The 71084-nt window shown below is 39.4% G+C and overlaps 5 protein-coding genes across 8 annotated transcripts in view; 3 read left to right on the top strand and 2 right to left on the bottom strand.

Moving 5' to 3' along the window:
• Nucleotides 1-6334, top strand: part of adora2aa (adenosine A2a receptor a) — a 12106-nt gene extending 5772 nt beyond the window's left edge. The window contains 3 exon segments of the mRNA XM_038273639.1: nucleotides 4980-5613; nucleotides 5616-5702; nucleotides 5704-6334. Coding sequence (XP_038129567.1) covers nucleotides 4980-5613; nucleotides 5616-5702; nucleotides 5704-6012 — 1030 coding nt within the window. The 3' untranslated portion in view covers nucleotides 6013-6334.
• Nucleotides 6335-26460: 20126 nt separating this feature from the next.
• Nucleotides 26461-30416, top strand: LOC119775614 (uncharacterized protein C22orf15). Of its 3 annotated transcripts, none has more exons than XM_038273661.1 (5): nucleotides 26461-26544; nucleotides 26617-26703; nucleotides 28794-28916; nucleotides 29532-29606; nucleotides 29689-30416. In XM_038273661.1, the coding sequence occupies exons 1-5, from the start codon at nucleotides 26520-26522 to the stop codon at nucleotides 29799-29801; spliced, it is 423 nt and encodes a 140-aa protein (XP_038129589.1). In that variant the 5' UTR covers nucleotides 26461-26519; the 3' UTR covers nucleotides 29802-30416. The 3 variants fall into 3 exon arrangements, with proteins under 3 accessions (XP_038129589.1, XP_038129588.1, XP_038129590.1); XM_038273662.1 differs by adding an exon at nucleotides 27553-27596 and having other exon boundaries at nucleotides 26507-26544; nucleotides 29532-30416; XM_038273660.1 differs by having other exon boundaries at nucleotides 29532-30416.
• A 5746-nt stretch (nucleotides 30417-36162) lies between these two features.
• Nucleotides 36163-47909, top strand: upb1 (ureidopropionase, beta). Of its 2 annotated transcripts, XM_038273654.1 has the most exons (10): nucleotides 36169-36410; nucleotides 39752-39923; nucleotides 40072-40159; nucleotides 40240-40334; nucleotides 40419-40577; nucleotides 40653-40822; nucleotides 44502-44583; nucleotides 44673-44715; nucleotides 45663-45817; nucleotides 47587-47909. In XM_038273654.1, exons 1-10 carry the CDS (start codon nucleotides 36307-36309, stop codon nucleotides 47668-47670), a joined length of 1152 nt encoding a protein of 383 aa, XP_038129582.1. In that variant the 5' UTR covers nucleotides 36169-36306; the 3' UTR covers nucleotides 47671-47909. The 2 variants fall into 2 exon arrangements, with proteins under 2 accessions (XP_038129583.1, XP_038129582.1); XM_038273655.1 differs by lacking the exon at nucleotides 47587-47909 and having other exon boundaries at nucleotides 36163-36410; nucleotides 44673-44714; nucleotides 45661-45806.
• A 17-nt stretch (nucleotides 47910-47926) lies between these two features.
• gucd1 (guanylyl cyclase domain containing 1) lies at nucleotides 47927-55115 on the bottom strand. The gene is made up of 6 exons (XM_038273656.1): nucleotides 54782-55115; nucleotides 54591-54675; nucleotides 54261-54426; nucleotides 54083-54174; nucleotides 50830-51071; nucleotides 47927-48966 (listed from the first exon to the last, which is right to left on the bottom strand). The coding sequence occupies exons 1-6, from the start codon at nucleotides 54786-54788 to the stop codon at nucleotides 48875-48877; spliced, it is 684 nt and encodes a 227-aa protein (XP_038129584.1). The 5' UTR covers nucleotides 54789-55115; the 3' UTR covers nucleotides 47927-48874.
• A 3637-nt stretch (nucleotides 55116-58752) lies between these two features.
• p2rx4b (purinergic receptor P2X, ligand-gated ion channel, 4b) lies at nucleotides 58753-66816 on the bottom strand. The gene is made up of 12 exons (XM_038273653.1): nucleotides 66662-66816; nucleotides 66425-66572; nucleotides 66269-66340; nucleotides 64059-64131; nucleotides 63889-63985; nucleotides 63724-63804; nucleotides 63485-63626; nucleotides 62201-62337; nucleotides 62033-62126; nucleotides 61882-61947; nucleotides 61700-61804; nucleotides 58753-58891 (listed from the first exon to the last, which is right to left on the bottom strand). The coding sequence occupies exons 1-12, from the start codon at nucleotides 66802-66804 to the stop codon at nucleotides 58859-58861; spliced, it is 1191 nt and encodes a 396-aa protein (XP_038129581.1). The 5' UTR covers nucleotides 66805-66816; the 3' UTR covers nucleotides 58753-58858.
• Between the last annotated feature and the right edge of the window lie 4268 nt (nucleotides 66817-71084).

Genomic DNA, 71084 nt, shown 5'->3' with positions numbered 1-71084 from the left:
GGTGATACTCTACGTGACGGTTCCGCTGTGTTATTTTGTGCATCCCTAACGGGATGGGGGGGCTTGTTTTTGCAGCATTAACCTTTGCACTTTAACATCTCAAGAATGTGATAGAAACAAGCCAAATATCTCAGCTGCTCTCCCACACTGCACAACAGGCAAACTTAAAATAGACTCCTTCCTTTGTTGAATCTTGCAAAAGCGTAGTTTATCTTTATCATTAAATGGGTTCTGGGATGAGAAGTGTTTATACAGATAATGTTTAGACTGTATCCTACATTTTTCAATTTTTCATTTATTCAAACATCAACAATACATCCAGCCAATGTTGATATGATATGACCAATACGACTTATCACCCGGTGTGGTGCCGTTTGCGGCCGGTCTGTAGAAAGGTTAATAGAGGAAACCTTACATGGATCTTAGACTGTGTTTTGACGAATGTCATTGTAGTTTAAATTGTTAAGTTAGGTTTAATATTTTTAGATTAAGGACTAGATGATTTAAAAGACAAAACATTGCAATAAGCATTAGTTTGGCACCAACCTAATGCTTCAAATTCTAACTACAGCATCTTTAGCAACAGCTTGCTAAAAAGAGTTTTTAGCATTATGTCAGGAGTCATTTAATGTGTTGCTAGAAACCTTCATCAGTCAACTCTTTAAAGATTAGGTGGAGATCTGAAATAAGGTTATTTTATTACTACTATTATTGGGCTCACACATGGCAAAATTGAATTTAAGTACTCCCCAAGTCTAAGTGTGTAGAGCGAATGACCCATATATGGAGACCTCATTTCTTGGCACCAGGGTTTAAGTCTTGACCCACAGACCTTTGCGGGATGTCTTTCCACTCTCTCTACCCCATTTCCTGTCAGTCCACTTTCAACAAATAAAGGTCATTGATGCTGGCCATATATATGTATATATATGTGTATATATATATATATATGTGTATATATATATATATATATATATATATATATATATATATATATATATATATATATATATATATATATATATATATATATATATATATATATATATATATATATATATATATATATATATATATATAATTTCAATCAGTAGGCGTACATGGATACCGGACATCGCTATTTCAGTCTACTTTTATGATTAATGGACAATTCAGTGGGTTTTCCCTACCATTCATTTTTTTAAACGGCTATTTACACAATTAGCTTGGAGGAAAAGCTTCAATTTCATCAAAACCAAATAAAAAAAACTTCTGTCTATGCATCTATTTCCATTATCCGCCTGTTTATGTTAGCTACCTGCCACACTTAGCTAACAAATTGTTTCATTGCTAGCCTTTCTTCTGCTACTGTCTCACCATTGTTGCTATTTAACAATCTTTTGAAGAGAATGCCCACTGTTGTCTATAATTTTCCTCACTTTCTAAAGAATTATTCTTTGTAAAATCATCTCCAGAGTCCCTAGAACAGAACAGGCCTTTTATTCGCTTGTTGAGTTTTTAAGTCATTCACTTTGATGCTCTTACCTCAGCAGATTATGGCAAAAGAGATTACACTCTACAAAACAAACTTATAGAAGATACGTTTGATCACTGCTGCACTTTAAGAAATTGAAATGTCATGAAAGCTATACGAAATACTCTAAAATAAAGTTGTCTAAGCCTAAGTCTGCTGCAAACGATGAAGGACTTAAGCTTAATATTCCGAGGAAGTCCAATCTGCTATAACCCTTCTTTTAGACGACTTCACAGTTGTGTCTCCAGTCTAGTTTGTTTTCCAGGTGAACACCAAGGTATTTTTCTTCCATGATCATAATAATAATAATATATTATATAAATATATTATTATATAAATAATAATAATATTGATCATAATAGGAAGCAACTTGTGTTCCTTCCGAAATCTACAAAGATCTCCCTTGTTTTGATGACATTCAGGATCAGATGAAACTTTCCACACCATGTCACAAAGCGGTTCAGTAGTTCCCTGTATTCAGCTTCTTGTCCATCTTTGCACATTTGTATCTTCGCACCCAATAACTGCAAAGTCATCAGAGTATTTCTGCAGATGACAGAAGTTTGTCTTATACTGGGAGTCAAAGTTGTACATAGTAAAAAGAAACTGATGTTTCCATTTCCTGTGGGGCTCCTGTGCTGCTGACAACATGATGAGACAGGTGACCCTTCACTTTCAGTCACAGACAAACTGTGGTCTGTTTATCAGGTTGTCCTTGATCCAGGCATTTATTAATGCCTCCACCTGAGTCTTCTGGAGTTTCCGACAAAATAAGTCTCACTGAATTGTGTTAAATGCACTGGAGAAAACAAAGAACATGATCTTCACAGTGCTATCTGCCTTGTCTAAATGACAGTGGATTTTTATTGCAAGTGTGTAATGGCATCTTTCAGCTTGTTATCTTCTTTCTGCTGAAGCTTGATTTTCAAATTCTTCCTGTATGCATCCGTACTTTTTCTTAATCTAACCTAAGTTTCTTCTGTAAACTCCTCATTAATTCACTGTCTCCCTTCTTAAAGGGTCTTTTTGTTTATCATTTCCTTCATTTCCTTCCTTGATTCATGGTTTATTATTTGGGAAGCATTTCACTGTTCTTCTGTGGATGCTGTTATCTACACAGAAGTTCATTTAGTCAGTCACTCACTCACTCAGTCATTGCATTGCTGTCCTCTCCATGTGGCTGACAAAATGCTTCCTAGTCTGTAGCCTCAAAACAAACTTGCAGGGCTTCTGCACCTTGCTGTCACCATCTTTGTTTAATGCAGATTGCCTCTTATAAAAGTGGCTTATACTTAGAGAAGGGAAAAACAAGATTCTAATCCAATTTCCCAAGAGGAGGTCTTACAACAGAGATGTAGGAGTCCTCAACATCTATATTTAACATGTCGAAAGTTTAGTTTTCTCTGGTACAGCAACTGACAAACTGTTTGAAATTTGGCAGTGCATTAGACATTGAGGCATCATTTAAATAATCAGCTATTGCCACAAAATCATTTGGTACCATGTCTGACTGCCTGTTTGGTCAGAAAATCCTGGCTGAGAGACGCTGGAGTCTAAAATATGATCCTGATGCCATGTTTCAGTAAAACAGGGAATGTAGCATTGCTGATAGTGTTGCTTGGTCTTTCCTTGAGTTCTTTCACGTGTTTCCTAAGGATCTCACATTGCCCATATGGATGAGGTGGCTAAAAATTCTCTCTCCTCTCTCTTCTCCTTGCTCCTGCTCTGCATCCCCAGCACCTAATTTTTGCTTCAGTCGGTATGCAGAAGTAGTTGAACTATTATTTCAGCTTAAGTTTTGTTGATTAACTGTTCCCAGGTTTAAAAATTCAACTTACTATGGTTGCTGTGGCCATACAGCATAACCAGCATCCAAAAAGTAAAAAAAAAAAAAAAATCTGTATAAATCCTTCCATTTTCAGGGCATTCAACATGAAGAATAAAAAGAAGAAGAAAAAGAAGCTGATCCAAAAAGTTCTCTTAAAAAAGAATATCAGAGTCAAGCCAGCAGCACTACTTTAACATGAAGCCACTTTAAGGAACGCAATTCTAGAAAAATTTAACTAAAAATAAAACTTAAAGTTTGGATTGTACTGTGTAGCACTAGTTTGCGATGACACAGATGTGTAAAGTTATGATGAATACTTTTAACCTGCAGATTTTCACCGCAGTCATATTGGATGTTCATCGTGGGACTTCAGATTAACAGTTACAGTTAGGCGCCAATCCTTACTTTAACCACAGAGTCTTAAATTGTGTGCACTTGTATTAACAACTGGGTAATTCTTAAATCAAGTAGATCACACTAGTCTTTCACTTATTTTTAACGTTATTTCAAAAGCATTGTGAACTGTTTTAGTCCTAGTTTGAATCAAACAGGATGTCCATTACCTGCGTAAAAGTCAAAGAGCATAGCCATAAAAGAAAAAGGAAAAAAAAGCTTCAGTTGATTCAGTTGGCTAGTAAGTACCTACTTCATTCTTGTTTCAAAACTTTGTTTTATAACTGCTTGATGCAATACCTGTTTATAATGCATTGCAAAACACTTTAAGGCTTCTGGGGAAGTAGCTCCATGCAGTGTCACTGGCCTCATTAATGGCTTCCGTAGTTTGAAATACTCCCTTGCCATGCATCTTCTCAAACCTTCAGTGAGATTTAGGGACCATGCTTAACCAAGGGACACATTTGTCAAGAAGCAGTTGGTTTTTTCATTGTTGTTGTCCTGGTTAAAAACTCACTGAAAACAACACACAGGACAGCACTCTTTGGAGAACATTTTCTATTGGGATCTTCTTGTTATGCCACTAATGTTGGTAGCTAACAAGACTGTCCAGATTCATGTTCTCTTCGGTGAAGCAAAAAAAAAAAGTCTTCTTATTTTTAACGTCCCATTTTGTGCTCAATTCAAAGTCCAGAGCAGCATAGTTGTTGTGTAGAAGATGCTCCCTTGTTAAATGCTTTTTTGGTTGTTTTTTAAAATTCTTTCTCTCCATATGATACATTTGTGCTTCACTTAAACACTTAAACAAATCACTAACTTGTTTTCAATAATCAGACATTTACTTGCTTTAGAGTCTAAGTAAAGCAAATGTTGGATTTTAAGGTTATGGTTTAAAGCTTTTGAACAGCTTAGGTTTAAATTAGAGAAAGAGTGATAAATGGCAGGCCGATACTTTTGAGTATTAGTATGTTTTTTTTTATTCTATTTTATCAGCTGATACATACATGCACCTGCTGAGTCGTTAGTGTATTTAGCAGCAATACCCTGAGATCACATGAGAGAAAACTAAGAGAAATGCCCTAAAAATCTGTAGGACATATCAGGGATCAGTTAGATTGATGTCAAGATAACAGATTAAAACAAGCAGAAAATTTTAAGAACGGGTTTCACAAAATGCCATGAGATCTAGTTTAACCCAATCTGCTAATTTATGCTTAATCTTTGCATTTCCTTTTCCTTGTCCAGGTACAACAGTTTGGTGACAAGCCAGCGGGCTCAAGGCATCATAGCCATTTGCTGGGCTCTCTCAATCATCATTGGTCTGACCCCAATGATGGGCTGGCATGAAGTGTCCAACAGCACCAAGAGCACTAACAGCAGCTGCCAGCCCGGCCTGATGGAGTGTTTGTTTATGGATGTGGTGACGATGGAGTACATGGTTTACTTCAACTTCTTTGCCTTTGTTCTAATCCCACTCTTGTTGATGCTTGCCATCTACCTGTGCATCTTTATGGCAGCTCGCCACCAACTGAAGTTGATAAAAGTGAAAGCATTTCATGGAGAAAAGTCACGCTCCACACTGCAGAAGGAGGTTCAGGCTGCTAAGTCTTTGGCCATCATTGTTGGGCTGTTTGCAGTCTGCTGGCTACCTCTGCACATCATTAACTGCTTCACCCTGTTCTGCCCTGAGTGCCGCCCTCCTCCTGCTTGGATTATGTACTTTGCCATCATCCTCTCTCATGCCAACTCAGTGATCAACCCCTTCATTTACGCCTACCGTATCCGGGAGTTCAGAAAGACTTTCCGTCGGATTATCTGGCGCCACATCCTGGGCCGACATCAGGTGTTAGAGAGTAGCGGCAGTGATCGAAACTCTACATACACAACACTTACATGGACTCAATCAGACTCAAAGCAAACAAGTTCAAATTTAGCCTCTTCACAGTGCCCATCAGAAGCAGCAGCTGTAAAAAATTCCAGTAAGCATCCTGCTCATATCTCTCCTGTAGGGGGCGGCCTGGTAGCAATCTCTCAACCTCCCCTGTCAGTCGTCATCTCAAATTGTCCTCATGTAGGGACATGTGCACTGAAAGCCCTCAGGCAGACTGAAATCCCACTGGCCCATCGTCTATGTTTTGAAGAACAAGAGCAGGACTGCATAGGAGCAGAAGTCCTGGAGGAAAAAGGAAAACAGAACCTCGTCTCGACCCAGGTCTCACCACTGTTCACTAACCAGAAAAGGAAGAATTGCTTTTGTGAGCAGCAAAGAGTGTCCTGACAAATACAGGAAGGATAGAGAACTAATTCAGGAGCAAAGCGATCAAATATCCTCTGGGGATTGGAGAGGAGATGAGAGCATGGATAACAGATAATAGGCAATAAATGCCACTGAGATAAATTAAATACACAGACTTTTTATGTAAGCCGGAGGGACGATCTATAAAGGACTGCTTGTGGTCTGGATCGCTCAAAGTGCCACTTCCCCTAGAATGAAGAGGACAATGATTTAGATAGATGAAGCAGCTGACTCATCTATTGTTAACCTAAAGGTCCTTTGTTTGTCACAAACTGTTTATTTTAGCTGACCAGACCACCAAAAACCAAAACCAAATACTTTTGTTCATGTTAACAAATAAATCGTGGTCTTTCAAAATGCACTTTGTATTGTAATTTACTTAAACATGTGCAGGCTGTCAAACATTCAGTCATCTGTGAAAGTATTGCTTTAAAGTTTTCTGAAATAAGAATATATAGGGCTACACATACATTTAACCTGTTCTTTACTTTCCCCTTTATTAAAGTAAGACTTTTGGCACTCAGTCACAAACTTTGGGTTTTATTTTTCATCCCACAGGGTATCCAGCAGTTCAGACCACTATCCTGCATGTGTATTTAAATCTGAGGGTGGAATTGGGATTAATGCAATACTGTTTGCTTTAATGTGTTTTTAATTTTTTTTCAAATGTAAAATAAATAAATTACCAAGAATTGTGAATGGATGTACATTGAATTCAGTACACTCTCAGTCTCTTGCAACAACAATAAACATTTCATGATAAGTTTATTCCAGAAGAAAAAAATACGAGTATGATACAAAGACCTGTCTGTAAATAGATGCTCTAACAAAGTGTAATCTGAATTCTGCAATGGCCCCAATGTGATCCCAAGCATTATTCAACACAGCTCCAGGCTTTCCTGCCTATTAAGTGGGAACATGTTTTGCATCAGATTTGGAAATTAACAAACTGAGTCACAGCTTTCTCTGCTTTCCTATGTTGAGAAATGGTTGTTTAGCCCTCCAACTATCTCTGGACTTCTTTATTTCCCTAGCCCTGATCCTTTCCCCATGTAGGTTCAGGTTCCAGGGCCAACTTCTTTTTGAACGTTTCTGCAGGGAAAGTTTTTTTTTTTTAATTCATTCAGTTCTTTGGGACCTTATGGTCTGATGCTGATCTTCTATATCTCCACCTGACTTCAGAACTCCATACTGTCTCTTGCTTTTCAATATAAATGGTATGTTTCTTTACAATATAGGAACACAAAAGCAACCAGTTGCTGTACCCTTAGATAACTGCTGATAGTCACAGACCTGCTAAGGTCTATATTTTAACCCAGACCTCCAGCCACAGTTATGATAAAAAATAAATCCACTTTGTAGTGGTTTAATGTTCATAGCAAAATGAAAATAATCCAATCTAATTATATCCTAAAGTGTAGATTCAGTCCAAACAGAAAAGCTGTTTTTCAGAAAAAATACATCTGATGTGACCTGCTTGTAGTTTTCTATTCAATGCATCATTGCAAACAATTTTTTTGACTACACTATTCATTCTATTTATATGAATCACATTGATAGGGTTAATAATCATAACCACTTATTGTCCTAGAAATAAAAACCAAACAGAGCAAGTATTCGTTTCTTTTCTGCAGAAAAGTGAGAGAGACGACAGACCAAGGGTGAGACCCCTTGACAATTCTGTACTCAACTCTGTCCAAACCTCTCTTTTCTGCTGCTTTTATTATTGGACTTCAAAGGAAGTGGTCAAACGCTACCAGGGGGGGTATGATGTTATCAGTTACCTACGGCTACATAGCTGAATAATACCAGGCCCTGAGAGAACTATTTGCTCTCCTCATTTAGAGCAACACTTAACATTCCTGGAGCAGATACCTGTAACTTGAAATAAAATGATAACATATACAATTTTCTAACAAACATAAATGTGTTGTTTCACACAAAGTGGTATATTTAAAAGATTAGATTGTATCTATATTAATATCTAAAAGTTGCAGTTTGTTTTTTTTTTAGACAAAAATAGTCTTAAAAGTATTTTTGAAACTATCTCTCTCTCTCTCTCTCTCTCTCTCTCTCTCTCTCTCTCTCTCTCGCAATTCAAGATCAGCTTTGGTGCAGGGATCATTTGGGAAGAGATGTTCAGTTGCGATGAGTAGCAGATGGTTTAAGAGAGTTATTTTTCCATAAAGGTATGTGTCGAAAGGTCAGCAAGGGGATGATGACAATCAGGATTCAGGAATTTGGTTTCACCTATATTTTCAAAACAGCTTTGGGAAATCTGCCAGAAGGAGATTGTAGGTCTGAAATATGAACCTGAGAACAGACAGAGGCTGTTCTTGTCATGATTTAAACGTGCTCTGTGGGAGATGGATAGGTCTCCATCCAGGAGCGATGAGGTCCAAAACTTCTGCCAGAGTTTGAAACCAGTAAATAATCTTGATACTTGAATGTTGATGCATGTTTCAAAGGTTTGAACAGCAGGCATGGCAGAATCTTGGCAAAACCTATGGCATTTAAGGGCTGACAGCAGGCTTATGAACACAGCTACTGGATGAGGTTGATAGGATACAACTGTGACAATCAGCCATGTGCTCATCGAGGTCTCCTGGTGGAGAATGAGAATATGCATAGAAAATAGCTTACAGTCTCCTAGAACCTGAGAAAAAGTAATAGCTGAAAATTCTGGCTTTTCCCAATAATAAAGAGCTCACAAAGCAAGATTTAAACTAGGGATAAATTGGAGCGCTGCCACACCCAGACTTACCCAGGACGTGGACACAGCTGTGGAATTCCTTGTGTAAACCCCTTCTCAACAAGAGACGCAATTAGAAGTGTCCTGCCTGGACTGCAGAAACAAAAGACCCAACTTTACCTCAGTGTTTTCAGTGTGTTCCTGTTTTCAAATAAATCCTTCATGAAGAAAATTTTTATATCAAGGTCCCAGAACTTTGACGAAGAATGGTGCTTTTTCTCTGCTGACAAGTTTTACGGAGATGTTGATTTCATTTTTCTAAATAGGACTTGGAACCGGCCTGCTCGGTCAGAAGCACCTGACTATCATGACTAAGATTTCCTTTCCTTTAATTCAGAATCAGAATCAGAATCGGGTTTATTGCCATTGTTAGTGAAGAGGTTCACAACTAGGAAATTTCTGTGGTACAGTCGTGCAACATGAAACATATATGAAATAGTAAATAAAATTATAAAAATCTCTAAAAACACTAGGGTATAAGGCATGCAAAAAATATACTAATATTTACACTTAAGATAAAAATATGGATAAATATAAAAAGTAAAATGTACAAGATAGTGCAAATAGAGCAGTGTGCAATACAGCAGTGTGAATGGCATGGGCAGGTTATGGAGTCTGACATATAGTGTTCATGAGTCTTATGGCAGAGGGGAAGAAGCTGTTTTTATGGCGGGAGGTTCTGGTCCGTATGGACCGTAGCCTCCTCCCTGAGGGGAGAGGTTCAAACAGTCTGTGTCCAGGGTGAGAAGGGTCGGCTGTGATGCGACCTGCACGTCTCCTGGTCCTGGAGACATACAGGTCCTGGAGTGATGGCAGCTTACAGCCGATCACCTTCTCAGCGGAGCGCACAATGCGCTGCAGTTGGTATCTGTCCCTGGCGGTGGCGCCAGTGTACCACACGGTGATGGAGGATGTGAGGATGGACTCAATGATGGAGGTGTAAAACTGCACCAACATCCGGGTTGGCAGCTTAAGTTTCCTCAGCTGCCGCAGAAAGAACATCCTCTGCTGGGCCTTCTTGACGAGGGAGCTGATGGTCGGCTCCCACTTGAGGTCCTGGGTGATGGTGGTGCCCAGGAAGCGGAAGGACTCCACGTTGGAGATGGGGGTGGGGCTGTCTGTGAGGGCAAGGGGGGACGGTGGGGCTGTGACCTTTCTAAAGTCCACAATCATCTCCACTGTCTTTTGGGTGTTCAGATCCAGGTTGTTGCTGCTGCACCAGGACACCAGCCGGTCCACCTCCCTCCTGTAGGCAGACTCATCACCGTCGGAGATGAGCCCGATGAGGGTGGTGTCGTCCGCAAACTTGATCAGTTTCACGGACTGATGGCTAGAGGTGCAGCAGTTGGTGTACAGGGAGAAAAGCCAGGGGGAAAGGACACAGCCCTGGGGGGATCCGATGTTGATGGTCCGTGTGTCAGAGACAGTTGTTCCCAGCCTCACGTGCTGTCTCCGGTCCGTCAGGAAGTCAGTAATCCACCTGCAGAGGGAGCTGGGCACGTTGAGCTGGTACAGCTTGTCCTGGAGCAGACCCGGGAGGATGGAGTTGAAGGCAGAGCTGAAGTCCACGAACAGGATCCTGGCGTAGGTTCCTGGGGAGTCCAGATGCTGCAGGATGAAGTGGAGGGCCAGGTTGACTGCGTCGTCTACGGACCTGTTGGCTCTGTAGGCGAACTGCAGCGGGTCCAGGAGGGGGGCGGTGATGGATTTTAGGTGTTGCAGAACCAATCGCTCAAAGGACTTCATGACCACAGACGTCAGCGCCACCGGCCTGTAGTCATTTAGTCCTGTGATCCTTGGTTTCTTCGGGACAGGAACAATGGTGGAGGATTTGAAGCAGCCCGGCACATGGCATGACTCCAAGGAGATGTTAAAAATGTCCGTGAAGACAGGAGACAGTTCGCTGGCACAGTGTTTCAGGGTGGAGGGAGAAACGCCGTCAGGGCCAGCAGCTTTACGGGTGTTCAGCTTCAGAAACTGTCTGTGCACGTCCTGCTCCAGGATGCAGAGGGCAGGGGGGGACAAGGGGTGGATTGAGGGGGCCTTTGATGGAGTGGCCTCAGTTGTGTTGGGGGAGGAGGGGGTGGCTGGAGAGACCAGAGAGGTGCTAACGGCTCTGGGACAGTCGAAACGGCAGTAGTGTGTATTCAGTCTTTCACACAGTGCCCGGTCATTCAGAGCTCGGGGGGCTTTGGGCTTGTAGTTGGTAATAGCCCTGAGGCCCCTCCACACTGTGGCAGAGTCGTTGGCAGAGAACTGCTGCTGGAGGCGATTTGCATACACAGATTTAGCCTTCCTCATCTCCCTGCTAAACCTGTATTTCACCTCTTTGTAGCTGTCTCTGTCCCCGCTCTTGCGTGCTGCCTCCTTCTCTCGTCGAATCTGGCCGAGCTTAGGTGTGAACCAGGGCTTGTCGTTTGCATAACGCACCCTGGTGCGCGTTGGTAGGATGCGCTCCTCATTGTACTGTATGTAAGAGGTCACAATGTCAGTGTACTCGTCCAGATTATCTGTAGCAGCCCTGAACACCTCCCAGTCTGTGGTTTCCAGACACGTGCGGAGCTCCTCCACAGCCTCACTGGTCCAGATCTTAGTTGTGCTAACTACAGGCTTAGCTAGCTTCAGTTTTTGTCTATATGTGGGTATGAGATGGACCATCACGTGATCTGATAGTCCGAGGGCGGCACGGGGGACGGCCACGAACTGGCCACGAACTGGCCTGACCCGAACCCCACTATTAAGTTTTGTTTAAAGAAACATGAGAAACAGCTGAGCAAACAATGCAGATTAGATAAAGGATACAGACTCATTGATTTTACGTCATACTACATTACTGCAGTAATTCATATAAAGGTAGCCCGAATATTAATTCTAAGTTCAACACATACAATTCAGCAGGGCAATCAATAATTATAACATTGTAAACCTTTTTATAGCTCTCATTGTATATGCCAAGATAATTGATCAATCATGTAAAAGTTTTGCTTTTGTTGATTCAATTACTGAAATAAATAAACTTATTGCTTGCATTTTGAATCTTTTAAAATGCATCTAAAGGTAGCAAAACTAATGCCACTTAAATGCTTGCCACAACCCGGAGAAAGTATGTGGTAGTCCATTATAAAATGCAGATGTTACAAAACAGACCTGCTGAAATCTAATAACAATGTGAGAAAATAATTTATATAAAAACAATGTTTGCACAGACTTTGGTTTTAGGTTAAAGAAGTAAAAAATAAAATTTTTCCAAGCATGTGATGCAGCTTCATCTTGATGTTTTCTAGTTTGTTTTTTATCGATATGAATTTAATAATATGAAAGAGTTTTAATCTTATTTATTGAATCTCTAAAGTTTTCTTTACATTATATTTTGAATTGCATCGAAACTTAAAAAATAAAATAACACAACAAAGTGAATCAACAATAGATTCATTCATCAATAGATTTTTTTCATGTAGTTTGTCCAGGAATTTACTCAAAAACTGAGCTCCAAATTGAGTTGTTTTGTACATAAATAAAAAAATAAAAAAATTGAGTAAGGTTAGCTTTGTAGATAAGTAAATTTTTCATAACAAAATATGTGGTTCAGTTAATGCCCTGAAAACTATGAGGATAGTCTGTTAGGTGTTCAGAAACAGAGGAACAAACACTCTCTGTGGCGGCTGGTTTAAAGCCGACCTGAGGCAAAAAATCTAAATGGCGGTGTGTAAAATGCGTCGAGTCAGCAGAGATGTTAGATGTCCGTTCCTCACCTTCGCTCTGCAGAAGTCCAAGAAAAACGGAAGAGCAGGCTTGTTGGTCCTGTCTGTACATATGATTGGAAGATAAATTGAAAGAAGGTAAGAAGATTATTGAGAACTGCAGAGAAGATCATCGGGGCTCCTCTTCCCCAGGGGCGGATTAAGAAATTTTGGCCCCCTGGGCCTGACATGGTCTTGGCCCCTCAACCCCCCGCGCGTGCGGGCGCACACACACGCACCCACTATGCAAGAAATACTGTATACTGTGAACAGACATGCACACTGTCCTGTACAGAAGAGTGCACATACTGCACACTAGGGGTGTAAATCACATCCATCATGGCGATTCGATTCAGTATCGATTTCCTGATCCAACGATTCGATTATTTTCGATACTTAAGAATACACCACGATTCGATTCGATTCGATTCGATTAATCGGTTAATTTTTTTTTTTATTATTATTTATTTTTATTTTTTTTTACACCTTACAGGCTAAACAAAGTTTCAAGTTTGAAATAAATCAATGAAAGCTGTAATATCATTATGCATTTTCTTTAGAAACAACAGCAAATAACAGAAGTAGAAAAGTTGCATCAAAAAATACTGCAAAAATACTGCACAATATCAGTGTAATGAGTTCAATGCAATACCTCGGCTCCAGAGAAACTGTCCAACATATTTTTTTAGAATGTAATAAATATATTCAGGAAAGAGAGATGTTGTGTAGAGAGTTAGACAGGAATAAAAATAAACTACATATAAGGGAATTGTTTCAAAGGTCATCTGGGGATGTAGTTTTTGGGGGTATTTTTAATTTTCTAAGAAGAACGGGTATTTTAGGGAGAATATAATAGTTTGTCTGGTCCATACTCCATTCTGGAAGGTGGCGGTAATGCAGCTATAAGTTGTTTGCCAACCGCCATTAAAAAAAAGAAGAAGAAGAAGGCTCCAGAGTGTTGACGTCACCGCCCCTTGAGAGACGCTCCGCTGCACCTCTCCCAGATTGTAGCTGACCGCAAACAGTGCACCAGACAGGAGGCCGGCTAGTTTTGTTTTTATGACCGAAATTGCGGAAAACAACTCGTGAAGTTTGACCCGCTAGAAGAGCGAGGTGCGCGAGAACGCTGGGAGCCTTTTTCCAGCTGAATCTCCGCTCTTTTTGCCCCATTGTCCCTCCGTCGTCGGACTAAACTCGCCCCCACTTCCTCATCGCCTCGGCCGTATCTAGACCCACAGCGTGTAGCCCAGACCACGCTTCAATACTGAGCATAATTTAAAAATGTCTGTGTGAAGCTTGCTGCAACAAACTGCTGTAAGAGTATAACCAGGAAGCGCGGTAGGAGGGGAAAATAGGTTTAGCGCCACCGCAGCACGGGGGGAAGAATTACGCCCAGGAGCAAATGGATAAAAATAGACCGGAGGGAAAAAAAAAAACATTAATCGATTATCTTGCGGACGTGTCGATGCATCGGATCGTCGGCTTTTGGATCGATGCATCGATACAAAACGATTATTATTTACACCCCTACTGCACACACACTATTAGGTATACCACACAGACACTGACAAGCACAGGTTTCACACAGACACAGGGGGAGGGGATAAATGGCCTAAAAATAAACATTTTGGAAAATGATTATGCCCACTTCAGTGATGGTGCATTGGGTCATTTGAGAGATATTATGTATTGGAAGTTGGTAGCTATCGTGAAATAAACCCCCCACCCAAAAAACTAAATCGGACATGATTTTTGCCCCCTTTTCCTCCCTTCTATCATTAAAAATAAAATAATATCTTAGGAAAACACTTTGGCATAACGGCAGCTGTGCAGCAAATTGAGGCTCAAAGTCTGTATCTATTTGTGGTTAAGCTTGAGGAGAAGGAGAAAGGTAAAATGATAACATGCATCGGAGAGCACCACAAAGAAAGGTGTAGGCCAGTTCATGGTACAAGGGCTGCATGCAGGTCAAGATAGCCCATTTCCAAGAATGCTATAGTGGCTGGACAGGCACTGGACATGTCCTGAACTCAGTGTCAGACGTGGCTGCCGAATACTTGGATGAAGTGAAGCAGCTGACAGATCTCATGCTGCCCCATCTGAAGACTGTCCTGGCCAGGCAGAGGATGGATGAGGAGACCTTCCCAATGGACCCTGTCAGTGAACAGGCTAGTAACATTGATGGCACCCCTGTGCACAACATTGGGATGGAGAGACAATGTGGCAAGGTGGACTACAAACTGAAGAAGTTGGGCACACTGAACGCAGTCAATAGGTCAATAATTTTACAGAAGTGCCAGGAGCTTCAGAGGTTTCAAGGCAGCAGCACAAGCAAAAAGGGAGGTTGAACTCAACTGGAGTAAATTCATGAAGGCAAAATTTGAGAGTAGGGCAGATGAGAAACAAGAGATGGCTCAAAGAAAGGAGAGTAAGAGACTAGACATGCTGGACACACTGAAATCTTTTGATGGCCCCTTCACGATAGTGGGGAAGTTGAAAAGTTCCTTGTGGATGAAAGTCTGCACAAGAATGCAAAGCTGCAGAGAATGAAGCTTGAGGTTCAGTTTGCCAGAGAAAGCACCAAGCTTCTGCCTAAAGTCAATCCTATCTTCACAATCCAGGTGACACTTCCCAGAAATGGCGAAAGTGCAATTCTCCAAGTCATAATGGATACTTAGAATTTTATGGTGGTGGTAAGTATTCATGAAAACAGGTAGCCTAACATTAGTGAATGGGTGAATTCTGGAAATAACCTAAAAATCTTACACAGTGCACCTTTAAGCAAGGGGTTTCTTTCGTGCTTTCAATTTTGCAAAATCATCCACCACATCATTGAAGTCCAACTCTCTTGTCAGCTCACTCTCAATTGCCATTAGAGATAACGCATTTAATCTTTTCTGAGTCATTCTTGTGCGCAGCTCATTTTTTACTCTTGACAAAAGAGAGAATGAGCGTTCTCCCTCACAGTTACTGACCGGTAGAGTGAGAAAAATCTGTAGCGCAATGTATGTATTAGGAAACGTAGGCTGTAGTCCAAAATGTATTATTGTTTTGAGCAGTCCTGAAGGGGTCCTCTCCTCATCAGTGTTGTTGAGCTGTATAAAAGATTTGAACTGTATAAGCTCCTGTCCAAGACTTTCATTGAGGTCAGATGGGTATGATTCAGTGAGAATCTTGGCCTTGTGAAGGACTGAAGCATTGGACTCTGTATCCAAAGAGAAAAGGACACTGAACAAATTGTTCAGATGTTTGTAGGCCTCCAGACGGTGATTAAGGCTTGAACTCAGTTGATCAATAGAGGCAATAAATGTCTCTATTTGAAACAGTTGCCTTCCCTCAAGCACAACATCTGGGGATGCTGATTCATCAGCAAACTTTTTACGTTTCCTCGTCCGTTCAGCCCTGTAAGATGGGGTGCCACCCAACATGTTTAAGGCTTTCTGCTAAAAATGATCAAATAGATCTCTTTGGGAGAGAACAAAGGTGCGCAGAGATTCCAGCAATCTAACTGCTGTACCAAGGTCCATGTCTGCTTTTTGAAGTTGCAGACTTGTGGCCTGAAATCTGGACAGAACAGTGTACCAAAAGCCTGCCATGAAGGCCATCTCAAGTGAATCCAGCTTCCGCACTAGACTGTCAGCTTCAGTTCGTGTGTCTCGTTTCTCTGTGTCATCAGTGGAAATAACCTGTAGTGCTGCTTTTATTTTACTGTAGTTCTGCCACAGTGCTTTGGTAGATTCTGCACGGCAACTCCAACGCGTGTTGGATAAAGCTTTAAGTGTGAGATCTATGTTGGAATTGCCAAATACCCTGTCCCATCGGTGTGTGGATGCAGTTGTGAAGTTGTAAATAGACTGAATCAAGTCAAAATACTTAGAGACTTCATTTCCACATCTGTCAATGCTGTTGACTCCCACCAAATTCAAAGAGTGAGCTGCACATGGAATATAGTGTATTAATGGGTTGCTTTTCTTTAAGTGAGCCTGCAACCCTTTATACCTCCCTGACATGTTGCTGGCATTATCATAAGCCTGCCCCCTGCAATTTGACAGCTCTAACCCTAGATTTTCCAACACAGACATGACACAGTTAGCCAAACTTTCACCTGTATGGCTAGTAATGGGCTCAAAACCCACAAAGCGTTCAACAACACTGCCCTCTTTGCTAACAAAACGGAATATTAATGTCAATTAGTCCACATGAGATAAATCTGGGGTTGAATCCACAATGATAGAGTAGTATTTGCTTGCTTGCAGTTCCTCTTCTATAGCCTGTTTGGTTTTTGCACCCATCAATTCAATGAATTCCTCACAAATGGTGGAGGACATATATGAGGTATTACCTCGACCCATCTGCCCAAACTTTCTGATGTGATCCTTTAGAAAGGGATCAAATTCAGCCAGGACCTCCAGAATACCAAGGTAGTTCCCATTGAGAGGAGACCCTAACGATTCATTTTTACCCCTAAATGCAAGGCCCCTTTCTGCAAGGAATTTAATGACTGCAACAACTCTTTGTAACACCTGCCTCCAATAGCTGCTCTCTGCCTGAAACTGTTTGAACAGGTCTGCATCAACTGTGGCACCTTTGGCGCGGTTCAAGACTGCTTGCATGCAGGTTATGTGCTCAGCACTTCGCTCATGTTCACCAAATCTTTCTGAGTGTTTCCAATCACAATAGCCTGTCACAAAAGAATGCGTTTTTGGGGAAAACAGTTTGCATGCAAAGCAGTAAACATTACCAGTAGAGGGAGAGTACATCAGCCACTCTCTTTGTACTCGTTGTCCATTGGGCAAGTGTGAAGTAAAATGTTCATTGTTTAGGCATCGGGTTTTGCCTCCTAGCCCACTGTTCCTCACAGAAGCTGGATAATGGCTGTGACGGTTGTGAAATGATTTTGCACCTCTTTGAATAAGAACTTCCTTCATTGACTCAGTGAGGGTCTCAGCCCATTTAGCGGGATCACTAGGTAGAGTTGTCACTGTAGATGGTGTTGAAGAAAGATTCAGCTCATTTTCTATGCTGTCCAGAGGTGCAGTGACCTCACATTCATCCGAGCAACTGGCTACTGCTGAATTGGTTGAATCATAAGCATCAGAAGCATTTGGTTCAGTGTCTACACTTGTAGTGGTCTCAGGATCTTGGGAGCTACATGCTAGCTCAGGTGCATTGCTAACCTTAGCTGAATTTGCAGTAGCATTTATAGAATTGCCTCAGCAGATGTCTTTGTACTGAAGAAGCTGGAGATATTTGGAACACTCTCAAGTAAAACTGATTCCTTTTTTTTCTTTTCTTGCTGAATTTTTTTTCTAGCTCCTCCACTTAAACGTTTATGATCCATATTTCCCTTCTTTCTTTGCACATTGGCTCTTTGCCTATCACAACAGATAAACCAACTATGTGTGTGTGTGTGTGTGTGTGTGTGAGTTTGTTTGTGTGTTTATGATCGGTGCTGCTTCCTTCAAGTGTGTGAGGTGATTTAGAAAACTAGCAACCCAGCATCAACACTCCAAAGCAGAGAATAACAGCTTACTAGCATAGACAATTGAGAGCAGAGAATCAACTGATTCGTCTGATAGACAGCAGGAGAGCAGAGTGGTCGGTGATGATCGAATCAAGAAAATGTCTAAATGGCAAGGGAACAGACTGATTTGTACTGAGGAGAAAGAGAGAGAGAGCCAATTACAGTGAAATATATTCCAAAAGAGCCAAGTGACTTGCTGAAGGCAGGGACAAATGCCTTGGAGTGAACAACAAGAGTGCAAAGTACCAAATGGCAAAATGTGGGAAGACCAACAGGCAGATCTGCTTTTACCACTTATCTTCACAACCAAAAAGTCGCTAAATGATGTTTTTAGTCGCTAGCCAGGTATGGCCAAAAAACACGAAATCTAGCGGCAAACTCGGTCAATCACACTGACAGTGAAACAAATATTTTGAAAAGATAATAATTGTACAACTTTGTGCACTTTTGTCTTCTATCTAAATATTTTCACAAAGGACACCAAAATGTTGCTATCTGCAGGCAGCTTGCTAGCTATGATGGCAGCAACGATGTCTGCCAGACAGGAGAGAGTGGTCAGTGACGATCGAATCGAGAAAATGACAAAATGGGTCAAAGACCAAAAAGTTATTAACTGACAGCAGTGACAAATGTCAGACTGTAAACTTTTTCGAAAGAAAAGGACAAAATGGGAAGATGCTGATAGTAACAGCAAAATGGAAAATATAAGAATTTCCAAGTAATGCTCAACTCAAGTGTGTGTGTGTGTGTGCGCGCGTTAAACTTCTTGTTGAATGATTTCAAATTATCTCTGAGTCTGAACTGAGGGAAAGGAAACCAAATTTTGAGCAGTCTCTCACGAGTTCAAAATACCAAATGAGGAGATTCTAAAAGAACAGACCGGTTTATGAAAGACTCGATGGGGGAGGGGCACAGCTAAGAATACTTGAGTGAGATTCTTTGATCCAAATTCGAGATAGAGCTTTTTGATAATGATAATTTGTCAGAGTAAGGTTGTGTAATCAAAATTTGAGAATGAGCTTTGTCAATCAATCAAGAATATTTGCATTATGTTCTGTGATCAAAATTCAGAAACAACCTTAAATAATTGATAAAGAATATGTGAGTGAGGTTGTGTGATCCATCCAATTTGAGAATTAGCTTTGATAATAATGATTGAGAGCCTCTGGCCCTCTGTGGATCATGGCCGCGGGGCCAATTTTGCCTGGCCCCTTGGGGCCTCTGTGGGTCGTGGCCGCGGGGCCAAGTTGGCCTGGCCCCTTGGGGCCTCTGACCCTCTATGGATCGGGGCCAAGTTGGCCTGACCCCTCGGGGCCTCTGGCCCTCTATGGATCATGGCCGCGGGGCCAAGTTGGCCTGACCCCTTAGGACCTCAGGCCCTCTGTGGGTCACGGCCGCGGGGCCAAGTTGACCTTGCCCCTTGGGGCCTCTGACCGTCTGTGGCTTGCGGCCGTGGGGCCAAGTTGGCCTGGCCCTTTGGGGCCTCTGGCCTTCTGTGGGTCGCGGCCGTGGGGCCAAGTTGACCTGGCCCCCTGGGGCCTCTGACACTCTATGGATCATGGCCGCGGGGCCAAGTTGGCCTGGCACCTTGGGGCCTCTGACCGTCTATGGATCGTGGCCGCGGGGCCAAGTTGGCCTGGCCCCTTGGGGCCTCTGACCGTCTATGGATCATGGCCGCGGGGCCATGTTGGCCTGACCCCTTGGGGCCTCTTACCCTCTATGGATCATGGCCGCGGGGCCAAGTTGGCCTGACCCCTTAGGATCTCAGGCCCTCTGTGGGTCGTGGCCGCGGGGCCAAGTTGACCTGGCCCCTTGGGGCCTCTGGCCTTCTGTGGGTTGTGGCCGCGGGGCCAAGTTGGCCTGGCCCCTTGGGGCCTCTGACCGTCTATGGATCGTGGCCGCGGGGCCAAGTTAACCTGGCCCCCTGGGGCCTCTGACCCTCTATGGATCGTGGCCGCGGGGCCAAGTTGGCCTTGCCCCTTGGGGCCTCTGACCGTCTATGGATCGTGGCCGCGGGGCCAAGTTGGCCTGGCCCCTTGGGGCCTCTGACCGTCTATGGATCATGGCCGCGGGGCCATGTTGGCCTGACCCCTTGGGCCCTCTTACCCTCTATGGATCATGGCCGCGGAGCCAAGTTGACCTGGCCCCTTGGGGCCTCTTACCCTCTATGGATCATGGCCCCTTGGGGCCTCTTACCCTCTATGGATCGTGGCCGCGGGGCCAAGTTGGCCTGGCCCCTTGGGGCCTAAGATTATTATTTTTGCAAAAGTAGTTTTGCTTGGGTCGCGGCCGCGGGGCCAAGTTGGCCTGGCCCCTTGGGGCCTCTGGTCCCCTGGGCCTGGGCCCAGTAGGCCCGGTCATTAATCCACCTATGCTCTTCCCTCTATAAAAGACATTTCATCCCAGCGCTGCGTGTCCCGAAACCTTAACATTATCAATGACCCCTCACACCCCTACCATAGACTGTTCTCCCTGCTGCCCTCTAGGAAGAGGCTTCACAGCATTCGATGCAGGGCAGCAGATTAAGAAACAGCTTGTTCCTCACTGCCATCAGACAGCAAAATGTTGAAAAAAACTCAAAATCATGTCACAGACACTGCATCAAACTAATCACATCAAGGCGTTTTTTTTTTTGTTTTTTTTTTGCACCATGTTTTTTTTCTCCCACAGTGTTTACATCTGATCACTTTAAGAAATGGAAATGTCATGATAGCTGTACAAAACAAAATTTTGCTTTGTATACACTCCGTGTATAAAAAAATGACAATAAATGTGTAAGTGATTGCTTATTTCAATTTGCATCTGTCCTCTTTTGTGGATTAAACCACACAGGGAGTGATGTGCACAAAACAGACTGAATACTAGCAGTTAAGAAAATAAACAGCACCTCTGGAAGTTTGTACTTCTTGAGTATCTGCGGGAAATGCAGTCCCTGCCTTAGCTTCTGTCAGACAGACCTCTGTTTAAAGTCTGAGGACAGTCTGAGATTCGAAGAAAGTCTAGTTCCGTGAAACTGAATGTTAACCAAAGTTCAAACGGTTATGTTTGAATTAATGAATTAAAAAGAGAGATAATATCTCTCCTATTCTAGCTTCTCTTTATTGGCTTCCTGTTAAATCAAGAACAGAATTTAAAATCCTCCTTCTCTCATATAAAGCCTTAAATGGCAAAGCTCCATCTTATATCAGAGATCTGATTGTTCCTTATGCTCCGAACAGAGCACTTTGCTCTCAATCAGCAGGTTTACTAGTGGTTCCTAGAATTTCTAACAGTAGAATGGGAGGCAGATCTTTTAGTTATCAGGCTCCTCTCCTGTGGAACCAACTACCAGTTTTAGTCCGTGAGGCAGACACCCTGTCTACTTTTAAGGCTAGGCTTAAAACTTTCCTTTTTGATAAAGCTTATAGTTAGAGTGGCTCAGGTCATCCTAAGCTATCTCTATAGTTATGCTGCCTTAGGCTGGGAATTCTAGAGGGCATAGGGACCCCTATTTCATCATTCTGTCTCTATTCTTTCACTCTGCAGAATCTGTTCTGCTCTCTCTGCTTTTTCTCATAGTAGCTTTGCCTCGTCTTTTCCTGTTTGGCTGTGACACCATTCTGGAGAGAAATATCAGCTGTGCTGCTGCCATCAACACCTTTGTTTATAGATGTTGGAGATCGGCCTATTTTTTCAATTCAATTCAATTCAATTCAGTTTATTTATATAGCGCCAAATTCACAACACATGTCATCTCAAGGCACTTTACAGTTCAACCAGATCATACAGTCAAATTGATACAAAGTTTTCTATCTAAGGAAAACCAGTTGATTGCATTGACTCATTGACTCAAATACAACCCCCCACACTAAGCATGCTTGTAGCGACAGTGGAGAGGAAAAACTCCCTTTTAACAGGAAGAAACCTCCAGCAGAACCAGGCTCAGTGTGAGCGGCCATCTGCCGAGGCCGACTGGGTTCAAGGAGACAAAAGCAGAGATACAAAAAGCAGCTGTAAAAGGCGGCCCCGTCCAGGAAACACACAGCCAGGCAGACGAGCTCCAAGGCAGCTCCCATGCCAGAGGACGAAGAGAGCACATCCACTCAGTCACGGTCAGAGAAACAGGACCACACTGGAAAACAGGCCGATCTCCAACATCTATTAACAAGGGTGTTGATAGAAGCAGCACAGCTGATGTTTTTTTCCAGGATGACGTCACAGCCAAACAGGAACAGACGAGGCAAAGCTACTCTGAGGAAAAGCAGAGAGAGCAGAAGGTTAGAGATTGAACTAACAGATTCTGCAGAATAGGAGAACAGAGAGAGAATGAAGCAGAATGATGAAATGGGGGTCCCTATGTCCTCCAAAAGTCTAAGCCTATAGCAGCATAACTATAGAGATAGCTCAGGATAACCTGAGCCACCCTAACTATAAGCTTTATCAAAAATGAAAGTTTTAAGCCTAGCCTTAAAAGTAGACAGGGTGTCTGCCTCACGGACTAAAACTGGTAGTTGGTTCCACAGGAGAGGAGCCTGATAACTAAAAGATCTGCCTCCCATTCTACTTTTAGAAATTCTAGGAACCACTAGTAAACCTGCAGATTGAGAGCGAAGTGCTCTGTTAGGAACATAAGGAACAATCAGATCTCTGATATAAGATGGAGCTTGGCCATTTAAGGCTTTATATGTGAGAAGGAGGATTTTAAATTCTATTCTTGATTTAACAGGAAGCCAATGAAGAGAAGCCAGGATAGGAGAGATATGATCTCTCTTTTTCATTTTCATTAGAACTCTGGCTGCAGCATTTTGGATCAGCTGAAGGCTTTTAACTACAGTTTGTGGACTTCCTGATAGTAAAGAATTACAATAGTCCAGCCTTGAAGTAACAAATGCATGGACTAGTTTCTCAGCATCACCCCTGGACAGGATATTTCTAATTTTTGCAATGTTCCTCAGATGAAAGAAGGAAATTCTAGAAACCTCTTTGATATGGGATTTAAATGACAGGTCCTGATCAAAAATAACACCAAGATTTTTTACTTTATTATCTGAAATCAGTTTAATCCCATCCAAATGAAGTGACTGGCTAATCAGTTTCTTTTTCAGAGACTCTGGTCCAAAGACTATAACTTCTGTTTTGTCTGCATTCAGAAGCAGAAAGTTAAGAGTCATCCAGGTTTTTATGTCTTCAAGACATGCCTGTAATCTATGTAATGGGTTAGCTTCATCTGGATTTATAGACAGATATAGCTGGGTATCATCAGCATAACAGTGGAAATTAATCCCATGCTGTCTAATAATTCTACCAATTGGGAGCATGTATAAAGTAAAGAGAATTGGTCCTAGCACTGATCCCTGTGGTACTCCACAGGTAACCTTTGAGCGTGTTGAAGATCTATCATTAACATGAAAAAACTGAATTCGATCAGATAGATAAGATTTAAACCAGTCTAGTGCTGTTCCTTTAATTCCAACAAAATATTCAAGTCTTTCTAAAAGAATATTATGGTCAACTGTATCAAATGCAGCACTAAGATCCAACAGGACGAGCACAGATACAAGTCCATTATCTGAGGCCATGAGAATATCATTAGTGACTTTCACCAGAGCTGTTTCAGTGCTATGATGAGCTCTAAAGCCAGACTGAAACTCTTCAAAAAGTTCATTATGGTGGAAGTGATCGCAGACTTGTTTGGCAACTACTTTCTCAAGAATTTTGGATAAGAAAGGAAGATTGGATATAGGTCTATAATTGACCAAGTCATCTGGGTCAAGAGACGGTTTCTTAAGCAGAGGTTTAATTACAGCAATCTTAAAAGCTTTAGGTACATATCCCTGTAACAGAGATAGATTAATCACATCTAAAATGGAGGAGGAGATCAAAGGGAATACCTCCTTAAATAACCTGGTTGGAACTGGATCTAACATACAAGTTGAAGGCTTAGATGAAGACAATAATTTTGCTAATTCAGAGAGTTCAACTGGATCAAAGCAGTCTAAACCCGGTTCAGATTCCATGACTACCTCAGGTACAATCGCGGATAGAGGAGTGCTTATGGTCTTATTTTTAATAAGATCAATCTTATTTATAAAGAATCCCATAAAATCATTGCTGCTAAGAGCAGGTGGAATGGACGGTTCAACAGAGCTATGGCTCTGGGTGAGTTTGGCAACTGTATTAAAAAGAAATCTAGGATTATTCTTATTCTCCTCTATTAATGAGGAGAAGTATGCTGCTCTTGCTTTACAAAGGGTCCTCTTATACAGCAGTAAACCATTTTTCCAGACTAGGAAGGACTCTCGCAGGCCTGTGGAGCGATATTTTCTCTCCAGTTTCCTAGCATTTTGCTTCAAAGTACGCAGCTCTGCATTAAACCAAGGAGCAAGCTTTCTATTTTTAACGGTTTTCATTTTCAAAGGAGCTGCGTTGTCTAAGGCAATACGCAGAGAACTAGCAACCCCATCAACAAAATCATCAACCTGTGAAGGGGAATAAGCTAAGCTTTTGCACTCTGCAGCACTGCTCAGTGACACAGAGGAGAGAGAAAGTGAAGCAGATTCTTTAAAATTTATAACTGCACTATCTGATAAAGATCTACTAAAATTGAACCTTCTTTTGGGGGAGGAGAACTCTGTTAAAGTAATCCTGAAGGTTATTAGAAAGTGGTCAGAGAGGACAGGGTTGTGAGGAAATACTGTTATTTCTTCACATTCTATGCCGTATGTCAGCACAAGATCCAAAGTATGAAGATGAGAATGCGTGGGACTATTCACATTTTGAACAAAGCCAATAGTGTCTAAGATAGCATTAAAGGCTGCTCTTAAGCTATCGCCTTCAATGTCAGCATGGATGTTAAAATCTCCCACTATGATGACCCTGTCAGTATTTAATACCAAATCAGAAAGGAACTCTGAAAACTCATCTAAAAATTCAGAGTAAGGACCTGGTGGACGATACAAAGTTACAAAAAGAAGAGGTTTTCTTGCCTTGAAATTTGGATCAGGGAAATTAAGGGTTAAATGTTCAAAAGAGTTGTAGGTATTAATTGTTTTGGGAGTAATCAGTAAGTCAGACTGGAAGATTGTTGCTACTCCTCCTCCTCGCCCAGAACTTCTGGGGATGTGAAAATTTAAATAGCTTGAAGGAGTTGCCTCATTTATGCTCACATAATCCTCTTGCTGCAGCCAGGTTTCTGTAAGGCAAAACAAGTCAATGTGATTATCACAAATCAAGTCATTAACTAGTAGACTTTTAGAGGAAAGCGATCTTATGTTAAACAGACCGCATTTAATTGTTTTAACTTTTTCCCCAATTGGAGTTATTTTGATTTTAATTAGATTATCATGATTTACTCCTTTGGGAATCTTTGCTAATTTATTAGATTTTGGTCGTGGGCAAGACACTGTCTGGATGGAGTAAAGAGTGGGTAACAGTAGAGAAGCTGCAGAGATGTGTGTTAAACTACAACTCTGCTTCCTGGTCTGCACCCTGGGTGGTCAGGGTTTTGGAGGACTAATAAATGTGGCCAGATTCCTAGAAAGAAGAGCTGCACCATCCAAAGTGGGATGGATGCCGTCTCTCCGAATCAGACCAGGCTTTCCCCAAAAGGATTGCCAATTATTAATGTAGCCCACGTTGTTTTCAACGTGTTGTTTTCAGTGTAATCCTGTTTCTCTGACCGTGACTGGCTGGATGTGCTCTCTTCATTCTCTGACATAAGAGCTGGCTCAGAGCTCGTCTGTGTGTTTCCTGGACGGGGCCGCCTTTTACTGCTGCTTTTTGCATATCTGCTTCTGTCTCCTTGAACATCAGTCGGCCTCGGCAGATGGCCGCTCATAGTGATCCTGGTTCTGCTTTTAAGGGAGTTTTTCCTCTCCACTGTCGCTATAAGCATGCTTAGTGTGAGGGATTGCATTCCAGTCAATGAGTTGATGCAATCAACTGGTTTTCCTTAGAAAGAAAACTTTGAATCAATTTGACTGTACGATCTAGTGAACTGTAAAGTGTCTTGAGATGAAGTGTTATGAATTGGCGCTATATAAATAAACTGAATTGAACTGAATTATGTTTAGTACAGTACTAATACAGCAAATCTTCAAATGTGGATTGGATTATTTACCAAGCATTTCTCAGTAGGAGCAGTGAAACTATAAAGCAGTTTTTTTTTTTTTCTGTCAATGTTCTGACATCGCTGTTCATTATAGATCTGTGAGGTGCAGGGAGACTGTGTTTGTAGAGACCCCATGGAAACAAGCATCACCCGGTTCGAGTTGCTCCATTTACAAGACTAGAGCATTGTTAAGGAAAAGAAAAGGTAAATTCAGAGAGGGGGTGTTGTGTGAAGTTATTCAAGCCTGAGTCGTTGGTGTTGGTGAAAAAAATGCACACTACAAAACTTTATGAGCAGGTTCGGTGTCTGGCCAGAAACTTCCTTTATCCACTATTCAGCTCCTGCTTGAGTTTGTTGGAGCATTAACACAGGCAGCATTGAAGGATGTTTGTTACTGTGCTGTTTGGAGGTAAAAATATTTCCTGGATTCATTTAATTAAATTGTTAATTTCTACTCATTTGACAAAGGTTATTTTGGCAGATGACAGGATGGAGATATTAAATCTTAACTGTAAACTGGTCCACTTCATTCATCATCTGAAGGAAAGATGTGGTCTGGATTCAAGCGGTAAGTTAATAAAACACTAAATGTTTGTGCCCAAAATTAAACCACCCATTTCTTTAGAAGTCACATAAACTTTTGCGACCAATTTTAATTTCCATCTTTTTACTGCCTTACAAATATTTTTACCTTTCTTGAACTTTCTTATATATTCTTATATTACAGCCACAAAGGTCAATGTGTTTTATTTGAATATTTTTTCAGGACCAACAAAAGTGCAAAATTTTTAAAATGGAAGAAAAATTATTCACACAGCAAATGTTTACCCCCCTGAGTAAATACCCTGAATAACCTTATTTTTCAGCTTGTAGCTGGAGGTCCTTGAGTTTTGTCTATACATTAATGTTTTATTTTGCCAAAGAGCACAAGCTCAGGAAAGAATCTGAGTACATAAATAGTAAAGTCTTGCAACATGTTTGAAGTGGATTAAGGTCTGGGCTTTACTTGGGCCAGCCAAATACATGCATTTACTTTGAAAACTATTCCAATGAAGAACTGTTCATCTTCTTAGGGTATTCATTGTGCTGCATCCCAGTCACAAGCTCAGCCTGTTCTATTCAATGTTTTTTTATAGCCCATCAACTTTGACCGACATGCTCACAGCATAATGCTGCAACTACAATGTTTTGTGTTTAAGAGGATATCCAGACTTATTTTAACCAAATTTTTTCCACGTGGCCGATTAGTTTTCCTTTCACTCACATCTGCCCAAAGCAGAAAACAATCTTCTGCTTTCCACAAGAGTAGAAATCAAACTGAATTTGTTTGACTCTTTTGGAGTCAGGCCACAGGCGTCTGTTCTCTCCATTATATTAATTCGGCTAGCTAATCTGAATCTTTCAGTTCCATTTCAAGAGCGAGATCATCTGTGGTAGCAGCACTAGACATCTTCCAGGCATGTAAGTAAAACAAGCAGTAGTTCAGCGAACAGGATGAATGAATGGTAGCCGGCACGCGCAGATGACGGGGGAAAAAAAATCAAAGTGGACTGCAATGGTTTTAGAGCAATGCAAATCAGTTTCATGTCAGTGGACCCAATATGTTGTTGGCTTTGATCAGTTGCATCTTTCAGAGCTGTTCTTGAGGAATCCAGGTCCACAGAAACAGAGACTTGGTCACAAGATGGATTTTGGCTTTCTGTGAGCGTTTTTGTAAGCTATCTGAGCTGTGGTCAGTGAATATCTGGTCAGATGAATATCTGGACGTATGATAAGTGTGTTAGTGGCAGAGTTACTCAGCTACAAGTGTCTTATTGTTTTTAAGGCAGGGGGTTTCTTCCAACCAAGGGGTCATCCAACCAAGCTTTAGATTTTAGCAGCTCCTCCAGATTTAGCATTGATGTCTTCCTCCCACAGTCCAAAAACATGACTGTTAGGTTGATTGGCTTCTCTAAATTGTCCTTAGGTGTGAGTGTGTATGAATGGTTGTTTGTCCTGTGTGTCTCTGTGTTGCCCTTCGATGGACTGGTGACCTGTCCAGGGTGTACCCCGCCTCTTGCCCATTTACTGCTGGAGATAGGCACCAGCACCACTCGGGAAAAGTGTGTAAGAAAATGGATGGATGGATGGATGGATGGATGGATGGATGGATGGATGGATGGATGGATGGATGGATGGATGGATGGATGGATGGATGGATGGATGGATGGATGGATGGATGGATGGATGGATGGATGGATGGATGGATGGGTCTTGGTTGCTTTTCTGCTAGAAGTCATTCTTGCCTGGCCTCACAGTTTGCTCTGTGTTGGTATGTTGCAGCTGTTCCAAACTTTTTTCCATTCTACCATGATGTATTGAAGCAAGCTCTGTGAGATTTCCAATGCAACAGATAATTGATAACCTTATCCTGCCCTGTTTCCACAACTTTCGCCCTGACCTGACTGTTATGTTCCTTGTTCCTCATAATGCTGTTTGAGTTTGTGATTTTCCTGTAATAATACCCAAGAGGTCTATAGAAACTTTAACAAAAAAATTATAAAAATGAAGAGAAAAATCAACCTGAACCAGATTGAAATCTGAGCTGTTTTTTTTTTTCTTTTACAAACGAGTAGCTTTTCTTTGTTTCACTACAGTAAAATAAACTTTCTCCTGCAGACTGTGTGGAGCTGATGGACAGCACCGGGAGGGTGATGAACCTGGAACCCATGCAGCACAGCATGGCCCAAGCCAGCAGCGTCCTGGCAGAGAGGCAATGCTACATCCTTCTGCGTGTCTGCCGTGAGTCTGTCTGCTCCATCCATCAGCCTGTCAGGTTGGGTGGAGGTTTTGAGGACCCAAATGCAGAGAGGAGTAGGCGTGGATGAGTCTGGATGGTTTAATGAAAGTCCAAAGAGGCAAAATCCAAAATACGAAAATACTGAAAACCGAATAAAACCAATATATGTCAGGAAAAATACTTGAGGGAAGCAAGAGACTAAAAAAAACCATCTACAACACACAAGAAACCAGCACTGAATGAAGGCTCTGGTGCTCTTTTAATCCCAGCACCATGATTTTAAAGATTACTTTCACCTGTGTAGGCTACACAAGTTCTCCACAAAGATCCTCTATATAGAGATGCACAGCTCGCACACACAGGAACCCTGACACAGCCATTCTGAAAGGAACAAATTAATGCATTCTTAAAGCTAAATCAAGTTAACTATGGCTCGCCAAACAATTAGATTCCATTGGAGGTTCCCTAATGTAAATGAAAACACTAAGAAAATGAGGTTGCTTTTCAGGAATGAAACACTGTGCATGTTGCAGCCCAGATGTATGTCTTTGAACTCAGATGATGCAGAATGACACAGGCTGACGGTAATTGATGTTCTTGATCACATTTTCCCCCAGAAGAGAATGAGGAATCTGGAGGTTGTAAACATGTCTCTCTCCTGAATAACGCCAAGAGTCACCCTGAGTTAACAGGTAATAAAGACTGTCATAAGTGCGAGTGGCTCATTGGCGCCCTTTTCTGGTCAAATCATGGTATGACATTTAATTTTTGCAGGACTGATGAAGAGACTTTCAAATCCAAGCAAGGTGTCAGAAAGAAAGAACAAAAGAGGACGAACACAAAGAAGTAGAAAAACATGTAATACTGACAACAATAAGTATCCTTAAAAGTTTATTTGCTTGATTAGGTTATATGAACCTATTATTCATTAGCTGGAACAGGTGATTTGCTAATCAATGGCTGAACTCCCCCTTATAACCTAAACTAAAATATTATACATAGAGATTTAATAATGAGTAGTTTGTTAGTAATGTAGGATACAATTTTAGGAGGTCATGCCCTCATAAACTAATTAAAACTTAAAACAAAAAACAAACTTACCATCACACAAAGTTTACTGACTCATCTCTATGTTCTCTCCTGACTGTCTTGCTTACTTTTTTCTCTCATTACTGTAAGAGACTTACAGTTATGTAGGTTAATCTAAAGATACATCCTATTGGGTTATGTGACTGATTGACACCAAGTTGTGCAGAACTTTTTGGTGGAAGGAGGATGGCTTAGTCTTGCTTTTTGCAGACAAAAATCTGAAAAGCATGTGGCGTATTTACAAATGAACCAAGACCTTGCATTTCCATCTCTTGTTGCTGTTGTGCCATATGCCATTGGGAACCAGTTTTCATGTTTCATCTCGACATGATGACCCGATAAGAAGCCGCAGCTTTGGTGAATAAACAGCTGTGGAATCTCTGAACCCCCACCCCCAAACCCCACCCCTCCCTTTACAGCCAAAAGCAGTCACAGGACCTTCCACAGAGGGTTGACTTGCCAGCCCCCTCTCTGTGAAGACAATAAACCACAGAACACAACGAATTCTTTCGTCTTTTCCTGCTCTCTTGCACATGAAGCTGGGGTCTGCTTTGGCAGGATCTCTGGCAAGATGTAGATCCAAGGCCTAGGGGGACCCAGCTCTCCAGAATCATTACGGATAGGTCAGAACCTTTCACAACCAAACTGCTGCAAAACAGACCATTTGCAACACATTTCTTTTGAGTTTCAGAACTTATAGAGCCAGACTGGATGAGAAGGCCTGCCTTGATGAGCCACTGAGACAAAGAGGACCCCTGCTGTGAGCCACTGAGACAGAGAGCCTGCCTTGCTTAAAGCCTGCCTGCCAAACTCAGGCTGATTGGAAACTCAACCTTCCAAATTGAAATGGACAAAAAGGTTTGCAGGTCTTGCATAATTAGGGACAGAACAAAAGTATGTCATTTGATGATGTTGATCATGTGTTCACTGATGACAAGCTAACAGGATGGACTTCATGCTCCGCTATGCTATACAGAAACATGTTTTGAGCTGTTGTTAAAGCTTGGACAAGCTTTATTTCACTAAGGGTATAAACACTGATATAACATTAGCGTTCATGTATTCCTTTAATGCTCATTACATTTCAATTAGCAAGTATGACCAAAAGTCATTTAGTGGAATCCTGATGTATATATTCGCTGCTAGCTATTTCAAAGAGGGTAAAGAATCATTTGACTAAAGGTTATTGGTTCTTGATTAAGCAAGTCATTTAATAAAACATTATATGGCCAAATGTTTTATTCACCTCATGGCTTTGGATTGTGAATCGGTCTTAAAACATTCCTTGTTTCTCTAAATTATTGAAAAGCTAACTTGATCATACCCCAAATTCTTCAAGATAAACGTTGTTTTTTAAACCCAAAATCCATTTTAAACTGTAATATTGTTTTCAACCATGTTTTCCCTTTCTCTTTGTACATAGTAATTTAGTTTGGTTGAGGTTCACTAGACTTAGTTAAGAGTTTTAAACAGAAATATGTTCGACTTGTAGCTGAATGATTGTTGTTAATAAACTCTTATATTTTGAACCGAAGTTGTAGTGAATTTATTCCATGTATGTGCGGAATTAACTGTACCATGATTAGTGCTCGAATCACCCTTTCATTTATTGTTCTAACACACAGCTAGTAGGGCATGTGTTCATAAACAATATATAACAGCCAAAATAATATCTGATTAAATAAGATATTTTTCCGGCATCAGAAATATAAATTCCCAGCTGGCTGGGAATTGCATTGAAAATAAAATCACAACATTGCAGTTGGAATACACATTTTAGTATTGTTTCTCATACAGAAAGGTAAAACTGTTGCTCATTATTCTTACACGTTATGCCACAGACACCTGATTGGATTTGATTTAATTCAATTCAGTTTATTTATATAGCACCAATTCATAATACATGTCATCTCAACACACCTTACAGAGACAATTCAATCAAATCATAAAGTCAAATTGGTTCAAAGTTAAAACCAACTACTTGCATCAACTTTACAGCAAACCTTCATGTAGTGACAGTGGAAAGGATAACTACCTTTTAACAGGAAGAAACCTATAGCAGAACTAGAACCAGTATTAGTGGACTTCCTGATAGTAAAGAACTACAATAGTCCAGTTTGAGGTGAAAAATGCATGGACTAGTTTTTCAGCATCACCCCTGAATAGGATCATTCTGGAGATGAAAGAAGGAAATTCTAGAAACCTCTTTGATATGGGACACCAAGATTTTTTACTTTATTATTTGAAATCATCAATTAATCAATTAATTAATTAATCCCATCCAAATGAAGCGACTGACTAATCAGCTTCTTTTTCAAAGACTCCAAAGACTATAACTTCTGTTTTGTCTGTATTCAGGAGCAGAAAGTTAAGAGTCTTCCAGGTATTTACGTATGTCTTGATGAGATGCCTGTAGTCTATGTAATGGATTAGCTTAATCTGGATTTATGACAAATACAGCAGAGTATCATCAGCATAACAGTGTAAATTAATCTCATGCTGTCTAATAATTCCACTGATTGGGACTATATATGCATTGTTAAGAGAATTGGTCCTGGCACTGCCTCCTGTGGTACTACACAGGTAACGTGGACAACCTGAAATCTGTTAAGTAAAATTTAAACTGGCCTGTTCCTGTAGTTCCTACAAATAATTGAAGTCTTTCAAAACTAATATTATGATCAACTGTATCAAATGCAGCACTGAGTACTAACTGGACAACTACAGATACAACTCCACTATCTGAGGCCATGAGAATATCATTAGTGACTTTTACCAGAGCTATTTCAGTGCTATGATGAGCTCTAAAACTAGATTGAAACTCTTAAAAAAAAAAATAAATAAAAAAAATATGTGATCACACACTTGTTTGGCAACTATTTTATTTTATATTCATATAAAATATATTTGAATGGGCATAGCAAAAAACAAATTCTTGCTCTCAAATGTATGTTTTGGGTCTTTTTTCTTGCTTGAAGGTAGCTTTCCCTCCATCTCTTTGCTAAAGAAACACATAATAACATTACACTATTATCCAAACCATATATTAACAAATCTCTTTTTATTTTTAAATGACAATGGAGAACCATGTTTCATATTCCTCTAATTTCACAGTTATACATTATCACAGAAAAGGATGTGTGCAAGAGGTGGAAATGTTTGAGACATTTGAATTTAATTTGTTTTTTTAATTGAGTTTTGAATTAAACAGAACAAGATTGTATATGTAAAAAGGGCCTGAATCTCACTTTGTAAAATTCTCTGCATTAAATAGCATGTTGGAACATGACTGAATTGTTCACAACTCGGTACGAATTTTCCCTACTTTGTCCAATAAAGGGTAGTGTGGGATTTTCATTGTGAGTTGTAATATAAAAGATACAAATATTCACACCATGTTGTTAAATCCAAGATCAATTCTTTACATTCTATATCCTTGGCTATTCATGATAAAGTTCATATATGGAGAGCAGAAGCATAACACTGGTAAATTTATCAAAAGACAGCTGCAACAGAGAGTGGACATTTACAGCCTGAGCATGTAGGTGAAAAGCCTGACAAACCTGTTTGCATAAAGGGCATCAAAAGGGTGTCCGTGTGTGTGTCCGTGTGTGTGTCTGTGTGTGTGTGTGTGTGTGTGTATGCAAAGGTTATCCTAGGCTAGCAATTTTTATGCACTACGGAGGAGGAAAGGGAAGCTTTAATTAGTTACAACTTAGACTTTTAAATATAACTAACATGTATTCTTCTCCTTGCCTTTCTGAATGTCTGCAGCTAACCTGAGGCTCCACTCTTAAATGAAACCAGAATTGAATACTCAAGTTAAAAAAACATGGTTCCTAACAGAGCACTTCGCTCTCAATCTGCAGGTTTACTAGTGGTTCCTAGAATTTCTAAAAGTAGAATGGGAGGCAGATCTTTTAGTTATCAGGCTCCTCTCCTGTGGAACCAACTACCAGTTTTAGTCCGTGAGGCAGACACCCTGTCTACTTTTAAGGCTAGGCTTAAAACTTTCCTTTTTGATAAAGCTTATAGTTAGAGTGGCTCAGGTTATCCTGAGCTATCTCTATAGTTATGCTGCTATAGGCTTAGACTTTTGGAGGACATAGGGACCCCCATTTCATCATTCTGCTTCATTCTCTCTCTGTTCTCCTATTCTGCAGAATCTGTTAGTTCAATCTCTAACCTTCTGCTCTCTCTGCTTTTCCTCAGAGTAGCTTTGCCTCGTCTGTTCCTGTTTGGCTGTGACGTCATCCTGGAAAGAAACATCAGCTGTGCTGCTTCTATCAACACCCTTGTTTATAGATGTTGGAGATCGGCCTGTTTTCCAGTGTGGTCCTGTTTCTCTGACCGTGACTGAGTGGATGTGCTTTCTTCGTCCTCTGGCATGGGAGCTGCCTTGGAGCTCGTCTGCCTGGCTGTGTGTTTCCTGGACGGGGCCGCCTTTTACAGCTGCTTTTTGTATCTCTGCTTCTGTCTCCTTGAACCCCAGTCGGCCTCGGCAGATGGCCGCTCACACTGAGCCTGGTTCTGCTGGAGGTTTCTTCCTGTTAAAAGGGAGTTTTTCCTCTCCACTGTCGCTACAAGCATGCTTAGTGTGGGGGATTGTATTTGAGTCAATGAGTCAATGCAATCAACTGGTTTTCCTTAGATAGAAAACTTTGTATCAATTTGATCTGGTTGAACTGTAAAGTGCCTTGAGATGACATGTGTTGTGAATTTGGCGCTATATAAATAAACTGAATTGAATTGAAATTGAATTGAATGGTCACCCAATCAGTGGCGGCTAGTGGCGTTTTCTCAGGGGAGGACATAAATTCAAAATACTGTACAACAAATACCAAAAACCAATCAAACCTATACTAAGTTATCACAATAGTATATTTATATAAATGCCAACAACAAAAAACACTTAAAGTCTAACACAACTTAAACACTATAAAAAAAAAACATAATTTAATGTACATGTTTACATTTTGTACATAAATCTTGGCCTTCTGAGGCTTTGTGACAAAATATTGTGTCACAAAACAAACAATTTTTTTTTACCAGTTTAATAATGGAGAAGCTATTAGTCAGCTTTATATTTTTTTAATATATAAAAAAACAATTTATTTTCTGAGAATGTGTTTATTTAAGAGCAACAAAGCAAATCAATAAACATCTAGGAAAAGTTCACAATATTATTTCATTTTCCATGTGAATCCCAGATTGTACCCTGCGATGGACTGGCAACCTGTCCAGGGCATACCCTGCCTCTCGCCCGTAGACAGCTGGAGATAGGCACCAGCACCTCTGACGACTCCCTTCGGGATAAAAGCGGGTCAGGAAATGGAGGCAGACAGTCAAGGCAGCAGAATAAAGCGATAGTCTCACTACATGCAGTTAGCCAAGCCTTATAGCTAAACCAGATCTAAAAAAAGATCCTGTCATTTGGACTGCTGATTAATTTTGATGTTCACCTCCAGCTTCTCTTGGTAAGTCTGTTTCGAAGAGACTCTCCAAAAAACATAACCTTCTTTTCGGAGGTAATAAACACATAAAGTTAACTGTAGACAACAGAAGATACCTGTGTATGAAGCCAAGCTACTTTAGTGAACCGTCCCACAGCTTTCTATGTAGTTTCTGCAGGAATGGAGAGGATTCTTGTTCCAGGTGCCAGAAGTTGCTTGCTTTATGTGTAACGTATGGGACGCAGTTCTCATGAATACCCTTTAGTTATTTGATTTGTCATAAAGTCAAATCCTCACATTTTTTATTTTCGTTTATGGAGAAAATGTTTGAGTTAAAGATACAAACATAACAGCATTCCAGATCCACATGCTTTGGAATAGAGAATATAGAATTAATATTTATAAAGATTTTAAAGCTTTATAAAGTTTTAAAGCTTTACTCATAATTTTCCACACACAATTCTACACACTACGCCTAATCGATGCTCCTCTCGCACAATTGATTTTTGTTGATTTTTTTTTTTTTGTAATTGGACCTAGATCTTAAAATAAACTATAGCAGCAAACATAATCTACTGAGAGTTAAATTGAGGTTTTTTATATGTGGCTCCTCAAGATCAAGCTCCTGTAAAACCTTCAGTTCTGTTTGTGAGCAGCGGAGTGTAGCTCTGCTGTAAATTAGTTATTCTCAAGTCAATGACCAGCTGTGGTTACTATCAGCCAGAGGCCCCTGTTTGGAAAGCAAAGAGTTGTTATGCAACGACTGAAACAAGCTCAAACAGAGGCAATAACTGGATGATTTGAAGCTCTGTCGCTGCCGAGGAGGTCTGACAACAAAGAAGCCACAAGAATGTCTGCGTGTGAGTTTGAGTCACTCGAAAAATCTCTGGAGTCCCACCTGCCAGAGGCCGAGCTGGCAGAGGTGAAACGAATCCTGTTTGGGAGAGAAACACTGTAAGTTCTTAATTCAATGCATTTATGTATAAACCTTCTACAAAGCAGAGGAATTCTTTCAGCTTTGCGCAAGTTTTCTTTTCCACTGGTTTCCTGGTAAATTATTATTCTGCAGTTTGGACTTTGGTCGAACCCCAGCCTTCCACAAAAGTTATACTGTTCAAAAATATAAATTCATCGTAGTTAAGGACACTGGCCTACTGATTTAGATTAAATTATTGGCACCGTGGTAAAAATTTGTAAATCAATCTAAACTAACAATCCATGCAGCAGCAGGATTTTACAGTTGGGGTAGATATTTTTTCCTGTGTGGTTGTGCAGTTTTTAAATTTGTTGCCTTAGCGAAAGGGTCAGGGGTATGAATACTGGCCTACAGTAGGCTCTTTCTGCATGGAGTTTACAACCCATGCATGTGTGGGTTATCTCTGCATAGGTTCTCTCTAGTTAAATAAATAAAATATGACAGGTTGATTCGTGTTTCTAAATTTTGCTTAGGTGTGGGTGGGTATAGTGCATGGTTGTGTGTCTCTGCGTGATGCCCTACAATAGACTGGTTACCCATTTATGGTGCACCCTGCCTTTAGGTAAGGAGCATGGGCATAAATTCAGTGAGAATCAGAAAACTATTAAAGAATACCTCTTTAACCTGCTACAGGAGATCCATCTGCCTTCAGTTATTAACATCTACATCTAGTTGTTATAAAGAGCTCCTACAGAGAACATATAAAAGAACAATTAAAAAAGGAAAACAAAAAAATGTTAAGTGTTACTGAATATCTAACTGAAGAAGAGTAATTTTGACTGATTTTAAAAAAACTGACCCGTCAGGGCAAAAGTCAAAATAAAAACACCATAAAAAGAAGTTAAAAACATTAAAAACCTCACAGTTATGACACTTTTTGGTAAATTCTCCTTGGTACATTTAGTTTGTGTAACTCTACTATCACTAACCAGTGATGACACATATAAAGATAAGATAGTTGTATGGATTTTTCTTAGTTATATGTACTTGAATATCTTTTTTATAAAGTACTAATGCTCTGAAATAAAAAGCTGTTTTTAATTTTGAAAAGTTAAATCCAAGAGCATAGTTCTAGGTAAAGTTTCAGTGGAATTTGGCAGTCCATGTTTATATTTATGATGGTAGGGCAGAAAAGGCTTTTTATTGCTATACCTCACTGTTGGGTCTGGCCATGCAGGGAACCATTATAATGAACAACTGATTAGTAAAACCGTTTTGAAACCCTGCCGAGATCGGTCCGAGCACGGTAATGGAGATAACTGTTGAGTGTAAATGGCACGCACAACTGAACTGGACCGTGCCAGACACAACCGAACCATATAAAACTGGTACTAGTTCATCAGATAACAAAGAATGCATGAGCAGACAGTGTCATCTCCTTACAGTCAGCCTTCGTAATCATGAAATTTCAGACAATCATAAAATAACTAGCTTCCCTACCTTACCACATGATTTCCAGTGATAATTCTGCTTAGCAGTATGATAAACCTCAAAATCCGTCATTGTTTCTTGTGTCTGAAAGCCCTGATTGTCATGTCGGGTTTAAGGCGTCTAACCCACATGCAGAAACACTCATGAGACAGGGAAAAAGTTCAAAGGTTAATTTACAAATTTACAATGAGAATTAACTGGTTCTTGGCTCGACAGACAGGTCACAAGGGGAACACCACTGAGGAGGACAGAGGAGTTAGTGTTGATCCAGGTAAACTGCAGGTTTTCAGATGTTGGAGTAAATACCTGCTCAAAGGTGGAGCGAGCTGCAGGGGGGGAACCTTGAGGGTCCAGAGGCTAGTCGGCAGGCAGAGGGCTGAGGGCAGAGGCTTAACTGAGTGCAGGCATGCAGAGGGCAGAGGCAGAGGTTTAACTGAGTGCAGGCATGCAGAGGGCAGAGGCAGAGGTTTAACTGAGTGCAGGCATGCAGAGGGCAGAGGCAGAGGTTTAACTGAGTGCAGGCATGCAGAGGGCAGAGGCAGAGGTTTAACTGAGTGCAGGCAGGCAGATTCCAGACAGAGATAATTCTCCAGGATTCCAGGTCTCCAGACAGGACTTAATCTGTGAGGCAGAGAGAAACAGGGTCAGGCAGGTTCATAAAAAAATCAGAGATTCAGATCTGGTTGTTTGGCTCAGGTCTAGCTCTACCATTACTGGCAAACACTCTGGCAGGGAAGTGTTAGCCTCCTCCTCCTTAAATAGGGCTTCCTGATGAGCAGATGGAAGACAAGTGTTGCAGTCAGCTCATGCCCCCAGGAGATCTCATGCGCCCTCTGGTGGAGAAAGTGGACAAAGCCTCCAGATCCCAACACTGATTAGTTTACCGTTTGTCGTATCCACCCCCCAAAAGCCGTCTCTGTCAAATAAATTCACCAAAGGCTGCCTTTTTCACCTGACTCTCCGCAAACAATGAAATATCACAGTGATAACAAAATATGTTGGTTTGCTGGTTTACCTCTAGAGAGCAGTATTACCGTAGATCGTCCCAAGGAGGACTCGGCACAGTTCGGTTTTCAGAGGGTAGTGTAAATTAGGTATAAGACTCTCTCCAATGGAGGAGCATTACAGCTGGAATCAGTGATGTCGTAAGGAGAGGTAAAAGCATGTGATGTTCTGAGCCTCACTGGCAAACAGAACACTTGGCTTGTTGTGCACAATCCCACAGCCAAACATGTTATGATCAACTGTAACCATCTACTGTAGCTCTCATTATGGGTGAAACTAAGACAAGCAGTCACAACCTTTATTTCAGAGGAAACTCTGAGCCAGACTTTTCCCATCAGCAACGCTGTCTCAACTGAGAAGGGGATTCATCTTCCCTGGATCTATGCCTTAGAAAAGACATAACAGGAACTATAGGCTTCCCTGCAAATGTCTGCAAATCTGCAATTCTGGCAGGAGAGGCTGAGAGTTTAACCATTCAGGCAGGTTATCTCACTGCTCCATCAAATGGTGAAGCATGTTATGGATAATCCTTAGACAATAAGGGAAATCTGGTTAAATCAATTTAAAGATTGCTCATTTTTTTCTATTTTCATGTGTAAACAATATGCCAACTGCTTACAGACTTGGTGGTTAAGCAACTGCACTAAGCAAGTGCTTAATTTTGGGGTTGTGTTTATGTTTATTGAATGAGTTTTTGATCAATAGTTATGGTGTAGTCTTTTACCATAATAGAGGACACCATTATGAATCACGGCTGCATCAGGAAAGGTCTATGAGCAACTCCCAGTGACTTACTGTGGCAATATGGAGAGCAGCTGAAGAGAAACATACATGATGGTTAATGTTTAATTATTGATTTTACTTTATCAAAATCATTTTGAAGGAGGTTGGAGCTTCCAACCTGTGCCATTGAAGCTGCAGCTGAGCGTGAATTTGAGCTAAAAGGATACAAGTTTGACAGCGCACAGGAGCAGCTGAGGCCACCTAGAAGTGTCAGAGTGGGGCTGGTTCAGCACCGCATTGTCCTGCCTACTGATTCCCCAATCTTGGACCAGGTCAGGACTTCCACAGTACATTCACCACCATTTACCAGCAACCCAGATACAGGCTGATGCAGGAATGCAGGAAATCTTCTTTTTCTTCTGAAGGTTTAGGAGTGTACAATATACTAGATTACAAAAAATCTATTTTGTCTGTTTACAGATCAATGCTATGCACAGCCGTGTTGGTGAAATTGTAGAGGTGGCTGCCATGTGTGGTGTTAACATCATTTGCTTTCAGGAAGCCTGGAGTGAGTGTACAAAATGTATACATTTATGACATATGATGGAAAGGTCACATAGAGCAGGCCTGCACACTTTGTGTTTATAGCCATGCCGTTCGCGTTCTGCACCCGGGAAAAAGAGCCTTGGACAGAATTTGCAGAGTCTGCAGAGGAAGGAAACACCACACGGTTCTGCCAAGAGGTAAATTTAACAATCATCTATCTGCTAAATCAATGTATTGGACTGCATTACATAACCCTGACTATTCCGTAATTCTGCCATTAGCTTGCTAAGAAATACAACTTGGTAGTTGTCTCCCCAATTCTTGAACGAGAGGAGCTGCATAGTACTCTGTGGAATACAGCAGTGGTGATCTCCAACTCGGGGAAAGTGCTGGGAAAAAGCCGGAAGAATCATATTCCCAGGGTCGGAGACTTTAATGAGGTTAGCAGGAAAACTATGAGCTTCACTGCAGCTGTGGAGTACAACAGAACACTTTGTCTTGTTCTTTACCCTTAGTCCACATATTATATGGAGGGTGACACGGGCCACACAGTGTTCCAGACGCAGTTTGGAAAGATTGCTGTGAATATCTGCTATGGGCGTCACCATCCCCTCAACTGGTTCATGTACAGCATGAACGGAGCAGAAATAATTTTCAACCCTTCTGCAACAGTTGGTGCTCTCAGGTAGGAAATTGGCCGGAGTCCGGTTCTCTTTAATACGAAAGGGATAAAATATATTTTTCTTTTTCTTTAAAGTGTCAGTTTTAACATTTCATAATTTAACATAAATTGCCCTTAAAAACATGGGTTACAGAATGGTTGATTACCCTGCTGTTAGAATTAAGCCAATCCTACTGTTTTCAGTAAAATGTTTGTTTTTTTAATCATTGGGAGCCGAATAGGCATATTATTATGACCACATGCCTTATACTTAGTAGAGACATGCACTCCTATCTGACCACTGAATTGGCACCAAGGGATAAGCTGCAGATATTTTAAGACTTCTAGGTGGTGAGTTGGGAAATTCATGGATCAGATTTTTTTGTTTCAGAACATCCTACATATTCAGATGCACCTCTGCATCAGTGTTTGACTTCTTAGACAACACTTTCACTATTCCTAAATCCAACATATTTTAGCTAAACGTCAGTATTGAAATATTAACAGCAAGGCTGTCCATAAAAGGACGTGATTAATTAGATCTTCTGCCGTTTTCCCATGGTCCTGTTCTAAAAAGTGTAACTTCAGTAAGCTCATCTTTTGGAATGGAACCACAATGGCCAGCCTGATGCATTCAGATTTCCATCTATTGTTCTGTATTTTGTTAGAGCTGTTAGAGCTTTCTTTTTATCTTTTTTTCTTTTAGAGCTTCTAGATGCTTCCATCTAAAGTAAAAACACCCCATAGGAACTGGAATTCTTTATATGCTTTGACCCAGTTATCTAACCATTACTACTCAAAGACAACTCCTGTTGGCTTCATACAAAAGCAGAAAATGTAAAGTAATTCAGGTCTTTATGTCTTAGAGACATGCCTGTAGTCTAAGTAATGGGTCAGTTTCTGTAGGATTAATGGGGAAATAAAGCTGAGTATCATTAGCATAACAGTGAAAATAATCCGATACTGTCTAATAGGAAGAAATATTATTAATTTTCCGTTTCAGTTTCAATTCAGTTTTTTTTATATAGCGCCAATTCACAACACATGTCATTTCAAGGTTCTTTACAAGTTACCAGATCATACAATCAAATTGATTCAAAGTTTTCTATCTAAGGAAAATCAGTTGATTGCATCGACTCATTGTCTCAGATGCAATCCCTAACACTAAGCATGCTTGTAGCGACAGTGGAGAGGAAAAACTCCCTTTTAACAGGAAGAAACCTCCAGCAGAACCAAGCTCAGTGTGAGCGGCCATCTGCCGAGGCCGACTGGGGTTCAAGGAGACAGAAGCAGAGACACGAAAAGCAGCTGTAAAAGGTGGCGCCATCCAGGAAACACACAGCCAGGCAGACAAGCTCTGAGCAAACTATCATGTCAGAGTATGAAGTGAGCACATCCAGCCAGTCACAGTCATAGAAACAGGACTACACTGGAAAAACAGGCCGATCTCCAACATCTATAAACACAGCACAGCTGATATTTTTCTCCAGGGTTTGACACAGCCAAACAGGAGCATATGAGGCAAAGCTACTATGAGAAAAGGCAGAGAGAGCATAACGTTAGAGATTAAACTAACAGATTCTACAGAGTGGAAGAGTAGAGATAGAATGAAGCAAAATGATGAAATAGGGGCCCCTATGTCCTCCAGAAGTCTAAGCCTATAGCAGCATAACTATAGAGATAGTTCGGGATAACCTGAGCCACTCTAATTATAAGCGTTATCAAAAAGAAAAGTTTTAAGCCTACCTTTAAGAGTAGACAGGGTGTCTGCCTCACGCACTAAAACTGGTAGATCTGGAAGATCTGCCTTCCATTCTACTTTTAGAAATTCCAGGAACCACTAATAAACCTCCAGATTGAGAGTGAAGTGCTCTGTTAGGAACATAAGGAACAATCATATATTTGATATAAGTTGGAGCTAGGCCATTTAAGGCTTTATATGTGAGAAGGAGGATTTTAAATTATTTTCTTGATTTAACAGGAAGCCAATGAAGAGAAGCTAGAATAGGAGAGATATGATCTCTCTTTTTAATTTTAATCAGAACTCTGGCTGCAGCATTTTGGATCAGCTGAAGGCTTTTAACTACAGTTTGTGGACTTCCTGATAGTAAAGAATACAATAGTCCAGCCTTGAAGCAACGAATGCATGGACTAGTTTCTCAGTATCACCCCTGGACAGGATATTTCTCATTTTTGCAATATTTCGCAGATGACAGAAGGAAATTCTAGAAACCTCTTTGATATGGGATTTAAATGACAGGTCCTGATCAAAAATAACACCAAGATTTTTTGCTTTATTATCTGAAATCAGTTTAATCCCATCCAAATAAAGTGACTGACTAATCAGCTTCTTTTTCAAAGACTCTGGTCCAAAGACCATAACTTCTGTTTTGTCTGCATTCAGGGTCAGAAAGTTAAGAGTCATCCAGGCTTTCATGTCTTCAAGACATGCCTGTAATTTATGTAATGGATTAGCTTCATCTGGATTTATAGACAGACATAGCTGAGTATCATCAGCACAACAGTGAAAATTAATCCCATGCTGTCTAATAATTCTACCGATTGGGAGCATAAATAAAGTAAAGAGAATTGGTCCTTGCACTGATCCCTGTGGTACTCCACAGGTAACCTTTGAGCATGAAGAAGATTTGTCATTGATGTGAACAAACTGAAATGGATCAGATTGATAGAATTTAAACCAGTCTAGTGCTGTTCCTTTAATTCCAACAAAATATTCAAGTCTTTCTAAAATAATATTATGGTCAACTGTATCAAATGCAGCACTGAGATCTAACAGGACAAGCAGAGATACAAGTCCATTATCTGAGACCATGAGAATATCCTTAGCAACCTTTACCAGAGCTGTTTCAGTGCTATGATGAGCTCTAAAGCCAGACTGAAACTCTTCAAAAAAGTTCATTATGGTGTAAGTAATCTCAAGAATTTTAGATAAGAAATGAAGATTGGATATAGGTCTATAATTGACCAAGTCATCTGGATCAAGAGACAGTTTCTTAAGCAAAGGTTTTATTACAGCAACCCTAAAAGCCTGAGGTACATATTCCTGTAACAGAGATCTAAAATGGAGGAGGAGATCAAAGGAAATACTTCCTTAAATAACCTGTTTAAAGCTGGATCTAACATACAAGTTGAAGGCTTAGAACAAGACAATAGTTTTGCTAACTCTGAAAGTTCAACTGGATCAAAGCAGTTTAAACCCTGGTCAGATTCTACTTACTACCTCAGATGCTGCCTCACCTTCCAGAGATAAACCAATCGTAGATAGAGTGCTAATGATCTTATTTTTTCTAAGATCAATCTTATTTAAAAGGAATCCCATTAACATGTACAAACTAAAATCTATTGGACAAAAAAATAAAAAGCTTATTGCTTTTCCATTAAAATTGTTTAAGCCTTTCTAAAAGAATATTGTGATCAACTGTATCAGCACTGAGATCTAACAGGACCAGTACAGATAAAAGTCCATTATCTGATGCTGTCTCACTCTCTGGGGAGCACTTAATCATATTTAAAGGGGGGTCCAATTGTCTTATTTTTAATAGAATCTTATTTATGAAGAATACATTTTAGATATATTTGACCTAAAGACGTTAATTTATAATGTTTTGAAGAAAAACACACCTACTCAAATTAGAAAACTGAGGTCATTTCTGAACTTCTCCCTTTGTTTGGTTCTCTACAGTGAGCCTATGTGGCCGATTGAAGCCAGGAACGCAGCTATAGCTAATCACTGTTTTACCTGCCCCATCAACCGTGTTGGAACAGTGAGTTCACCCCATCACACTAGAAAACAGAAGTTATGCTAATTCATCAGAATATATGAAATTATGTAGTGAAATGTTTCTTTCAACAGGAACATTTCCAAAGTGAATTCACATCTGGGGATGGAAAAAAAGGTACATTTGTATGTTCTCAAATTTACAGTTATCTTTCTTATTTTTATATTATTTTATATAAACATTCTCATTTTAAATTATGAAATATCACAGCAACCTCAACTGGATATGATGGTGTTTACTTTTGATGATGATGTCAGTGCTATATTGTAGCAGGGCACGGCCGATATAATTATTCATCTGTACATTTTAACTTTTTATGTTATTAGAGCCACAATCTCAAATCAGCCAATAGTAGTAAGACTAAAAATAAAATCCATGGTTTGATTTTTTTTTTTTTTTTTTTTATACAAATAAGTGGCATACTTCTGTAAATACATCTGTGTTAATACTTTGCTGGACCGTTTGTTATACCAAGTACGGATGAAATGGTTTTTAGTTTGGTATCTACTGACAGGCTCTGATAACAAAAGTTTCTGATAAGATAATCAGGCGCCCATTGCATTTTCCATTTCTAAAGTCTTCCAAGCACAATAGTTTGAATGGAGATCCTCATTATTTTATATTGTTTTATTTAGGTTTTGCCACAAATTCATAGTTGGATTTAGGTCTGGACATTCTCAGGACTATCATGAAAAATGAATATGCTTCGATCTGCCACATTACATTGGAGCTCTGGTAGTAAGGCAGTAGGCTGCCAGAATGTGATGCTACCACCACCAAAAATTACTGTAGGCATGTTTAGTTCGGTTTAGTTTTTAATCACATATAAAACAATATCACAGGTGCTATACTTTGGTCTAATAAGATTAGAGCTCCATTATCCGCATGTTTGCCACATTACTAAATAGTTTTTGCTTCTCACAGCATTTTATTGCTGTGTATTTTTTCAGTGATTCACAATACAAAAAAACTGAATACAAATTTATAACATATGCAATGTAATATGCAAAACAAAATTGATGTGTTAACAGTTTTAACCAACAGCAGCTCTTGTGATTTTGCAGCTCACCATGACTTTGGTCACTTCTATGGGTCCAGTTATGTGGCTGGTCCTGATGGCAGTCGCACACCAGGGCTCTCCAGGACCCGTGATGGACTGTTGGTGGTGGAGCTGGATTTAAATCTCAACCGACAAATCAGTGACAAATGGGGTTTTAAGGTAAAGATTCAGACGTCCCCTCTCAGATGCTGAAGTCATGCTGAATTTATAATTCTTGTTGATTTTTTTAAAAATAGGTTTATTTCTGAAATTAACAGATTGGCTTATCTCAATAAATTACAGTTGATTTTTGTTTTGATAATGAATACAAAGTGAAAAAAGAGGAACATATAACATATTCACTGATATCTTTCAAACTTTTTTCCCGGTTCAGTAAAAATATAAATTATTACATTAAAGCGGACCACAGGGGGTCCGCGGAGGTACTGCATGGGGGTGACGAAAGTTTTGGTTGATTAGACCTTTTTTATATATATATATATATATATATATATATATATATATATATTCCCCTCTGCAATTTTTTTCCACTAATTGAAATGTCTTTAAATACAAATTAACATGAATTCAACAGACTGTAGTAAACAGATAAATGGAGACAGAAGATGTCTTTCAGTCATCAATGCACACATTCAGCGTCACACAGGAGCTCTTTCAAGCTGGGCACAGTTTAATTCACAACACCTGTCCCATCAACCAGGAATCAGAATCAGAAATACTTTCATAGTTCCAGGGTGAATTTACTTTCGTTACATTACGCCATCTGTAACAGAGTGACTATGGACCAGTTTGATATAACACAATTTCATACAATATATATAATTAGAGGGTCCCCGCTCCACCTCGCCATCAGTTTGGGGGTCCTTGGCCTGAAAAACATTGAAGACCCCTGCATTAGAGTAATGAAGGATTTATAATACAAAATATGCTACCAGTGGAAAACATATGTTAATGTACTCTATCTCTACGTGTTTGGGGCTTCTTTTACCTGTATTAGTGCATCAATGCCATGTGGCCTGGAGCTGAGCAGTGTTGCAGCTGATCACAGCATTGTTGGCTGTGCTGTTTGTCATCTTTTTTTTGACAATAGTTATGAAATTCATTTTTGGGTTTAAGATTGGCCAGTCCATCACAGTAATGCCCTGGTCATTAAACCTGGCCATGGAAAATTAACTCTCTAGCACACCTCTTCTTCTACTAAACTTTCTATTAAAACGACTCATGCCTTAATCCTCGACATGGCCGACCCAGGTTTGAATTCTACCTGTTGTTCTTTGCTGCATGTCTCTCCCCCTCTATCATACCCACTTTCCTGTCAGCCCACTGTAACTAGCCACTAGTACCATAAAAATAAGAAAAAATTAAATGGTTGATTATGATTTGTAACCTACCTTTTTTGTAGAGTGTCTGTCAAGAGTTTTTAACATGCTTAAGTAGACCATAACATTTTGCAAAAAAATAAAATACATCTATTGTCCATATATGAAGTCCATTTGTTTTGAAAGAAATCTTCAAGAAACAAAAAGGACCATAAAAAACGGTATACTTAATTATAAAATAAACTTTAAAGGTAGTGTGGAGGATATTGACCCTTTTTTAGAAAAGGGGCGGGGAAAACGCTGGCGAGAGCATGCACGAGCCCATTTCTCCGTTTAAAAATTGCTGTTTGCATTGCTCATACAAGCTTACTTTCCAAAAGATTTTTTATGTTTCCCCTTTCAGACTCGCCACTGGTAAGTGAAAGCACGTTAAACGGCCTTACACAAACATATCACCAGAATGATTGACAATAAGGAGGAACACTTACTTTGATGATCCACCAGAAAAAAGAACATCCTCCACAGTACCTTTAAGACCCCCTGTAATTTTATCTTAAAAGGGATTTTATACTGATGCATTCTAATCATATATGTTTATTGTTCTTGCAGATGACTGGCCGGTATGCAGAGTATGCAGAAGAACTTCAAAAGGCTGTAAGACATGACTTCAAACCCCAAATAATAAAGGAGTAAAACACATTTTGCACAAAGAACCCCCTTTACACCGTGTTAAGTAAAAATCTGGATCAAGGCACTGTAATATTTTAATTTCCAAATATATGAAGATAACTTCACTGTAAGCTTTTACCAAATGAAGAAATTTTCATTACTTTTAGGTGTACCATAAAACGTGAAACTTTATTCTCAGAATTTTGTTAATCCAGATAAATCAAGATATATCCTATTGATGCATAAAAGAAGAATGAGAAAAAAAAAAGAGGATGCTGAATATGTTCATTTTTTTTAATTACAGCTTATAATAAATGCAGTTCTATTATAAAAAAAATAAAGATTGGGGTTTAAAATGTGTCATTTGTTTTCATCAGAGCAAAACGAGACGGCAGTGACAAATTGCAGCGCTAGAAAAAGATTTTCTTTTAAATAACACAACCGAGGGTGGTATGAAAAATGTAGTGCAAGGATGTATACATTCCCACAACTTAAATAAAAATAAAACCAAAAGGGAAGGAGAAAATTAGCCTAGAGTTTAATGTAACCCATATTAGCAACAGCGTATCCATCCATTCTGCAGCATCAGACAGAAAGTTTTCTTTTAGTTGTTTCTCCTCGATTGAGTGGAACTGACAAACTTGTTTCTCCGTGTTCAGAGTCCGGCAGACAGAATATTGCATTGGTCCAGCGCTGGCGAGCTTCAGAGCTTTGATTACCTGAGATGATCACAACACTGCTGCTGTCTGGTTCCCTGCCCTTAGATCTTTTGAATGTAAAGGAAGTTTGGATCTTTCCACAGATTTGGGGGGGGCAAAGATGAGTAGCTGAACACAACAAAAAGATTAAATGCACAACACTGTAAGTCGTTATGGTAGACCCTGAATAATGTCCACGTCCTCCCTGGTTATTCACATTCAAAGCCAAGTTTCCCCAAATTCATCCAAAGGTGAATAAGTTTAATATTCCTCTGAGTTTAGCTGCTCAATGGATCCATCATAAACAGCTACAGGCTAAGACAGTAAATACAGTACAATTCATATGAACTAATGCAGTGGAGTAGAAAAATAATCCGTCTTAGATGAGAACGTTTGAGTAGTTTTGTCTTCTTTTATGAAGTGAACATTTACATCCATCGGGGTAAAATGCTGAGCTTGTGGCGATAAAACCAAACACTGCTGTCATTTGATGGTGTATTGATAAAATCCAAGATCATCTTTGCTGTCCATCAGCTCTGTTTGAAGACAAGCAGGATATCCTCGTCTGTTCCATAGCTCCGTCTGGCCTCTTCGAAGTTACTGACGCTGGTGCAGCACACCCCTAGATAAAACACAAGGAGATTTACTCGAGGTCCCTGCTAATTAAAAATAAACTGTAATTTAACAAGCTTAAAATGTAACATAAAACTTTGAAGATTTCTTCCCCCTAGAAATGTAATAAGTTAATAAGTTTACTGACAAATGGTACATATAATACATACTATTTACAAAATTATCTTCGTAAACAGTTTTGAAGAATGTATGGATCTGATGCTTGAATCTTGAAGCAGATACTGATTTTGGTGATCGGCTCCAGAAATCCTGATCTCTGATGTAAACAAACCTCGTCATCACCAGACAAGAAAGGTTATAATAATAATTTAAATTTATTGATCTCACATTGGAGAAATTTATATCTGCATTTAACCCCTCCCCTTGGGGAGCAGTGGGCTTGGGCTGCCATTGTGTGGCGCCCTGGGAGCAGAGTGGGGTTAAAGGTCCTGCTCAGGAACCCAGAGTGGAGGCCGTGGGGATCGGACCGGGTACTTGCAACCATCTCAGAGCACAAGTGCACAGCTCTAACTCTAATAACACCCCCCTATGGCACTGTATGGCGGACGTGTTGGAAGCCCTTCTTTACCATGACAGCCTCCGTATTGTTGGAGGGAGAGAAGAGGGAACAGCGTTTTATGTCACGACAGTCTAACTATTAGATGTTGCTGAAAATTACGCACAATAGCTTTAATTTTTGGGGTGCTGATTGTCACTGAAACAACTTTTGCTTTTAAAGACATTTATAAATAAATAAATAAATAAAACAAAGTTTATATGCCTAATTGACATAATGAGATTTACCATTCTCAGATCTTTGACACTGCCTGGAAACATTTGTCTGCGAGTGTTTTTTTTTTTTTTTATAAAGTGTTGATTTATACACGATAATTTCTTGGAAGCTTTTTTGTTGTATTAGATAAGAAGAATCAGAAAATATATGAGTCCACAATAACAGCATCCCAAAAAGATATCAAATTGGCTTCATAACAAACATCCCTTTTTAGCTGTTAGCCAGAGTAAGTAAATGATATGCTTATTCTTTGCAAGATTTAACAGATAAACACTGGGTACAACTGCAACATGTAGGTTACACTTTTACTGACTACTAGTTTTCAAGAAACCAACAAAAAAATTGACTTTTTTGAGCACTTTTTGGAAGACATTCGCCCTTAATGGCAGTAATATAAAATTGCATTCTACTAACTTTATATGCACCTACAGGAACTACAGTGTTTCGTTTCCGTTGTTGGAGTTTATTTTGATGAAGCAACAACAAAACGTTCAGAGAACAAACAACAAAATAGGATCCAGGTTATTAGTCAGTAACCAAACAGAAAAAAGCAATAATAAAACAAACAACCTAAGGCTGGCCTTGAAACTGGAAAAAAGGGAGAAATGATAACTGTCTATAAATGCAAAATCAAAATGAAAATCTGCAAATTAAAAAATTTACATAGTTTTTCTATTCATAAAAAAAAAAAAAGATAATTTATTGAAATTAGCATTTTTATTATTACATATATCATTGGAAAACTTTTTCCCACCATTTTCACATACTCTACATTACTTAAAACTCAGATTTGGCAATGGTGTAATGATTAGAAAGTTTGCATAAATTGGTGAACCAAACTTTTATTAGTACTTCATACACAGGCCTCACAGGGTTTTAAGACCAGCTTTCTGGTTTACTAAGGAGCCTTTTAAAGGATGATCAAATCCAAAGAGTGAGCAGGAGTGTTTGCAAAAAGTGGACAAGGTGCAGTGGTTATATGAACCAAGACATTGCTTGTTGTAACTGTCATTAAAATCTGAAACCGTCAAACCGCGGTTCAGTGTCGACTTATGCCAATGGACAAACAAGACTACTCACGGTCGTCATATGCTGGATTGTTGTAGAAGATACAGCCAGAGGTCCTGTTGAAGCCGCACACAACCACAAAGTGACCCTGGTACTCTGGCTTCCGGCAGAAACACTTCTGTCCCACAGGTAGGAAGCAGCAGTATTTGACAGGGGAAGAACATGACTCGCACATCAGGACAACGGCGTTGACCAGCACTATGGCCACGTGACCCTGCTCTAGATGGGACTGGACTTCCTGGACTGTCACTGAACTATAAAAACAAAAGGAGCATCATTTCCTTTATTGATAGTAATAAAAAAACAACAACAACAACAACAAAAAAGACAGGGATGGGAAATTAAAGAAGCTGACGACTGTTTACAACTGTCTAAAGAACACAGAGTTAGAAATGCCAACCATGTTATGTGCCCCAAGTTCTACTCTATGATGATCAGGACAGTTTAAAGGGGCATAGTCACGTTATGTGGCATTTTTTAATTAATTACTCCAGCAGCCCACTCTGAGTGCATACAAAGTTTTCCTGAAAGATCGCAATGTCCAGCTGGCATATTATTTGTTATTGTTGTGTTTTACGTGTGTTTTTTTCCTACTTAATACGTTAGTAAATAAAGCCATTTATGTATATAACAGTGCTTAATTGAAGGTCTGATAATATTGCGCATGTGTGCATGGTGTAAGCAAGAAAACAATGGGCTAAGCCAGTTAGCACCTTCCAGTACAGTTACACAAATAATGAGGGGGAAAAAAAGTCTAAAATTGTGTGTAAAAAATGCATAACATATTTGATCCCAGGAGAAATAATACTTAAATAATGCTTGGAATATGGAAGGAACACTGAAGTTCACTGAAACGGTAACTAAAGCTGCAGAGGACTTCAGGCATCACAGGGAAGCAGATGGATCCACGTGCCCTTATTAATAATGACACTAGTGAGAGCAATGCTATACTTTGTCTCTATAGTCTAAGTTCATAACAGTTTCTATATTTAATATTAGTTGGTCTTTGACCACGTCAAGCTGTTGCTCCTCCAGAACATTTTAAGCCACTGTACGATTTTCTTCAATTGCTGCACGCAGCTACAGCTCACACTGTACGACTAAACTGCAAGGTTTAAAAGTTCACAGCTCACGATGTACGTTCTCACACTGTGCGACCCGACGCTCTGATGCGATCTACCTGCTGACGACGCTCTGATGCGATCTACCTGCTGACGACGCTCCGATGCGATCTACCTGCTGACGACGCTCTGATGCGATCTACCTGCTGACACTGTACAACTGAAAAACACTTTGGACTCAGCTCCACAGTGAGACGTCGCTACACGGACTCGTCTATAAGGAAGCCAAATGGGTAGAAGAGGAATTTGAAGCTCGCTAGAGTGAAACGCGCTGCCTTGGCAATTTGTGCAATTTTGTGTTGAAAGGCCGAAAAAGAAAAGGCAACGACGTATTCAGATAAAGCAAACGTCCAAATACATCGTCGCCTTGAGCACCCATTGCTACTACGGTCTGTCAATTTTTCAGAAAGAACTCCATTTCACTGGCACCACAGCAATGCTTCTGTGTTTTCGTCTGAGGAGGTAAGAAGAAGAAGAAGAAGAGGAAGAATCCTTGTTTGCGCATGGCCACTGAGCGATTTATCCATGACGGTCAACTGAATGTCAAGCATGTTTGATTTTCTCCAGACCTTATGATTCCTGAACAGGAGGTGGTCGTGAGAGGCTGATCCCCCCCCTACCCCCAAACAGGACAAACAACCATTCAGGCACACACTCACACCTCAGGAGAATTTAGAGAAGCCAATTAACCTAACAGTCATGTTTTTGGACTGTGGGAGGAAGCTGAAGTACCCGGAGAGAACAGGCTGAAAGTCAGCCTGATCAAAAAATTCAACTGGAAATTCGGCCCAAAAAGGGCAAAAAAAAAAATCATACAGTGTACGCCCGCATACGCAATACCACCATCTGGGTTTTTGGTAGTTCTGCCCGCAGATGGCAGCTTGTTTGTTTATGTCAGCTCATAGTGCCTGGTGCTAGAATTCTATTTAGGCTTAAAAGACACCATCAAAACACTATCAGCATGGATACCTGGTATATAAAGCCTTATTCTATCGTGATAAAACATTTTTCTTGTTTTTTGTTTAGACATATAATGTGACTTTACCCCTTTACAATGTCAGCTCTCTAATGTGCTATTATTTAGAAAAATTAGTGAAATCAACTTCACCCAACGCATGATGAAGATTGGTGAAGCCAACCATGTTAGAGGATGGTTGTGCTCTAACATGGTGTGATTATTACACCACATATAGATAATTAAAGATCAATCATGACAATATTGTTTATTCGATACCTGCATAGTTATGGACAATTTCTTGAATATATGGTCCATTTTTTTATGTTGGTTAGACAAGCCATTGAATATTTTAGGATAAAGCGTGGGCAAAACTAGTGTATTTTAATTTATACAAATTAATTTAATTATAATAAATACCTTGACATTTTGAGGCATTCCATATAATGAAAAGATGAAAACAGTGAGTTGTAGTCCATCTTAAAGGAATAGTACAGCCAAAACATGATTAGCCTTCATTTTCTACTCACCCCCATGCTGAACAACACTCTGGAGTACTTTTTTGATATCTCAAATGCATCTGGAGATCTGGGAGGCTTCTTGCCTCCCCTTGCTTTTAGGAAATCCTATACACTACTGTTTATGCTCTAAAAACATTCTAAATGACTTCGTTTCGAGTAAATTATGGACGCTACCCACTCAGGACACTTGGAATACATTGGACGAGCAGTATGAAGGAATATTGACACGTTTTTTGTGGACTTTTATGGACCTTTCTGCCTCGGGCACCATAGACCTCCATTATTTGAATGTCAGCAGACAGCAAGAAGCCTCCCAGATCTCCAGATGCATTTGAGATATCAAAAAAGTACTCCAGAGTGTTGTTCAGCATGGGGGTGAGTAGAAAATGAAGGCTAATCATGTTTTGGCTTCTCTATTCCTTTAAAAATGCTTTGCTTTTACACATCCCTATGTATCACTGTTAAAAACACTTAAACAGTACAAAAAAGTCATTTTTTTATTTATTCCAAAAAAGGGAAAGGAACTGATTTTAGTGCTTTGTGTAGAGCCGAATAATTGAAAAGATTAAAATCTGAATCAGTGGGTCACATCCATACAAAATTACAACTGCAAGGAAATCTCTAATTTCATCTCTGGTTGGAATCACACAACTAAACAGGAAACTTACCATTTCTTTACTACCACACCTTTGCTTTCTGCTTTAAGGAAGAGTCTGTTTACTCTGTCTTCTTCTGTGTCAAAATGCTTCTTATAGAAGGACTGTAAATAATATCAAAAGTCATTCAACCATGCAGAGTACAGGGATTTTAAGTAAGGATGTGGCAAGCTTGAGTCATTTAGCATACCTGATTTTTGAAGCCTTTATCTACGCCTAGAGTCTGTGTGCAAAAGCAGTGTTTGACTCCCAGATGGCACATGAGGTAGGCCAGGTCAATGGTCCACACACTCTCTGTCAGCTGCAGCTCACGGCAAGCTCTGACAAACTCCTCCTCACTCACAGGGTGCAGATACCTGTCAGACAAAACCCGGGTTTCACTGAGGATCCCTGATCTTATTTCAATGGATATTCTTAGTGGGTGTCAGTTTAAGGGGAAACACCTTTCTAGCGTTTTTACATTTGATCTCTGTTTTCGGTGGAGCATAAGATGGAGAAATTATTTTACTTTTGTACTTACTTCAGAACCATCCTGGAGCAAGCTAAGCCACAGTCCCAGTGGTACCGCTGCCGAATAACGGGTACTTTCAGCAGGATGGCATCCTCTGAGACATTAAAACATTTTAATTCACTTTCACAGCCAGATCAGAAATTTAAATCTGAAGCTCATTTCATATCAGAACAGGTTGCCATCGGGTGTATTCCTCTCACCTGTCATTCTGTTGTGCTGTTGTAAAGAGGCCAGCTAACACAGGGTGAGATGGGGAGCCTTGTTTACCACTCTGAGGGCGTAGTTAGCTACCCTCATCAGGGCTAACAAGTTAAAAGAACAGAGCTATCCAGCTGTTAGCTTAGCTCCCAATTTAACACAGCTGACATGCCCGCTGCTTAGAAACCAAAACGAGCTACAACGCAAACTTCTGGAAAACAAAAAAAGGCATCAACTACAGACGTAAACCAATGAGAAACTTCCGTTATTTCTGTCTTTGTTTAGCCTCACTTCTCAGCTGTTTCCTCTTCTTCGTCTTTGGTTGATGTTGGCTCGCTACTGGTACATAGATGTATACCGCCCCCTACAGTACAAGAGTGTAAAATCTATCCCTCCACCAACCTAACATACTTTACTTTTTTAATCAAATTATTTTAAGCGATCCCTCCGTTTTCCAATATTCCTTTTAGATTCAATGTTTGTGTTTTCTTTGTTACTATTACCCATAATCTATTCATTTATTTATTCTAAAATATATATCTCTCCACTTGGTTGGTAGCTTTCTTCTCAGCTGGTTGCTGACTTATTCTGAAGCTCCTTCTTTTGACTTACTTTGTCTGTCAGCACAATGCTGCCCCTGTGCGGTGTGGCTTCGTATAACCCTGGTTTTCAAACTTTGAAGTCAGGTAAAAAAAATAAGGCTTGATTTCAGAGAACTGTGTAATCTAATTGCTCTCTTTTCCTGCACACATGCCAATCAAATCCAGCACATAGGAGCCATATGCTCTCATTTTTGAGAAAGGTTTCCCTTTAATCATTCACACCCACACCAGCTGTAAGAGCGATCAAAATATTCCTCTTTGTTATAAGATGATAATAATAATAACAATAATGATAATTATTATTTATCATATTAAAGAGTAAAATTAAATATATCTGAAGGAAAAAAAATACACACAGTGACAGAGGGAGTAACAAAGCTAAAACCCACAGAAGCAACAGCATGCAGAGAAATGCCAGGCGGATATTCAATCCTACAATCTTTCTGAAGGTGAAAGTTGACATCTTGAATTAATATTAGCAGAACCTCCAGCACATACACTGCAAAAATGAAGAGGAGGCTCAATTAAAGCTGTGCCTTCTTGGCTGCACCTCTGCTAACTTCAATTCAATTCAATTAAAAAATATCTGATTAATCCCAAAGGGAAATTAAATGTTGCAGCAGCTCATATGGGCTTTTTTTCAGTTGCTATAGGTGTTGATAGCTGTAGGAAGGAAGAATGTTCTGTAGGCGTCTGTCTTGCACCAGATCTGGAGAAGCCTCACATTGAGGAGACTCCGTTGCTTAAACGTCTTCTGAAGAGGATGCTCATTGTTGTCAACAATCTTCTTCACTCCATGAACAATTCCCCATTTTTAATTCCTCTCCAGAGGTTCTAGAGGAGTTCCTAGAACAGCTGACCTTTTTTATTTGCTTGTTAAGCTTTTTAAAGTAATTTGCTCTTATGCTTTCACACCAGCAGATAGAAGAAGAGACCACACTCTCCACAACAGACTTATGGAAGATATGTAGCATGTCGCTACAAACATTGAAGGATTTTAGCTTCTGATGAAAACAGCTCTATCCCTTCTTGTAGACAGCTTTACAGTTGTGTCTCAAGTCTAGTTTGTTTTCAGGGGATCACTAAGGTATTTATTGCATGTAAACTAGCTGATTCTGCTGTCTCTGCTGCTTGCGGTCTGAATGTAGCATTATTGCCACAAAAGCATTTGGCTGTTGTTTTGCAGTGTCGGCAGAGGCAGAAGGTGGAATATAAACGGTTATTAACAGAACACTGCTGAACTCTCTTGGCAAATAATCAGTGGCGGCTCAAGAAAATTTTCATGTGGGTGGTCAGGCAGGGACCAAAGTGAACTGAGGGGTGGCTGAAACCTGAAAGGTGCCAAAAACATCTTATGGTACACATATAGTGGTCAAAGTAAAGTAACAGGAAAATTAACGTGAACATTTATTTTTTCCAAATAAATCACTGAAGACACAAAAGATTTTTTCATTAGGGCTCTTGCTGATAAACCTATGGGCATATTTAGACATTAGTGCAACTTAAATGGATTTTTGGTTCTACATAATATATACATTAAATAGATATAGCAATGTTCTTTATCTTTAGAGAATATTCCTAGCTGACAAATTGTCACCTATAAAATCTAAATACTATTTAATAAAAGATCAAACATTCTTTATCTAGTCCTCTTTGTTTGTAGTAAATTGTTAATGATTTCTGCTACGTTTTTGTATTCAGTTTTTGGTTAATATACCAGCATTACAATTCAAAATGATGGTGTCACTGCTGCCACCATCAAAAATCAACAGCCACTAGTTTTTCCAGGTTTTGTATGTCAAACTGTCACAAGTACAGAGTTACCAAATTAACTCTCTGCATTTAACCCATTCCCTCGGGGGGTAGTAGGCTGCCATTGTGCATCGCCCGGGGAGCAGTGTGGGATTAAGGGTCTTTGCTAAGGGAGCCAAAGTGGCAGTCTGAGGGAGTGAGGCTTGATCGCAGAAACTCAGGATTCCAAATCTATGCCCTAACCACCAGGCCGTCTTTCCACAATCAATCATTGGTTGGTTGCAATGGTGATATGCAATGATGACATATCTTCACAGTAACATGTCCTGGATGGCCTCATCTGTTGTTCACAAGGACTGCCAACCAATCTCCTTTGTATTTTCCAGTTTTCTTTAAATCCCTGTTTGGTCGTATGGTCAGAAAGTCTGGAAGAGAGATGCTGAAGTCTGAGTTATGATCCTGCAGCCACATTTCAATAAAGCAGACATTGCTGCATTGCTGATATTCTGGCTGGGTCCTTTCTAGGGCTCAGAGTTCTTCTAACTTGTTTCCATGATGAGTGATGGAAGAGGTGGATTAAATCTTTTGCTCGTCTGTCGTCTCGTTTCTCCAGCTCTGCATCCCCAGCGCTTCCTTTTCAACTCAGCTGGTACTTGTGGAAGTAGTTGATGCATTATTTTAACTTTATAGATGTTAATTAGCTGCTACCGGGTGTAAAAAAATAAATCAGGTTAGTATGGTTGCTGTGGTTACGCATCATAACATTTATCCAAAAAGGACAAAAATAAAAGTTTTGATCCACAAGCAGAGAAACTAAAGAAAAAAAAATCTAGCAAAGCTAGTACAACCTGCAGTCACCTTGTATTCTACAATGATGATTATATTATATTTTATTATATTTACTTAGCTGCACCTTTGCTAACTTATATTAGCAGAAAACCCAACAGCTGAAATACTTATGTTCTGTACTTATGGTTTTCTGTGTCTTTAACCCTGTAATGCCAAATGTATCATATTTGATACATACGGTTTCTGAAATGTTTTGCGTCTGGCACCTTTTACATGATTTAATGGTAAAAACTTTTCTCAAAATCCTATTATACACAATCAGATATACCTGATAACAGAGGGCAGAATACTACACAAAAAATAATCTTGACTTATCGCATAGTAATAAATTATTAATATCAAAAATGTTTTTCTGTTTTTTCTTTTTACATATTTTGTTAAAAGGCCAAATAAGGACTTCAAACAAAAAAAAAAAAAAAAAATTCTGTTTTGTTTTATTCTTGGATCGGGCTTTAAAGGGTTAAAGGAAGCCCAAGTACCATCCATGAGACTTCGGTCTTTAGACTAGCTGTAAAACCATAAAAAGGCTGGGTGATATTTTTGGCCAGTATTGGCATATTTTTCTTGTATCTGCATCAAACCATACATGCATGCGTTCAGATGTATCATGTAATTAGAGGAATAAACAACAATATTGGCTTTATAAATTAGCTCGGAGAAAAAGCTAGTAAATATTAGGGATAGGTTAGGCTGGTTTGAGCATAATCAGTATCGGCCTAAAAAAACTGTATCGCTTCATCTCTATTCAAAGCATAACTCAAACAAAGGTCTTCCATTTACACACATTAACAGTTTTATTTAAGGATTACAAGAGTCTAACTAGGACAGTGTTGAAATTCTACGTAGATAACTTCGTCTCATGTTGACTCCAGTCCGTTACTGGGTTCCATACATTGTACCTATTGAAGTCTGGCAAAGGGGGGAAAAAAATAAAGTAGCAAGATGTTAACATTGCATTAATCTTAATTATTGACACTAAAATACCTGTATCTAATCTGTGGTTGTAAAGAATTAACAGGATGTTAAAATTGCTGTTTTTTTCAAATATCTATTACTGCAAAAAATGTCCATAGCTCTATATTGGTTATTTATTCTCCAGATGCACAGTTTTTATATTATTGAAACACTTTACAGTACAGTATTTTATTGTTTATCATTTAACTCTTTACTATTATGTTATTCTTATACATTTTGCTAAGGTCCATATTTGTGACTATACACCAGAATTTCCCCATTATGGGACAGTAAGGAATTTTCTATTTTATTCTACCTACAAAAATCACATTAAACACACTATATATTAAGTTTATCTATTCCTTTGTAGGGATGCTGACTGTAAATGGGGTTTCAAAAGAAAATTACAACTTAGTTGCTAACACAGGACTCCAGGGAGCTAATCCGGAACTTAAGGGGAGTTAACCAGTACTTACCGGGGAACACTCAGCCCAGCCTTAGTATGGGACTACTGCATAGTTACCAAGGAAATAAAGAGTAAATAACCAGCAACTAATGTGCAGTTACCAAGGAAACAAAGGGTAACTAATTAGGAACTTAAGGGGTAGTTACCAAGGAATCCAAAGAGCACTTAATAAGGAACTTGTTCTCGTTAATAGAGCACTTAAGAGAAAAACAGAGTAGAAATTCTCCATGTTAGTCCTGAATAAACTCTGCAAATGTGAGGTGACAGTTTACTAGAAATATGTTTTCTGTCAATAACTAATATATTTGGTTCTCTCTTTTGTATACATTTTGATGAAAGATATGATCAATTTTATGTTTGTTTTACTGCCATCATCTTAAAGCTATCACTAACTCAGTACTACATTTTTGCCTTTTGTATTATGGACTTCATGGAGTCAGGTATCATACCAAGTAGTTACTAAAGTTCTAATCATTGGGGAGTGGCGGCCTAGTGGTTTGCCTCTAGAGTTTGAAACCCACTCCCACAGACTGCGACTCTGGCTTTCTGAGCAAGACCATTAACCCCCCTTGCTCCCTTGGCAATGGTGTAAATATCGGTAAGCAGAAACAGCAGTTACTTACGGGCCCACAACCTCTTAGGGGCCTCCATCACTGACACCTGGTCGGTCCCCTACGCAAATGTAAAATAGGATGTCTCTTTGCAGATGTAATGGTGCGAAAAAATCCTCTTAAGCCCACCTGATCCTGAAGTGACTGACCGCACCGGATCGTATTTATACTGCAACACATGCCAGATTCCAACATGATGGTGAGCCGTTTAAACACGACACCAATAGCAAAGCAGAGAGTGGTACTTTTAACTACTATATTAATAACTGTGTATAGTTCATTAGACGGTTGGTAAAAAAAATACTCATATAATATGCTTCAAAATGCAATAAAGATCTTAAAAGAACGATGTATTTGAGAATTTTATTTTTACACTACGACTTGAAATTATGGGTAACCCAGAGCGTAGATCAATACTATATCTGTTACGTACAATTTGTTAGCGACAATGGATACCAAAAAGAGGTACCAGAAAAGAAAAAGGAAAGAAGAGCTGCTGGAAGAACGGAAAAAAACTCCCTAGATTAAACACGTTCTTTCAAAGAATCGCAGAGGAAGAGGTGGACGTTGCTGCTATAGTGAGTAAAGATTTTGACCAGGAGAAGAATGGAGAGAGCGTGGTTTAGGAGGGGGGGCTGTGTAGCTCAAGCTAGCCAGATGGCTTGTTTTGGTAAACATGTGGTGGTGCGCTGTCACCAATGGTTCCATTCAAGGTGCTCAGTCACTATTTTTCAGTGTGTGATGTGTGATCATATACCAGACATGGGCAATGTGGAGTCAACAAGTCATCTCCATGTCATGTATTTGTTCTACCCAGCCACTGAAGCAGGTGAGTCCAATCTTCACCGTGAATTAACCTGTGCAGATTGGACTCACCTGGTTAATTGGCTGGGTAGATTAAATACATGACATGGAGATGACTTGTTGACTCCACATTGCCCATGTCTGTCACATACTACTGAGAATTGCATAATTGTATCTTTTTTGGCCGATTTATGGAACTGTCAACGTATCCTGAACCTTTATCACATGTTGTACTTCATATAGGGCCCACCCAGATAATGTTGCTTACTGGTTTATTGTTGTGTCGTTATGCCATTGTCCCTGGGCACTGCACAGTGGCAGCCCACAGTGGGTTAGCCTATGATTAGTCACTATTTGTTTTAAGTACACATTAGTTCCTTATTTATTACGCTGTGTTTTTCAGCTAACTAAGCAGTAGTCCCATAATAAAACTGGACTGGGTGTTCCCCGGTAAGTACTTTTTACATATGCCTGTGTAAATTCTAGGTTAACTACCCATTAGTTCCTAATTAGTTTCCTGTAGTAGTTCATCAAAGTGTCAGCCATTTTGTTGAGTTAATAGAAGCTATTTTCAAAACTTTCTAATAGAAAAATTGTTTATGTAAAATTTTTCTTTACTTGAAATCCATCTAGTATCCATGATGTTACCCAGTGTATACACTTCACATGGCATGGCACATTGCTTTGAACTGTGCATCTGAAGTTTAACATGGTTATTTAATTTTTTTTTTTTTTTTTTTAAAAAAAAAAAAAAAAAAAATTAAATAGTTAAGCACTATTATAGATTGGGTACTTCATTAGGAAATCTTTACCTCTTCTTTTTTTTGTTAATTACAGGCTTCAATTTGTTGAAGCACACTAGTGAACAATGATGCTACTTACTGATTCAGTTTCAGGTTCTTCAACCAGATACGTTACTTTCTGTTTGCTGTAAAGGTGTCTTTTCTTCATGCAGGTTAACATAAACCAGTCTGCAACAATGGGAACCTAAAACGCAATATAATGCATAAAAAAATGCTCTTTATTGTATGCTTTTGGGAGCAATAGCATACATATCTACTCACCAAACTCAGAAAAGAAAGAGCTGCACCCAAGTTCACTATTGTTGGTACAATTCCAAATTTTCCTGCCTGCAAGAATTCACATCCTTTTAAATCAGCTAACTGTAAACACACATTGTTTTAAATAAATGGTAGTATAAACTGGAGGCCTCACAGTTCCAAATACGATGACGTCAAAACGGATCCCATAGGCTTTGATTAATGTTCTGGTTTCTTCTCCATTTGGTGATTTGTAGTACTTTGCATATCTAAAGAAAGAGGCTTTATTAGTATTTTATCCATCTTTATTATTTCCTAAAAAGAGTTTGTAAAACTAGATTACCTGAAGTTATACCCAGGGGCTACATTATTAATTGGGTTTTTGTTGTCCAGCCTGCGGAAGGTGTATTTGGGGTAACATTTCCCTGCACACCAGTCCAGGTCACTGCTCCAGTCAATAATAATACCAAAGACACCCCCCTATGAAACACGCACGGCAGCAAGTAAAAAAAAAAAACTGCATTTAATAGTTATATACCAATAGTGCATGTTCACAATCCTTGAATCTTCTCACATTTGGTCACAGTAAAACAAATAAACTTCAATGTCAAATATTTTACAACACAACAAGACAAAGTGTGTATAATTGTAAACAGAAAGCAAAGTTATAGACTTTTTTCTTACCTATGAAAACCTCTGAAAAATGTACATTTCATTATGCATTACATCGTGCCTACTTGTGAATTAAAAGCAAAATTCCAAAATTGATTGATTGAAAATTCTAAAAACTTTATTTACAGTCTTCCAGAACCAATTCCTTTTCATTTAACCTTTTGTAGCAATAACAGCTGGACTTGTTGGCATATAGCATATTTAGATTTTTGCCCATTTATGTTTGAAAAATAGCTTAAGCTAAGCGACACTGGATGGAGGGGATGTAAAAAATGTTGTATGAATAAATCATTGTTTGATGTCAACCATTCTAGTGTAGCTCTGGATGCATGTTCAAAATTCCTCTGGAAGCAGAATCTCCCTACAGTCTCAGGTCTTTTGCAATGTCCTGTATTTCACTAATCTCTCTCTAACATCGACTGGCTTTACTTTTCAAAATAGAACAAGTGTCACTCTTTTTTTTTTTTGAATGGAGCCCCCTTTTAAATGCATTTGCTATATTTGCTACATTTGTTTTTTCCAAGCTGTCCATACGATTGCAATTATACCAGATTCTAACCTGTCCGATGTAATCCTTGGTCCTTACCATGTAACAATTGTCTAATGCTTTGACAGAACAGTTGCATTTAAACCGAGCATTTCATGCAAACAGGTAGACTGTTTAATAATCTGGTGATTTCTGAAGACCTTTGAGCTGCATTTCATTTAGATGCATTGGAGTAAATGAGGAACAATTTAAAAGTATGCTTAACTCTTCAGACTTTTATTTGCTAAAAAACACATTCCTTTTCCCTTTGTGTCACACATATGCCATATTTTGTGTTGGTCTATTCTTTCTAATGAATTTCCATCTCTATCTGTTGAAGTTTGATGTTAAAAAGTGACAAAATGTAAAAACAAACTCAACAGGAATGAATGAATGCAAGTTAGCCTAATGTCAACATTTTTTTTTTACCTTTACAGCCATGTCCTGAAAATCCTCTCCCGCCTCTGCAAGAATGTGCCTGAGGCGGAATATGGGGCAGTCAGGGTCTGTTTCACGACTGAACTCGCATGTCTTCAAGTACGAAGAGTTAATGTGGGGAAGTATGTTTCTCCTGGAGAAGGGAAGAAACTCATTTATAATATCACTCTCAATTAAGCTGGCTGCTTACTCTCTGTTTTTTTTTTTACATAACAAGGCAGTATACTGACATGTGAAAGTTGAACTTTGGGTATGTAATGCTGTTTTTGATCAACACAGTGAAGTTTTCAGCTGCAGCCAGGAGTGCACGCCTGTCAGACAGTAAAGACAGCATGTCAAGCCTAATCTAAATACTATAAGTCCTTCAAATACTGCATCTTTGCTTTTTTTCTTACTTAGGTAGGTTAGTGTCTATTTCAAGAGGACACCATGAGAGGACTTCACAGGTCTTGACAGTAGAGGAATAGTTTTCGCACAGCCCTGTCCGAATGCCTGAGGGGGACAAATTATCATGTTGTACCATTTAAAGCTGCTGTATGAAGGCAGATTTTGGACAAAGACTTACCATTGCCTCGAGGATCATTGTATCCCTCGATGCAGTCACAGTCATCTGCACAGATAGTTGAAGGGTTTGGAAGCTGGAAGAGAAATCTGTAAGGTTAATGCTTAAGAGGTTTTTAGACACTGCTTTTTACATTAACACAAATAACTTTATCCATTTTCATTCCTTTAACCAGGGGAACAAAAGTAGTTAAACTTCAAGTTTTGACATTAAGCACTGACTTTTTGTTGAATTCTCAGGTCAGCAGAAAGTTCAGGAAATTGTTCGAAAACCCCCCAAGAAACAAACAACAAAAAACCAACACAACACATTTTAAAGAAAAAAATAAATGTGCACACAATCTTTCTCTCTCTCTCTCTCTCTCTCTCTCTCTCTCTCTCTCTCTCTCTCTCTCTCTCTCTCTCTCTCTCTCTCTATATATATATATATATATATATATATATATATATATATATATATATATATATATATATATATATATATATATATATATATATATAGATTTTCTAACAGTCCCAATCGTCTGCAACAACCTAGCGACCTGTCCAGGGTGTACATATACTAGTGGAGATAGATACTGGCCCCGCAGTGACCCTGACGGATGAAGCAGGGGAAGGTGGAGGTATCAATCAAGTCTCCCGACTTGACCAAAATGTTATGTAAGCAGAGGACATTTACCAAATTGTCCATTTTTATTGTGTCAATATAAATTTAAACCCAAGAGACATGTTATGATGTGATGTTTTAGCTTATCAGGATTTCCCACCCACATCTCCTAAAGGTAAAATAATCCAGTTGGCTTAGCCAATGGCATAACTATCTGTAAGCAGAGTATGCAGTTGCTTAGGGGTCCCGTCACTGACACCTGGTAGGCCCCCTACACAATTTTGGACTAGGACGTCTCTTTGCAGATGTAATGGTGCAAAAAATTCCTCTATAACCTCTATTGATGCTTCAAAATATGACTGGATCATATTATACCCCAACACATGGCAGATTTCGACATGATGGTGAGCCGTTTACACACGACACCAATAGCAAAGCAAACAGTGGTGCTTTTAACTACTATGTTAATAATTGTACATAATTCATTAGACAGTTGGTAAAAAAGACACTCATATAATATTTTTCAAACCGCAATAAAGATCTTAAAAGAACAATGTATGTGAGTATTTTATTTCTTACACTACAACTTGGAATTATGGGTAACCCAGAGCATAGATTAAACGCATAACTGTTATGTACAATGTGTTAGCGATGATGGAAACCAAAAAGAGGTATTTAAGAGGATTCCAGAAAAGCAAAAGCAAAGAATAGCTGCTGGAAGAACAGAAAAAAACTTCCCAAAACAAACACGTTCTTTCAAGGAATCGAAGAGGGAGAGGTGGACGTTACTGCAACAGTGAGTAAAGATTGCGGCCAGTGGATGAATGGAGAGAGTGTGGGTGAGGAGGGGGGCTGTGAAACTCAAGGTAGCCCTATAAGAGTCATTTTGCTGTAGAATATACTAAAGTATATCCATGTCTAGTGAAGATGAAGGGTGATGAAATGATGAAGTCTATGGCAGCAGCGGTGGGGGTGGTGGAGTGTGGGGAGGGGTTGTTATACGTCATATGGGGCCCACCCAGATAATGTTGCTTATGAGCCTATTGTTGTGTCGTTACCCCATTGGGCTTAGTCCATCATAATGTGACACGATGTATTTTGTAAAGACATGAAATTCTGATGTTGACTTAAAATGTTAAATTTATGCTGTATTTAGGCTGACATTTGCAAACCCTTTAACAGTTCCTTGATTGTGTGGTTTGCTTCATCAACACCCGGAGGCACTAAACTGTCTATTATAACCGTATATCACTACTTTTCATGCTTAAATTGATGTTTTGCATGGCTGTCGTGTCTTTCAGAGTGAGAGCCATGGTGGCAAAACTTGATAGGGTAGCACAGGTTACCAGAACATGACTGTCTGGGAAAGCTGCACTGCACTTTCACATATCCAGACCACAATCACCTAAAATGGCCAGTCAGTTTAAATAGGAATAAATTTGCTTTGGAAAAAAAATATATAAAAGCTTAAAGTAGATCATGCCTATGATAATAAAGAGAGTATCCACAGTGCTAAAAGGGGTTAAATGAGCAGACACTTACAGTGTTCTCCTGAATCAGATTAATGATAATGGCTCAGTTAGAAAAAACACACATCATGTTCTTACCTCAGCACAGCGTGACTGCGTTTGCCCGGGGGTCATTATTATGTTTGTCAACACAAAGAAGGAATTATCTCCCTGTTGTACAGAGGTTCAAGGTTTTATTCACACAATTATTTCCTAGTCATATATTTGACAGAATCATACAAATTAAAAAAATACCTGAGGGGGGATAATGTAATCTGCCACATCCCAGAAACGAGGCTCCATATCAGATATGTTGGTGTAAGCAAAGCCTTTCACCTTTGTGGTGACAGAACTACTGACAGAGTCTGTCTCCTGGTAGGCTTTCTGCACCACACACACATACCTGCAGCAGGCAGGAAGACTCAGATTGTCCAGGCTCTTAAAAAGCATTCAAACTTTATCTTTTATTTTTATTTATTTTTTTGTACTCACCCGACCACATACAGCACCACCAAGAACTGTGTGAACCTGAAGACAAATCCTACACGTATGCTGGGAATAACCAGAGTTTTTGGTGTTTCATAGTCAAAGACATAATGTAGAAAGTCCTGGCAGCAGCCTGTCGACTTGCTCATGGTTGCACAACATACAATAATGAAGTGAGCATCATGATAAACGGACAATTGCTCCCTTTATTCAAATCTTTATATTCAAATAATATCGGCTGGAGACATATACGCCTAACAGCGGAGTGTCAGGTGTGTTTAAACGGGACTTGTTACATTTGCCTCTTTATCTCTAACTGTGCTAAAACCTTTGAGAAACAGATGTTTGGAAAAATAAAACATCACTAATTCTAATTTTCTGCTTTGGCAGTGAAACTGTTTTAATGCAGAAAAGGTTTTCGAGGAAAAATAGGAAATATGGAAGGCGTAAAGGTAAAATTTTAAGTCAAATTCTGCAATTAAACAAAAACAAAAAAAGGCAAATTATAATTTTTTTTTTTATGAAAATTGTCATTGACTGGAGAGGAATTTCTTTTCAGCTCTTAAAAATATATAATATTGTAATGTCATACTTTTACATTAAAGTGAAGCAGAATTAAACGTTTCTAAGATTTCAAAGGGATCCTGCAGAATAAACCACTTCTTATATTTAGAAGACACATACATTATATTAATTATAGTTTCAAAAGCCCTGGTATATCCCTGGCTTATTAAACTGGTTTACTCTTGAAAAAATGCCTTTATTATTTACATTTTATAAATCAGGTATGGCTGCACAGGGCAGTGGCTAGCACTGCTGTCTAGCAGCAAGAAGGATCCATGATCCAGGATCCATTCCTGGCCCGGGGTCTTTCTGCATGGAGTTGTTCTCCCTGTGCATGTATGGGTTCTCTCTGGGTATGCCGGATGTAAATCAAACTTCTAGATATTGATAGATTCAGGAATAAAGGTCAAACCATCACCATTCTAATCAAGCTGGTGATTATGATGCCAGTAGCTGCACAGCATAAACGCATCAAAAAGGAACCCCAACTCTTTTATCACGCCTGCCAACCACAAAGATTTCCAGTGAAAACAATGAACTAGAAAGTGTTGAGAGCTTTGCATACCCTGGCAGTCATCTTCCATCAAAGCCAAATAATGGAAATTACATACATCAGCACTTTAGTTGTGCCATTCCGACCTTCCATGTGTTACACATCCCCTATGCAAAACAATGCATGCAGCATTTGAGCACCCTGCATAAAACTCATTGTATAACATGTGAACTATGTTCCTCTGGAAGCCACCCATGACCGGAGAGCAAGGCTGTCTCTCAAACATGCAAAAGGAAGGCTGCACCTCTCGTCTCCTCCGTAGATACTTGGGTAAGTACAGCATATACAATAAAACCATTCTAAAAATGACTCCCCAGTCCCCCCACATTTACATGTAAACTTCTGATACTGTACAGTGAAACACCAAGCCTGCCCACAGATCAGCACACTAAATTACAGCTTAAGCTTATACATATTGATGCTGCCCAGTCTGTTGTTTAAAAGTAGAAAAAAAAATCATGAAAACTAATTCCCCTTTTACTGAGGTTTTCCCTTGTTATCACTTAGCATTTTGAAGTTGATCCTAGTTTTTAAGAACTTTTTGCTTCCCTGATCTCACCTAGAGGCTGTTTTATTAAGCTGGATGAGGATGTAAAAAAATGTTGGTTAGAGAGCTGCAGCAAACAGCTGCATCTTGAGGTCTACAAGTCCATATGGCAGCATGGGGGAAATATTTTAAGACCATTAATGTAGACATGCTTGGCTCGACTGGTATGTTTCTTTATGCTTAACATGTTAATAGCACCTTCATGCATGTAGATCCATTCACTTAACAAAAGCATGTAAAAACAGATCCTCTGACCTCTTCAGTAGAGGGGTTTCGAATTACCCATTACTAGAAAACACTGTGATGCAGGCATCAGATTATTTTTAGGTATGTGTCCCTATCAAAGAAAAAAGAATTGTTCTCTAAACTTTTTCTCTGTGCTTGGCATATAACCTCTCTAAGAGCAGTTTTAAAACCAATTAACACTTTGACCCCAAAGACAGACGACATTTTCCAATTTTTACAGAACATAATCTTATAATGTACATCTTATAATTTCTTGCCCTGAACAGTTTGACCTGATAAAACTGTTATTTAGTGCTCTACCTGCAAACCCTCCTGTTGATCATTTATTCTTAAGATATTGTACTTATATGCTTCCAATTAGTAGAATTATCAGACATTATTGGATTAATTTCCACTGCTAAACTGATAAGACTGTTTAATTTCATTTGTTTGAGCTTTATTTGTCCATAAATCCTGTTGAAGCTAACCCATTTCATAGAATACATTTCTTGAAGACAAAAACCTGGATGACTCTGAACTCTCTGATTTTGAATGCAGAACCTTTAGTCAGTCACTTCATCTGGAGAGGATTAAACTGATCTCAGATAATAATGTAAAAGAAACTCTTAGTGTACTTTGCAGATAGATCTATTACTTATTATTAATATTAATGTTTGTATGAAATTGAAAGCTGATTTTTAAAGGGTAACCACTAGATCAGAAAAAAAAAAAAGATTAAATGTATTTAATCAAAAGTATCAGAAAGTTTTGCAGCACAAAAAACAGCAAAGTATATATAAGATTTTACATGATTCCATATTGACCACTAGCTGGAGCTTTTACCTTATTCAGGGTTTTTCCCTGACGTAAGACTCAATAACTACAATACTGTAATATTTAGTTAAACTAAGATTTATTATGATTACCAAATCCTCCAATAATTTATTTCAGCAGTAATTTCAACCAGTATATTTAGCTCATAATGGCCAGGGCAGAAAAAAATGCATCTTTAATATTTGATATTTATTGTGATATATAAAATAAGCTGGAAATATGCTTTTGTCAGATGAGACTGAGGTTTTTAGAATAGTCCAGCTGGGTTTGGCTTAAGGTAAATATGATAATCCAGCACATGATCACTACAAAGTAGAACCTGTGTTATACTTTGGGCCTGTTTCTATTTAAAAGCCCTGGGAACCTGGAACATTTGGCTTTTTTAAACACCGTAATTTTTATTTAAAAAAAAAACTTATTCTGAAAAGATAAAGACAATCAACACAAAATGCTAAGGTAGATCCCTCCCTTGTCAGAGCTGAGCTGTAGACAGGAGGGGAAAAAGGGGACCCAGGAAAGATTGTGTAAGGAGGTCAAAGTCAGCTCTTCTAGCATGTTTGACCTTCAGGAACCTGATATCAGAAATCTTATCTTTTCCAGGTACACAGATTTTTTCCCTATTTGATTGACTGTACTCAGATGTTAGGTTAAAATTGTTTGCACTGTTTAGTGCAGAGGTGGATAGAGTGCCCAAAAACTGACTCACGAATAAAACTACTTAATCATATTTTTACTCACATGAGTAAAAAGTATTTGGTTTAAGGCTACCTAAGTACTGAGTAACTCATCCATCACACCAGGTACTTAAAGTTAAGAAAAAAAAGACTAAAATTAAATGTCATATGTAACGTCTGGTATTTTAAAGACTATAATAAAATGATTAAAACAAATATTGTTATTGGAAAAAATATACATTTTAGGGCGAATAAACACTTTTCCAAACCAGTTTTCTAATAAATATTAAATTCATGAATCTCCCAGTGGCAATATTTATACTTTACTGTGTATAAATTTGACCATTATGATATGGTAGGTTCAAGTAAGCTTCTGTACAAAAAAAAAAAAAAAACAGATTTTAACAAAAATGGTGACTGTGTGTCTTTGCATGGAACACTTAAAAAGAAAAAGGCTTGTTCTTCGCAATTCCCAAATGATGTATGTAGCCAAACATTTTACTCAGGTATTAGTATATATGTGAGTGCTTTAAGATATTATTTAAGAAAAAATGTGCAGTAAAGCAGATACTCAAGTAAATGGAACTGAGTAAATATAACTGTACTACCCACCTCGGGTCCAGTGTGAGATTTGCTTACTTTTTATTTCAGTATTTTTTTCTTAAACTCCTTTACCAGGGATTAAAAAAAAACACCCTCACAATATCACTGAAAAGAAAAATGAAATGTTTAAAAGTGATAATGCTCATACCTTTATTTGTATTTCATATTAACGCATTTAATATTTTCACTGAGAACTTTAAATGCCATGACCAAAGAAAAAAGACAATGTTATTTTGGTCCAACTGTACATCTGATACCGAGTCTATAGAAAACAGCTCAGGTCATACAAACAGATTCTACCTCCACAAACAACAAAACATCTCCAGAACAATATTTTAGTACCAACAAGCTTTCAAGTTGCTTCTGCTTATGAACATCCTGTTGACATATTAATACAGACAATAAAGATCAGCTACAGATGTTTAACAC

The sequence above is a fragment of the Cyprinodon tularosa genome, unplaced genomic scaffold (genome assembly GCF_016077235.1).
Source record: "Cyprinodon tularosa strain WSP-4 unplaced genomic scaffold, ASM1607723v1 ctg880, whole genome shotgun sequence".
NCBI lineage: Eukaryota > Metazoa > Chordata > Actinopteri > Cyprinodontiformes > Cyprinodontidae > Cyprinodon > Cyprinodon tularosa.
The sequence above is the reverse complement of the archived record's forward strand: the minus strand, read 5'-3'. Positions and strand labels throughout refer to the sequence as shown.

Bases quoted from the DNA above. Each gene is read 5' to 3' on its own strand.
- upb1 (XM_038273654.1), top strand. From the start codon at position 36,307: ATGTCTGCGTGTGAGTTTGAGTCACTCGAAAAATCTCTGGAGTCCCAC. The intron at 44,584-44,672 runs GTGAGTTCACCC...TTCTTTCAACAG, and splicing joins CCATCAACCGTGTTGGAACA to GAACATTTCCAAAGTGAATT. The intron at 44,716-45,662 runs GTACATTTGTAT...GTGATTTTGCAG, and splicing joins ATCTGGGGATGGAAAAAAAG to CTCACCATGACTTTGGTCAC.
- p2rx4b (XM_038273653.1), bottom strand. From the start codon at position 66,804: ATGAGCAAGTCGACAGGCTGCTGCCAGGACTTTCTACATTATGTCTTT. The intron at 64,132-66,268 runs GTAAGAACATGA...TTTCTCTTCCAG, and splicing joins CGCAGTCACGCTGTGCTGAG to CTTCCAAACCCTTCAACTAT. The intron at 63,627-63,723 runs GTCAGTATACTG...TCCCTTCTCCAG, and splicing joins CCAAAGTTCAACTTTCACAT to GAGAAACATACTTCCCCACA.
- gucd1 (XM_038273656.1), bottom strand. The intron at 51,072-54,082 runs GTAAGTTTCCTG...TTGTTTTTATAG, and splicing joins GGTGTGGTAGTAAAGAAATG to TTCAGTGACAGTCCAGGAAG. The intron at 48,967-50,829 runs GTGAGTAGTCTT...TGTTTTATCTAG, and splicing joins CAATCCAGCATATGACGACC to GGGTGTGCTGCACCAGCGTC.
- LOC119775614 (XM_038273660.1), top strand. From the start codon at position 26,520: ATGTTTGTTACTGTGCTGTTTGGAG. The intron at 26,545-26,616 runs GTAAAAATATTT...TTATTTTGGCAG, and splicing joins TGTTACTGTGCTGTTTGGAG to ATGACAGGATGGAGATATTA. The intron at 28,917-29,531 runs GTGAGTCTGTCT...ATTTTCCCCCAG, and splicing joins CATCCTTCTGCGTGTCTGCC to AAGAGAATGAGGAATCTGGA.